Raw genomic sequence first — 72089 nt, forward strand, 5'->3', positions numbered from 1 at the left:
TCAAGGTTCGCACACTGAAGCCGCTTCTGAGAGAGGATGGTTTCACTATGTGCAGCCCCAGCAGAAGATCTCACCCACTTTTGCCTCCTATGCCCAGCTTATTCTGACATCAAGGGTCGCACATTGAAGCCGATTCTGAGAGAGGCTGGTTTCACTATGTGCAGACCCAGCAGAAGATCTCACCCACTTCTGCCTCCTATGCCCAGCTTATTCTGACATCAAGGGTCGCACATTGAAGCCGATTCTGAGAGAGGCTAGTTTCACTATGTGCAACCCCAGCAGAAGATCTCACCCACTTCTGGCTCCTATGCCCAGCTTATTCTGACATCAAGGGTCACACACTGAAGCCGCTTCTGAGAGAGGCTGGTTTCACTATGTGCAGCCCCAGCAGAAGATTTCACCCACTTCTGACTCCTATGCCTAGCTTATTCTGACATCAAGAGTTGCACACTGAAGCCGCTTCTGAGAGAGGCTGGTTTCACTACGTGCAGCCCCAGCAGAAGATCTCACACACTTCTGGCTCCTATACCCAGCTTATTCTGACATCAGGAGTTGCACTTTTAAGCCACTTCTGAGAGAGGCTGATTTCACTATGTGCAGCCCCAGCAGAAGATCTCACCCACTTCTGGCTCCTATGCCCAGCTTCTTCGGACATCAGGAGTCGCACCCTGAAGTCGCTTCAGAGAGAGGCTGGTTTCACTATGTGCAGCCCCAGCAGAAGATCTCACCCACTTCTGGATCCTATGCCCAGCTTATTCTGACATCAGTAGTCGCACACTGAAGCCACTTCTGAGAGAGGCTGGTTTCACTATGTGCAGCCCCAGCAGAAGATCTCACCCACTTCTGGATCCTATGCCCAGCTTATTCTGACATCAGTAGTCGCACACTGAAGCCGCTTCTGAGAGAGGCTGGTTTCACTATGTGCAGCCCCAGCAGAAGATCTCACCCACTTCTGGCTCCTATGCCCAGCTTATTCTGACATCAGGAGTCGCACACTGAAGCTGCTTCTGAGAGAGGCTGGTTTCACTATGTGCAGCCCCAGCAGAAGATCTCACCCACTTCTGGCTCCTATGCCCAGCTTTTTCTGACATCAAGGTTCACACATTGAAGCCGCTTCTGAGAGAGGCTGGTTTCACTATGTGCAACCCCAGCAGAAGATCTCACCCACTTCTGGCTCCTATGCCCAGCTTATTCTGACATCAAGGGTCGCACATTGAAGCCGATTCTAAGAGAGGCTGTTTTCACTATGTGCAGCCCCAGCAGAAGATCTCACCCACTTCTGGCTCCTATGCCCAGCTCATTCTGAACTCAAGGGTCGCACACTGAAGCCGCTTCTGAGAGAGGCTGGTTTCACTATGTGCAGCCCCAGCAGAAGATCTCACCCACTTGTGCCTCCTATGCCCGGCTTATTCTGACATCAAGGGTCGCACATTGAAGCCGATTCTGAGAGAGGCTGGTTTCACTATGTGCAGACCCAGCAGAAGATCTCACCCACTTCTGGCTCCTATGCCCAGCTTATTCTGACATCAAGGGTCACACATTGAAGCCGATTCTGAGAGAGGCTGGTTTCACTATGTGCAACCCCAGCAGAAGATCTCACCCACTTCTGGCTCCTATGCCCAGCTTATTCTGACATCAAGGGTCACACACTGAAGCCGCTTCTGAGAGAGGCTGGTTTCACTATGTGCAGCCCCAGCAGAAGATTTCACCCACTTCTGACTCCTATGCCTAGCTTATTCTGACATCAAGAGTTGCACACTGAAGCCGCTTCTGAGAGAGGCTGGTTTCACTATGTGCAGCCCCAGCAGAAGATCTCACCCACTTCTGGCTCCTATGCCCAGCTTATTTTGACATCAGGGGACGCACATTGAAGCCGGTTCTGAGAGAGGCAGGTTTCACTATGTGCAGCCCCAGCAGAAGATCTCACCCACTTCTGGCTCCTATGCCTAGCTTATTCTGACATCAAGAGTCGTACACTGAAGCCTCTTCTGAGAGAGGCTGGTTTTACTATGTGCAGCCCCAGGAGAAGATCTCACCCACTTCAGGCTCCTATGCACAGCTCATTCTGACATCAAGGGTCGCACACTGAAGCCGCTTCTGAGAGAGGCTGGTTTCACTATGTGCAGGCCCAGCAGAAGATCTCACCCACTTCTGGCTCCTATGAACAGCTTCTTCGGACATCAGGAGTCGCACCCTGAAGTCGCTTCAGAGAGAGGCTGGTTTCACTATGTGCAGCCCCAGCAGAAGATCTCACCCACTTCTGGATCCTATGCCCAGCTTATTCTGACATCAAGAGTCGCACATTGAAGCCTATTCTGAGAGAGGCTGGTTTCACTATGTGCAGCCCCAGCAGAAGATCTCACCCACTTCTGGCTCCTATGCCCAGCTCATTCTGACATCAAGGGTCGCACACTGAAGCCGCTTCTGAGAGAGGCTGGTTTCACTATGTGCAGCCCCAGCAGAAGATCTCACCCACTTGTGCCTCCTATGCCCAGCTTATTCTGACATCAAGGGTCGCACATTGAAGCCGATTCTGAGAGAGGCTGGTTTCACTATGTGCAGCCCCAGCAGAAGATCTCACCCACTTTTGGCTCCTATGCCCAGCTCATTCTGACATCAAGGGTCGCACACTGAAGCCGCTTCTGAGAGAGGCTGGTTTCACTATGTGCAGCCCCAGCAGAAGATCTCACCCACTTGTGCCTCCTATGCCCAGCTCATTCTGACATCAAGGGTCGCACACTGAAGCCGCTTCTGAGAGAGGCTGGTTTCACTATGTGCAGCCCCAGCAGAAGATCTCACCCACTTGTGCCTCCTATGCCCAGCTTATTCTGACATCAAGGGTCGCACATTGAAGCCGATTCTGAGAGAGGCTGGTTTCACTATGTGCAGACCCAGCAGAAGATCTCACCCACTTCTGCCTCCTATGCCCAGCTTATTCTGACATCAAGGGTCGCACATTGAAGCCGATTCTGAATGAGGCTGGTTTCACTATGTGCAACCCCAGCAGAAGATCTCACCCACTTCTGGCTCCTATGCCCAGCTTATTCTGACATCAAGGGTCACACACTGAAGCCGCTTCTGAGAGAGGCTGGTTTCACTATGTGCAGCCCCAGCAGAAGATTTCACCCACTTCTGACTCCTATGCCTAGCTTATTCTGACATCAAGAGTTGCACACTGAAGCCGCTTCTGAGAGAGGCTGGTTTCACTATGTGCAGCCCCAGCAGAAGATCTCACCCACTTCTGGCTCCTATGCCCAGCTTATTTTGACATCAGGGGACGCACATTGAAGCCGCTTCTGGGAGAGGTTGGTTTCACTATGTGCAGCCCCAGCAGAAGATCTCACCCACTTCTGGTTCCTATGCCTAGCTTATTCTGACATCAAGAGTCGCACACTGAAGCCTCTTCTGAGAGAGGCTGGTTTTACTATGTGCAGCCCCAGCAGAAGATCTCACCCACTTGTGCCTCTTATGCCCAGCTTATTCTAACATCAGGAGTCGCACACTGAAGGCGCTTCTGAGAGAGGCTGGTTTCACTATGTGCAACCCCAGCAGAAGTTCTCACCCACTTCTGGCGCCTATGCCCAGTTTATTCTGACATCAAGGGTCGCACATTGAAGCCGATTCTTGAGAGGCTGGTTTCACTATGTGCAGCCCCAACAGAAGATCTCACCCACTTCTGGCTCCTATGCCCAGCTTATTCTGACATCAAGGGTCGCACATTGAAGCCGATTCTGAGAGAGGCTGGTTTCACTATGTGCAACCCCAGCAGAAGATCTCACCCACTTCTGGCTCCTATGCCCAGCTTATTCTGAAATCAAGGGTCACACACTGAAGCCGCTTCTGAGATAGGCTGTTTTCACCATGTGCAGCCCCAGCAGAAGATTTCACCCACTTCTGACTCCTATGCCTAGCTTATTCTGACATCAAGAGTCGCACACTGAAGCCGCTTCTGAGAGAGGCTGGTTTCACTATGTGCAGCCTCAGCAGAAGATCTCACCCACTTCTGGCTCCTATGCCCAGCACATTCAGACATCAAGGGTCGCACACTGAAGCCGCTTCTGAGAGAGGCTGGTTTCACTATGTGCAGCCCCAGCAGAAGATCTCACCCACTTCTGGCTCCTATGCCCAGCTTATTCTGACATCAAGGGTCGCACACTGAAGCCGCTTCTGAGAGAGGCTGGTTTCACTACGTGCAGCCCCATCAGAAGATCTCACACACTTCTGGCTCCTATACCCATCTTATTCTGACATCAGGAGTTGCACTTTTAAGCCACTTCTGAGAGAGGCTGATTTCACTATGTGCAGCAACAGCAGAAGATCTCACCCACTTCTGGCTCCTATGCCCAGCTTCTTCGGACATCAGGAGTCGCACCCTGAAGTCGCTTCAGAGAGAGGCTGGTTTCACTATGTGCAGCCCCAGCAGAAGATCTCACCCACTTCTATATCCTATGCCCAGCTTATTCTGACATCAGTAGTCGCACACTGAAACCACTTCTGAGAGAGGCTGGTTTCACTATGTGCAGCCCCAGCAGAAGATCTCACCCACTTCTGGCTCCTATGCCCAGCTTATTCTGACATCAGGAGTTGCACACTGAAGCCACTTCTGAGAGAGGCTGGTTTCACTATGTGCAGCCCCAGCAAAAGATCTCACGCAACTCTGGCTCCTATGCCCAGCTCATTCTGACATCAAGGGTCACACACTGAAGCCACTTCTGAGAGAGGCTGGTTTCACTATGTGCAGCCCCAGCAGAAGATCTCACCCACTTCTGACTACTATGCCCAGCTTATTCTGACATCACAAGGCACACACTGAAGCCACTTCTGAGAGAGGCTGGTTTCACTATGTGCAGCCCCAGCAGAAGATCTCACCCACTTTTGGCTCCTATGCCCAGCTCATTCTGACATCAAGGGTCACACACTGAAGCCACTTCTGAGAGAGGCTGGTTTCACTATGTGCAGCCCCAGCAGAAGATCTCACCCACTTCTTGCTCCTATGCCCAGCTTTTTCTGACATCAAGGTCCACACATTGAAGCCGCTTCTGAGAGAGGCTGGTTTCACTATGTGCAGCCCCAGCAGAAGATTTCACCCACTTCTGGCTACTATGCCCAGCTCATTCTGACATCAAGTGTCGCACTCTGAAGCCACTTCTGAGAGAGGCTGGTTTCACTATGTGCAGCCCCAGCAGAAGATCTCACCCACTTCTGGATCCTATGCCCAGCTTATTCTGACATCAGGAGTCGCACACTGAAGCTACTTTTGAGAGAGGCTGGTTTCACTATGTGCAACCCCAGCAGAAGTTCTCACCCACTTCTGGATCCTATGCCCAGCTTATTCTGACATCAAGGGTCGCACATTGAAGCCGATTCTGCGAGAGGCTGGTTTCACTATGTGCAGCCCCAACAGAAGATCTCACCCACTTCTGGCTCCTATGCCCAGCTTATTCTGACATCAGGAGTCGCATATTGAAGCCGATTCTGAGAGAGGCTGGTTTCACTATGCGCAACCCCAGCAGAAGATCTCACCCACTTCTGGGGTCTATGCCCAGCTTATTCTGACATCAAGGGTCACACACTGAAGCCGCTTCTGAGAGAGGCTGGTTTCACCATGTGCAGCCCCAGCAGAAGATTTCACCCACTTCTGACTCCTATGCCTAGCTTATTCTGACATCAAGAGTCGCACACTGAAGCCGCTTCTGAGAGAGGCTGGTTTCACTATGTGCAGCCTCAGCAGAAGATCTCACCCACTTCTGGCTCCTATGCCCAGCTCAATCAGACATCAAGGGTCGCACACTGAAGCCACTTCTGAGAGAGGCTGGTTTCACTATGTGCAGCCCCAGCAGAAGATCTCACCCACTTCTGGCTCCTATGCTCAGCTTATTCTGACATCAAGGGTCGCACACTGAAGCCGCTTCTGAGAGAGGCTGGTTTCACTACGTGCAGCCCCAGCAGAAGATCTCACACACTTCTGGCTCCTATACCCAGCTTATTCTGACATCAGGAGTTGCACTTTTAAGCCACTTCTGAGAGAGGCTGATTTCACTATGCAGAAGATCTCACCCACTTCTGGCTCCTATGCCCAGCTTCTTTGGACATCAGGAGTCGCACCCTGAAGTCGCTTCAGAGAGAGGCTGGTTTCACTATGTGCAGCCCCAGCAGAAGATCTCACCCACTTCTGGATCCTATGCCCAGCTTATTCTGACATCACAAGGCACACACTGAAGCCACTTCTGAGAGAGGCTGGTTTCACTATGTGCAGCCCCAGCAGAAGATCTCACCCACTTCTTGCTCCTATGCCCAGCTTTTTCTGACATCAAGGTCCACACATTGAAGCCGCTTCTGAGAGAGGCTGGTTTCACTATGTGCAGCCCCAGCAGAAGATTTCACCCACTTCTGGCTACTATGCCCAGCTCATTCTGACATCAAGTGTCACACTCTGAAGCCACTTCTGAGAGAGGCTGGTTTCACTATGTGCAGCCCCAGCAGAAGATCTCACCCACTTATGGATCCTATGCCCAGCTTATTCTGACATCAGGAGTCGCACACTGAAGCTACTTTTGAGAGAGGCTGGTTTCACTATGTGCAACCCCAGCAGAAGTTCTCACCCACTTCTGGCTCCTATGCCCAGCTTATTCTGACATCAAGGGTCGCACATTGAAGCCGATTCTGCGAGAGGCTGGTTTCACTATGTGCAGCCCCAACAGAAGATCTCACCCACTTCTGGCTCCTATGCCCAGCTTATTCTGACATCAGGAGTCGCACATTGAAGCCGATTCTGAGAGAGGCTGGTTTCACTATGTGCAACCCCAGCAGAAGATCTCACCCACTTCTGGGGTCTATGCCCAGCTTATTCTGACATCAAGGGTCACACACTGAAGCCGCTTCTGAGAGAGGCTGGTTTCACCATGTGCAGCCCCAGCAGAAGATTTCACCCACTTCTGACTCCTATGCCTAGCTTTTTCTGACATCAAGAGTCGCACACTGAAGCCGCTTCTGAGAGAGGCTGGTTTCACTATGTGCAGCCTCAGCAGAAGATCTCACCCACTTCTGGCTCCTATGCTCAGCTTATTCTGACATCAAGGGTCGCACACTGAAGCCGCTTCTGAGAGAGGCTGGTTTCACTACGTGCAGCCCCAGCAGAAGATCTCACACACTTCTGGCTCCTATACCCAGCTTATTCTGACATCAGGAGTTGCACTTTTAAGCCACTTCTGAGAGAGGCTGATTTCACTATGTGCAGCCCCAGCAGAAGATCTCACCCACTTCTGGCTCCTATGCCCAGCTTCTTCGGACATCAGGAGTCGCACCCTGAAGTCGCTTCAGAGAGAGGCTGGTTTCACTATGTGCAGCCCCAGCAGAAGATCTCACCCACTTCTGGATCCTATGCCCAGCTTATTCTGACATCAGTAGTCGCACACTGAAGCCACTTCTGAGAGAGGCTGGTTTCACTATGTGCAGCCCCAGCAGAAGATCTCACCCACTTCTGGATCCTATGCCCAGCTTATTCTGACATCAGTAGTCGCACACTGAAGCCGATTCTGAGAGAGGCTGGTTTCACTATGTGCAGCCCCAGCAGAAGATCTCACCCACTTCTGGCTCCTATGCCCATCTTATTCTGACATCAGGAGTCGCACACTGAAGCTGCTTCTGAGAGAGGCTGGTTTCACTATGTGCAGCCCCAGCAGAAGATCTCACCCACTTCTGGCTCCTATGCCCAGCTTTTTCTGACATCAAGGTTCACACATTGAAGCCGCTTCTGAGAGAGGCTGGTTTCACTATGTGCAACCCCAGCAGAAGATCTCACCCACTTCTGGCTCCTATGCCCAGCTTATTCTGACATCAAGGGTCGCACATTGAAGCCGATTCTAAGAGAGGCTGGTTTCACTATGTGCAGCCCCAGCAGGAGATCTCACCCACTTCTGTCTCCTATGCCCAGCTCATTCTGACATCAAGGGTCGCACACTGAAGCCGCTTCTGAGAGAGGCTGGTTTCACTATGTGCAGCCCCAGCAGAAGATCTCACCCACTTGTGCCTCCTATGCCCGGCTTATTCTGACATCAAGGGTCGCACATTGAAGCCGATTCTGAGAGAGGCTGGTTTCACTATGTGCAGACCCAGCAGAAGATCTCACCCACTTCTGGCTCCTATGCCCAGCTTATTCTGACATCAAGGGTCACACATTGAAGCCGATTCTGAGAGAGGCTGGTTTCACTATGTGCAACCCCAGCAGAAGATCTCACCCACTTCTGGCTCCTATGCCCAGCTTATTCTGACATCAAGGGTCACACACTGAAGCCGCTTCTGAGAGAGGCTGGTTTCACTATGTGCAGCCCCAGCAGAAGATTTCACCCACTTCTGACTCCTATGCCTAGCTTATTCTGACATCAAGAGTTGCACACTGAAGCCGCTTCTGAGAGAGGCTGGTTTCACTATGTGCAGCCCCAGCAGAAGATCTCACCCACTTCTGGCTCCAATGCCCAGCTTATTTTGACATCAGGGGACGCACATTGAAGCCGGTTCTGAGAGAGGCTGGTTTCACTATGTGCAGCCCCAGCAGAAGATCTCACCCACTTCTGGCTCCTATGCCTAGCTTATTCTGACATCAAGAGTCGTACACTGAAGCCTCTTCTGAGAGAGGCTGGTTTTACTATGTGCAGCCCCAGGAGAAGATCTCACCCACTTCAGGCTCCTATGCACAGCTCATTCTGACATCAAGGGTCGCACACTGAAGCCGCTTCTGAGAGAGGCTGGTTTCACTATGTGCAGCCCCAGCAGAAGATCTCACCCACTTCTGGCTCCTATGCCCAGCTTATTCTGACATCAGTAGTCTCACACTGAAGCCACTTCTGAGAGAGGCTGGTTTCACTATGTGCAACCCCAGCAGAAGATCTCACCCACTTCTGGCTCCTATGCCCAGCTTATTCTGACATCAAGGGTCGCACATTGAAGCCGATTCTGAGAGAGGCTGGTTTCACTATGTGCAGCCCCAGCAGAAGATCTCACCCACTTCTGGCTCCTATGCCCAGCTCATTCTGACATCAAGGGTCGCACACTGAAGCCGCTTCTGAGAGAGGCTGGTTTCACTATGTGCAGCCCCAGCAGAAGATCTCACCCACTTGTGCCTCCTATGCCCGGCTTATTCTGACATCAAGGGTCGCACATTGAAGCCGATTCTGAGAGAGGCTGGTTTCACTATGTGCAGACCCAGCAGAAAATCTCACCCACTTCTGGCTCCTATGCCCAGCTTATTCTGACATCAAGGGTCGCACATTGAAGCCGATTCTGAGAGAGGCTGGTTTCACTATGTGCAACCCCAGCAGAAGATCTCACCCACTTCTGGCTCCTATGTCTAGCTTATTCTGACATCAAGAGTCGTACACTGAAGCCTCTTCTGAGAGAGGCTGGTTTTACTATGTGCAGCCCCAGGAGAAGATCTCACCCACTTCAGGCTCCTATGCACAGCTCATTCTGACATCAAGGGTCGCACACTGAAGCCGCGTCTGAGAGAGGCTGGTTTCACTATGTGCAGCCCCAGCAGAAGATCTCACCCACTTCTGGCTCCTATGCCCAGCTTATTCTGACATCAGTAGTCGCACACTGAAGCCACTTCTGAGAGAGGCTGGTTTCACTATGTGCAACCCCAGCAGAAGATCTCACCCACTTCTGGCTCCTATGCCCAGCTTATTCTGACATCAAGGGTCGCACATTGAAGCCGATTCTGAGAGAGGCTGGTTTCACTATGTGCAGCCCCAGCAGAAGATCTCACCCACTTCTGGCTCCTATGCCCAGCTCATTCTGACATCAAGGGTCGCACACTGAAGCCGCTTCTGAGAGAGGCTGGTTTCACTATGTGCAGCCCCAGCAGAAGATCTCACCCACTTGTGCCTCCTATGCCCGGCTTATTCTGACATCAAGGGTCGCACATTGAAGCCGATTCTGAGAGAGGCTGGTTTCACTATGTGCAGACCCAGCAGAAGATCTCACCCACTTCTGGCTCCTATGCCCAGCTTATTCTGACATCAAGGGTCGCACATTGAAGCCGATTCTGAGAGAGGCTGGTTTCACTATGTGCAACCCCAGCAGAAGATCTCACCCACTTCTGGCTCCTATGCCCAGCTTATTCTGACATCAAGGGTCACACACTGAAGCCGCTTCTGAGAGAGGCTGGTTTCACTATGTGCAGCCCCAGCAGAAGATTTCACCCACTTCTGACTCCTATGCCTAGCTTATTCTGACATCAAGAGTTGCACACTGAAGCCGCTTCTGAGAGAGGCTGGTTTCACTATGTGCATCCCCAGCAGAAGATCTCACCCACTTCTGGCTCCTATGCCCAGCTTATTTTGACATCAGGGGACGCACATTGAAGCCGGTTCTGAGAGAGGCTGGTTTCACTATGTGCAGCCCCAGCAGAAGATCTCACCCACTTCTGGTTCCTATCCCTAGCTTATTCTGACATCAAGAGTTGTACACTGTAGCCTCTTCTGAGAGAGGCTGGTTTTACTATGTGCAACCCCAGCAGAAGATCTCACCCACTTGTGCCTCCTATGCCCAGCTTATTCTAACATCAGGAGTCGCACACTGAAGCCGCTTCTGAGAGAGGCTGGTTTCACTATGTGCAACCCCAGCAGAAATTCTCACCCACTTCTGGCTCCTATGCCCAGCTTATTCTGACATCAAGGGTCGCACATTGAAGCCGATTCTGAGAGAGGCTGGTTTCACTATGTGCAGCCCCAGCAGAAGATTTCACCCACTTCTGACTCCTATGCCTAGCTTATTCTGACATCAAGAGTCACACACTGAAGCCGCTTATGAGAGAGGCTGGTTTCACTATGTGCAGCCTCAGCAGAAGATCTCACCCACTTCTGGCTCCTATGCCCAGCTCATTCAGACATCAAGGGTCGCACATTGAAGCCGCTTCTGAGAGAGGCTGGTTTCACTATGTGCAGCCCCAGCAGAAGATCTCACCCACTTCTGGCTCCTATGCCCAGCTTATTCTGACATCAAGGGTCGCACACTGAAGCCGCTTCTGAGAGAGGCTGGTTTCACTACGTGCAGCCCCAGCAGAAGATCTCACACACTTCTGGCTCCTATACCCAGCTTATTCTGACATCAGGAGTTGCACTTTTAAGCCACTTCTGAGAGAGGCTGATTTCACTATGTGCAGCAACAGCAGAAGATCTCACCCACTTCTGGCTCCTATGCCCAGCTTCTTCGGACATCAGGAGTCGCACCCTGAAGTCGCTTCAGAGAGAGGCTGGTTTCACTATGTGCAGCCCCAGCAGAAGATCTCACCCACTTCTGGATCCTATGCCCAGCTTTTTCTGACATCAAGGTTCACACATTGAAGCCGCTTCTGAGAGAGGCTGGTTTCACTATGTGCAGGCCCAGCAGAAGATTTCACCCACTTCTGGCTCCTATGCCCAGCTCATTCTGACATCAAGGGTCACACACTGAAGCCACTTCTGAGAGAGGCTGGTTTCACTATGTGCAGCCCCAGCAGAATATCTCACCCACTTCTTGCTCCTATGCCCAGCTTTTTCTGACATCAAGGTTCACACATTGAAGCCGCTTCTGAGAGAGGCTGGTTTCACTATGTGCAGCCCCAGCAGAAGATTTCACCCACTTCTGGCTCCGATGCCCAGCTCATTCTGACATCAAGTGTCGCACACTGAAGCCACTTCTGAGAGAGGCTGGTTTCACTATGTGCAGCCCCAGCAGAAGATCTCACCCACTTCTGGCTCCTATGCCCAGCTTATTCTGACATCAGGAGTCGCACACTGAAGCTACTTTTGAGAGAGGCTGGTTTCACTATGTGCAGCCCCAGCAGAAGATCTCACCCACTTCTGGCGCCTATGCCCAGCTCATTCTGGCATCAAGGGTCGCACACTGAAGTCACTTCTGAGAGAGGCTGGTTTCACTATGTGCAGCCCCAGCAGAAGATCTCACCCACTTCTGGATCCTATGCCCAGCTTATTCTGACATCAGTAGTCGCACACTGAAGCCGCTTCTGAGAGAGGCTGGTTTCACTATGTGCAACCTCAGCAGAAGTTCTCACCCACTTCTGGCTCCTATGCCCAGCTTATTCTGATATCAAGGGTCGCACATTGAAGCCGATTCTGCGAGAGGCTGGTTTCACTATGTGCAGCCCCAACAGAAGATCTCACCCACTTCTGGCTCCTATGCCCAGCTTATTCTGACATCAAGGGTCGCACATTGAAGCTGATTCTGAGAGAGGCTGGTTTCACTATCTGCAGCCCCAGCAGAAGATCTCACCCACTTCTGGCTCCTATGCCCAGCTTATTCTGACATCAAGGGTCGCACATTGAAGCCGATTCTGAGAGAGGCTGGTTTCACTATGTGCAGCCCCAGCAGAAGATCTCACCCACTTCTGGCTCCTATGCCCAGCTCATTCTGACATCAAGGGTCGCACACTGAAGCCGCTTCTGAGAGAGGCTGGTTTCACTATGTGCAGCGCCAGCAGAAGATCTCACCCACTTCTGGCTCCTATGCCTAGCTTATTCTGACATCAAGAGTCGCACACTGAAGCCTCTTCTGAGAGAGGCTGGTTTTACTATGTGCAGCCCCAGCAGAAGATCTCACCCACTTGTGCCTCTTATGCCCAGCTTATTCTAACATCAGGAGTCGCACACTGAAGCCGCTTCTGAGAGAGGCTGGTTTCACTATGTGCAAACCCAGCAGAAGTTCTCACCCACTTCTGGCTCCTATGCCCATCTTATTCTGACATCAAGGGTCGCACATTGAAGCCGATTTTGAGAGAGGCTGGTTTCACTATGTGCAACCCCAGCAGAAGATCTCACCCACTTCTGGCTCCTATGCCCAGCTTATTCTGACATCAAGGGTCACACACTGAAGCCGCTTCTGAGAGAGGCTGGTTTCACCATGTGCAGCCCCAGCAGAAGATATCACCCACTTCTGACTCCTATGCCTAGCTTATTCTGACATCAAGAGTCGCACACTGAAGCCCCTTCTGAGAGAGGCTGGTTTCACTATGTGCAGCCTCAGCAGAAGATCTCACCCACTTCTGGCTCCTATGCCCAGCACATTCAGACATCAAGGGTCGCACACTGAAGCCGCTTCTGAGAGAGGCTGGTTTCACTATGTGCAGCCCCAGCAGAAGATCTCACCCACTTCTGGCTCCTATGCCCAGCTTATTCTGACATCAAGGGTCGCACACTGAAGCCGCTTCTGAGAGAGGCTGGTTTCACTACGTGCAGCCCCAGCAGAAGATCTCACACACTTCTGGCTCTATGCCCAGCTTGTTCGGACATCAGGAGTCGCACCCTGAAGTCGCTTCAGAGAGAGGCTGGTTTCACTATGTGCAGCCCCAGCAGAAGATCTCACCCACTTCTGGATCCTATGCCCAGCTTATTCTGACATCAGTAGTCGCACACTGAAACCACTTCTGAGAGAGGCTGGTTTCACTATGTGCAGCCCCAGCAGAAGATCTCACCCACTTCTGGCTCCTATGCCCAGCTTATTCTGACATCAGGAGTCGCACACTGAAGCCACTTCTGAGAGAGGCTGGTTTCACTATGTGCAGCCCCAGCAGAAGATCCCACCCACTTCTGGCTCCTATGCCCAGCTTATTCTGACATCAGGAGTCGCACACTGAAGCCACTTCTGAGAGAGGCTGGTTTCACTATGTGCAGCCCCAGCAAAAGATCTCACGCAACTCTGGCTCCTATGCCCAGCTCATTCTGACATCAAGGGTCACACACTGAAGCCACTTCTGAGAGAGGCTGGTTTCACTATGTGCAGCCCCAGCAGAAGATCTCACCCACTTCTGACTCCTATGCCCAGCTTATTCTGACATCAAGGGTCGCACATTGAAGCCGATTCTAAGAGAGGCTGGTTTCACTATGTGCAGCCCCAGCAGGAGATCTCACCCACTTCTGGCTCCTATGCCCAGCTCATTCTGACATCAAGGGTCGCACACTGAAGCCGCTTCTGAGAGAGGCTGGTTTCACTATGTGCAGCCCCAGCAGAAGATCTCACCCACTTGTGCCTCCTATGCCCGGCTTATTCTGACATCAAGGGTCGCACATTGAAGCCGATTCTGAGAGAGGCTGGTTTCACTATGTGCAGACCCAGCAGAAGATCTCACCCACTTCTGGCTCCTATGCCCAGCTTATTCTGACATCAAGGGTCACACATTGAAGCCGATTCTGAGAGAGGCTGGTTTCACTATGTGCAACCCCAGCAGAAGATCTCACCCACTTCTGGCTCCTATGCCCAGCTTATTCTGACATCAAGGGTCACACACTGAAGCCGCTTCTGAGAGAGGCTGGTTTCACTATGTGCAGCCCCAGCAGAAGATTTCACCCACTTCTGACTCCTATGCCTAGCTTATTCTGACATCAAGAGTTGCACACTGAAGCCGCTTCTGAGAGAGGCTGGTTTCACTATGTGCAGCCCCAGCAGAAGATCTCACCCACTTCTGGCTCCAATGCCCAGCTTATTTTGACATCAGGGGACGCACATTGAAGCCGGTTCTGAGAGAGGCTGGTTTCACTATGTGCAGCCCCAGCAGAAGATCTCACCCACTTCTGGCTCCTATGCCTAGCTTATTCTGACATCAAGAGTCGTACACTGAAGCCTCTTCTGAGAGAGGCTGGTTTTACTATGTGCAGCCCCAGGAGAAGATCTCACCCACTTCAGGCTCCTATGCACAGCTCATTCTGACATCAAGGGTCGCACACTGAAGCCGCTTCTGAGAGAGGCTGGTTTCACTATGTGCAGCCCCAGCAGAAGATCTCACCCACTTCTGGCTCCTATGCCCAGCTTATTCTGACATCAGTAGTCGCACACTGAAGCCACTTCTGAGAGAGGCTGGTTTCACTATGTGCAACCCCAGCAGAAGATCTCACCCACTTCTGGCTCCTATGCCCAGCTTATTCTGACATCAAGGGTCGCACATTGAAGCCGATTCTGAGAGAGGCTGGTTTCACTATGTGCATCCCCAGCAGAAGATCTCACCCACTTCTGGCTCCTATGCCCAGCTCATTCTGACATCAAGGGTCGCACACTGAAGCCGCTTCTGAGAGAGGCTGGTTTCACTATGTGCAGCCCCAGCAGAAGATCTCACCCACTTGTGCCTCCTATGCCCGGCTTATTCTGACATCAAGGGTCGCACATTGAAGCCGATTCTGAGAGAGGCTGGTTTCACTATGTGCAGACCCAGCAGAAAATCTCACCCACTTCTGGCTCCTATGCCCAGCTTATTCTGACATCAAGGGTCGCACATTGAAGCCGATTCTGAGAGAGGCTGGTTTCACTATGTGCAACCCCAGCAGAAGATCTCACCCACTTCTGGCTCCTATGCCTAGCTTATTCTGACATCAAGAGTCGTACACTGAAGCCTCTTCTGAGAGAGGCTGGTTTTACTATGTGCAGCCCCAGGAGAAGATCTCACCCACTTCAGGCTCCTATGCACAGCTCATTCTGACATCAAGGGTCGCACACTGAAGCCGCTTCTGAGAGAGGCTGGTTTCACTATGTGCAGCCCCAGCAGAAGATCTCACCCACTTCTGGCTCCTATGCCCAGCTTATTCTGACATCAGTAGTCGCACACTGAAGCCACTTCTGAGAGAGGCTGGTTTCACTATGTGCAACCCCAGCAGAAGATCTCACCCACTTCTGGCTCCTATGCCCAGCTTATTCTGACATCAAGGGTCGCACATTGAAGCCGATTCTGAGAGAGGCTGGTTTCACTATGTGCAGCCCCAGCAGAAGATCTCACCCACTTCTGGCTCCTATGCCCAGCTCATTCTGACATCAAGGGTCGCACACTGAAGCCGCTTCTGAGAGAGGCTGGTTTCACTATGTGCAGCCCCAGCAGAAGATCTCACCCACTTGTGCCTCCTATGCCCGGCTTATTCTGACATCAAGGGTCGCACATTGAAGCCGATTCTGAGAGAGGCTGGTTTCACTATGTGCAGACCCAGCAGAAGATCTCACCCACTTCTGGCTCCTATGCCCAGCTTATTCTGACATCAAGGGTCGCACATTGAAGCCGATTCTGAGAGAGGCTGGTTTCACTATGTGCAACCCCAGCAGAAGATCTCACCCACTTCTGGCTCCTATGCCCAGCTTATTCTGACATCAAGGGTCACACACTGAAGCCGCTTCTGAGAGAGGCTGGTTTCACTATGTGCAGCCCCAGCAGAAGATTTCACCCACTTCTGACTCCTATGCCTAGCTTATTCTGACATCAAGAGTTGCACACTGAAGCCGCTTCTGAGAGAGGCTGGTTTCACTATGTGCATCCCCAGCAGAAGATCTCACCCACTTCTGGCTCCTATGCCCAGCTTATTTTGACATCAGGGGACGCACATTGAAGCCGGTTCTGAGAGAGGCTGGTTTCACTATGTGCAGCCCCAGCAGAAGATCTCACCCACTTCTGGCTCCTATCCCTAGCTTATTCTGACATCAAGAGTTGTACACTGTAGCCTCTTCTGAGAGAGGCTGGTTTTACTATGTGCAGCCCCAGCAGAAGATCTCACCCACTTGTGCCTCCTATGCCCAGCTTATTCTAACATCAGGAGTCGCACACTGAAGCCGCTTCTGAGAGAGGCTGGTTTCACTATGTGCAACCCCAGCAGAAGTTCTCACCCACTTCTGGCTCCTATGCCCAGCTTATTCTGACATCAAGGGTCGCACATTGAAGCCGATTCTGCGAAAGGCTGGTTTCACTATGTGCAGACCCAACAGAAGATCTCACCCACTTCTGGCTCCTATGCCCAGCTTATTCTGACATCAAGGGTCCCACATTGAAGCCGATTCTGAGAGAGGCTGGTTTCACTATGTGCAACCCCAGCAGAAGATCTCACCCACTTCTGGCTCCTATGCCCAGCTTATTCTGACATCAAGGGTCTCACACTGAAGCCGCTTCTAAGAGAGGCTGGTTTCACCATGTGCAGCCCCAGCAGAAGATTTCACCCACTTCTGACTCCTATGCCTAGCTTATTCTGACATCAAGAGTCGCACACTGAAGCCGCTTCTGAGAGAGGCTGGTTTCACTATGTGCAGCCTCAGCAGAAGATCTCACCCACTTCTGGCTCCTATGCCCAGCTCATTCAGACATCAAGGGTCGCACATTGAAGCCGCTTCTGAGAGAGGCTGGTTTCACTATGTGCAGCCCCAGCAGAAGATCTCACCCACTTCTGGCTCCTATGCCCAGCTTATTCTGACATCAAGGGTCGCACACTGAAGCCGCTTCTGAGAGAGGCTGGTTTCACTACGTGCAGCCCCAGCAGAAGATCTCACACACTTCTGGCTCCTATACCCAGCTTATTCTGACATCAGGAGTTGCACTTTTAAGCCACTTCTGAGAGAGGCTGATTTCACTATGTGCAGCAACAGCAGAAGATCTCACCCACTTCTGGCTCCTATGCCCAGCTTCTTTGGACATCAGGAGTCGCACCCTGAAGTCGCTTCAGAGAGAGGCTGGTTTCACTATGTGCAGCCCCAGCAGAAGATCTCACCCACTTCTGGATCCTATGCCCAGCTTTTTCTGACATCAAGGTTCACACATTGAAGCCGCTTCTGAGAGAGGCTGGTTTCACTATGTGCAGGCCCAGCAGAAGATTTCACCCACTTCTGGCTCCTATGCCCAGCTCATTCTGACATCAAGGGTCACACACTGAAGCCACTTCTGAGAGAGGCTGGTTTCACTATGTGCAGCCCCAGCAGAATATCTCACCCACTTCTTGCTCCTATGCCCAGCTTTTTCTGACATCAAGGTTCACACATTGAAGCCGCTTCTGAGAGAGGCTGGTTTCACTATGTGCAGCCCCAGCAGAAGATCTCACCCACTTCTGGCTCCTATGCCCAGCTCATTCTGGCATCAAGGGTCGCACACTGAAGTCACTTCTGAGAGAGGCTGGTTTCACTATGTGCAGCCCCAGCAGAAGATCTCACCCACTTGTGGCTCCTATGCCCAGCTTATTTTGACATCAGGGGACGCACATTGAAGCCGCTTCTGGGAGAGGTTGGTTTCACTATGTGCAGCCCCAGCAGAAGATCTCACCCACTTCTGGTTCCTATGCCTAGCTTATTCTGACATCAAGAGTCGCACACTGAAGCCTCTTCTGAGAGAGGCTGGTTTTACTATGTGCAGCCCCAGCAGAAGATCTCACCCACTTGTGCCTCTTATGCCCAGCTTATTCTAACATCAGGAGTCGCACACTGAAGGCGCTTCTGAGAGAGGCTGGTTTCACTATGTGCAACCCCAGCAGAAGTTCTCACCCACTTCTGGCGCCTATGCCCAGTTTATTCTGACATCAAGGGTCGCACATTGAAGCCGATTCTTGAGAGGCTGGTTTCACTATGTGCAGCCCCAACAGAAGATCTCACCCACTTCTGGCTCCTATGCCCAGCTTATTCTGACATCAAGGGTCGCACATTGAAGCCGATTCTGAGAGAGGCTGGTTTCACTATGTGCAACCCCAGCAGAAGATCTCACCCACTTCTGGCTCCTATGCCCAGCTTATTCTGACATCAAGGGTCACACACTGAAGCCGCTTCTGAGAGAGGCTGGTTTCACCATGTGCAGCCCCAGCAGAAGATTTCACCCACTTCTGACTCCTATGCCTAGCTTATTCTGACATCAAGAGTCGCACACTGAAGCCGCTTCTGAGAGAGGCTGGTTTCACTATGTGCAGCCTCAGCAGAAGATCTCACCCACTTCTGGCTCCTATGCCCAGCACATTCAGACATCAAGGGTCGCACACTGAAGCCGCTTCTGAGAGAGGCTGGTTTCACTATGTGCAGCCCCAGCAGAAGATCTCACCCACTTCTGGCTCCTATGCCCAGCTTATTCTGACATCAAGGGTCGCACACTGAAGCCGCTTCTGAGAGAGGCTGGTTTCACTACGTGCAGCCCCATCAGAAGATCTCACACACTTCTGGCTCCTATACCCAGCTTATTCTGACATCAGGAGTTGCACTTTTAAGCCACTTCTGAGAGAGGCTGATTTCACTATGTGCAGCAACAGCAGAAGATCTCACCCACTTCTGGCTCCTATGCCCAGCTTCTTCGGACATCAGGAGTCGCACCCTGAAGTCGCTTCAGAGAGAGGCTGGTTTCACTATGTGCAGCCCCAGCAGAAGATCTCACCCACTTCTGGATCCTATGCCCAGCTTATTCTGACATCAGTAGTCGCACACTGAAACCACTTCTGAGAGAGGCTGGTTTCACTATGTGCAGCCCCAGCAGAAGATCTCACCCACTTCTGGCTCCTATGCCCAGCTTATTCTGACATCAGGAGTTGCACACTGAAGCCACTTCTGAGAGAGGCTGGTTTCACTATGTGCAGCCCCAGCAAAAGATCTCACGCAACTCTGGCTCCTATGCCCAGCTCATTCTGACATCAAGGGTCACACACTGAAGCCACTTCTGAGAGAGGCTGGTTTCACTATGTGCAGCCCCAGCAGAAGATCTCACCCACTTGTGCCTCCTATGCCCGGCTTATTCTGACATCAAGGGTCGCACATTGAAGCCGATTCTGAGAGAGGCTGGTTTCACTATGTGCAGACCCAGCAGAAGATCTCACCCACTTCTGGCTCCTATGCCCAGCTTATTCTGACATCAAGGGTCGCACATTGAAGCCGATTCTGAGAGAGGCTGGTTTCACTATGTGCAACCCCAGCAGAAGATCTCACCCACTTCTGGCTCCTATGCCCAGCTTATTCTGACATCAAGGGTCACACACTGAAGCCGCTTCTGAGAGAGGCTGGTTTCACTATGTGCAGCCCCAGCAGAAGATCTCACCCACTTGTGCCTCCTATGCCCGGCTTATTCTGACATCAAGGGTCGCACATTGAAGCCGATTCTGAGAGAGGCTGGTTTCACTATGTGCAGACCCAGCAGAAGATCTCACCCACTTCTGGCTCCTATGCCCAGCTTATTCTGACATCAAGGGTCGCACATTGAAGCCGATTCTGAGAGAGGCTGGTTTCACTATGTGCAACCCCAGCAGAAGATCTCACCCACTTCTGGCTCCTATGCCCAGCTTATTCTGACATCAAGGGTCACACACTGAAGCCGCTTCTGAGAGAGGCTGGTTTCACTATGTGCAGCCCCAGCAGAAGATTTCACCCACTTCTGACTCCTATGCCTAGCTTATTCTGACATCAAGAGTTGCACACTGAAGCCGCTTCTGAGAGAGGCTGGTTTCACTATGTGCATCCCCAGCAGAAGATCTCACCCACTTCTGGCTCCTATGCCCAGCTTATTTTGACATCAGGGGACGCACATTGAAGCCGGTTCTGAGAGAGGCTGGTTTCACTATGTGCAGCCCCAGCAGAAGATCTCACCCACTTCTGGCTCCTATCCCTAGCTTATTCTGACATCAAGAGTTGTACACTGTAGCCTCTTCTGAGAGAGGCTGGTTTTACTATGTGCAGCCCCAGCAGAAGATCTCACCCACTTGTGCCTCCTATGCCCAGCTTATTCTAACATCAGGAGTCGCACACTGAAGCCGCTTCTGAGAGAGGCTGGTTTCACTATGTGCAACCCCAGCAGAAGTTCTCACCCACTTCTGGCTCCTATGCCCAGCTTATTCTGACATCAAGGGTCGCACATTGAAGCCGATTCTGCGAAAGGCTGGTTTCACTATGTGCAGACCCAACAGAAGATCTCACCCACTTCTGGCTCCTATGCCCAGCTTATTCTGACATCAAGGGTCCCACATTGAAGCCGATTCTGAGAGAGGCTGGTTTCACTATGTGCAACCCCAGCAGAAGATCTCACCCACTTCTGGCTCCTATGCCCAGCTTATTCTGACATCAAGGGTCTCACACTGAAGCCGCTTCTAAGAGAGGCTGGTTTCACCATGTGCAGCCCCAGCAGAAGATTTCACCCACTTCTGACTCCTATGCCTAGCTTATTCTGACATCAAGAGTCGCACACTGAAGCCGCTTCTGAGAGAGGCTGGTTTCACTATGTGCAGCCTCAGCAGAAGATCTCACCCACTTCTGGCTCCTATGCCCAGCTCATTCAGACATCAAGGGTCGCACATTGAAGCCGCTTCTGAGAGAGGCTGGTTTCACTATGTGCAGCCCCAGCAGAAGATCTCACCCACTTCTGGCTCCTATGCCCAGCTTATTCTGACATCAAGGGTCGCACACTGAAGCCGCTTCTGAGAGAGGCTGGTTTCACTACGTGCAGCCCCAGCAGAAGATCTCACACACTTCTGGCTCCTATACCCAGCTTATTCTGACATCAGGAGTTGCACTTTTAAGCCACTTCTGAGAGAGGTGATTTCACTATGTGCAGCAACAGCAGAAGATCTCACCCACTTCTGGCTCCTATGCCCAGCTTCTTCGGACATCAGGAGTCGCACCCTGAAGTCGCTTCAGAGAGAGGCTGGTTTCACTATGTGCAGCCCCAGCAGAAGATCTCACCCACTTCTGGATCCTATGCCCAGCTTTTTCTGACATCAAGGTTCACACATTGAAGCCGCTTCTGAGAGAGGCTGGTTTCACTATGTGCAGGCCCAGCAGAAGATTTCACCCACTTCTGGCTCCTATGCCCAGCTCATTCTGACATCAAGGGTCACACACTGAAGCCACTTCTGAGAGAGGCTGGTTTCACTATGTGCAGCCCCAGCAGAATATCTCACCCACTTCTTGCTCCTATGCCCAGCTTTTTCTGACATCAAGGTTCACACATTGAAGCCGCTTCTGAGAGAGGCTGGTTTCACTATGTGCAGCCCCAGCAGAAGATTTCACCCACTTCTGGCTCCGATGCCCAGCTCATTCTGACATCAAGTGTCGCACACTGAAGCCACTTCTGAGAGAGGCTGGTTTCACTATGTGCAGCCCCAGCAGAAGATCTCACCCACTTCTGGCTCCTATGCCCTGCTTATTCTGACATCAGGAGTCGCACACTGAAGCTACTTTTGAGAGAGGCTGGTTTCACTATGTGCAGCCCCAGCAGAAGATCTCACCCACTTCTGGCTCCTATGCCCAGCTCATTCTGGCATCAAGGGTCGCACACTGAAGTCACTTCTGAGAGAGGCTGGTTTCACTATGTGCAGCCCCAGCAGAAGATCTCACCCACTTCTGGATCCTATGCCCAGCTTATTCTGACATCAGTAGTCGCACACTGAAGCTGCTTCTGAGAGAGGCTGGTTTCACTATGTGCAACCTCAGCAGAAGTTCTCACCCACTTCTGGCTCCTATGCCCAGCTTATTCTGATATCAAGGGTCGCACATTGAAGCCGATTCTGCGAGAGGCTGGTTTCACTATGTGCAGCCCCAACAGAAGATCTCACCCACTTCTGGCTCCTATGCCCAGCTTATTCTGACATCAAGGGTCGCACATTGAAGCTGATTCTGAGAGAGGCTGGTTTCACTATGTGCAACCCCAGCAGAAGATCTCACCCACTTCTGGCTCCTATGCCCAGCTTATTCTGACATCAAGGGTCGCACATTGAAGCCGATTCTGAGAGAGGCTGGTTTCACTATGTGCAGCCCCAGCAGAAGATCTCACCCACTTCTGGCTCCTATGCCCAGCTCATTCTGACATCAAGGGTCGCACACTGAATCCGATTCTGAGAGAGGCTGGTTTCACTATGTGCAACCCCAGCAGAAGATCTCACCCACTTCTGGCTCCTATGCCCAGCTTATTCTGACATCAAGGGTCACACACTGAAGCCGCTTCTGAGAGAGGCTGGTTTCACTATGTGCAGCCCCAGCAGAAGATTTCACCCACTTCTGACTCCTATGCCTAGCTTATTCTGACATCAAGAGTTGCACACTGAAGCCGCTTCTGAGAGAGGCTGGTTTCACTATGTGCATCCCCAGCAGAAGATCTCACCCACTTCTGGCTCCTATGCCCAGCTTATTTTGACATCAGGGGACGCACATTGAAGCCGGTTCTGAGAGAGGCTGGTTTCACTATGTGCAGCCCCAGCAGAAGATCTCACCCACTTCTGGTTCCTATCCCTAGCTTATTCTGACATCAAGAGTTGTACACTGTAGCCTCTTCTGAGAGAGGCTGGTTTTACTATGTGCAACCCCAGCAGAAGATCTCACCCACTTGTGCCTCCTATGCCCAGCTTATTCTAACATCAGGAGTCGCACACTGAAGCCGCTTCTGAGAGAGGCTGGTTTCACTATGTGCAACCCCAGCAGAAGTTCTCACCCACTTCTGGCTCCTATGCCCAGCTTATTCTGACATCAAGGGTCGCACATTGAAGCCGATTCTGAGAGAGGCTGGTTTCACTATGTGCAACCCCAGCAGAAGATCTCACCCACTTCTGGCTCCTATGCCCAGCTTATTCTGACATCAAGGGTCTCACACTGAAGCCGCTTCTAAGAGAGGCTGGTTTCACCATGTGCAGCCCCAGCAGAAGATTTCACCCACTTCTGACTCCTATGCCTAGCTTATTCTGACATCAAGAGTCACACACTGAAGCCGCTTATGAGAGAGGCTGGTTTCACTATGTGCAGCCTCAGCAGAAGATCTCACCCACTTCTGGCTCCTATGCCCAGCTCATTCAGACATCAAGGGTCGCACATTGAAGCCGCTTCTGAGAGAGGCTGGTTTCACTATGTGCAGCCCCAGCAGAAGATCTCACCCACTTCTGGCTCCTATGCCCAGCTTATTCTGACATCAAGGGTCGCACACTGAAGCCGCTTCTGAGAGAGGCTGGTTTCACTACGTGCAGCCCCAGCAGAAGATCTCACACACTTCTGGCTCCTATACCCAGCTTATTCTGACATCAGGAGTTGCACTTTTAAGCCACTTCTGAGAGAGGCTGATTTCACTATGTGCAGCAACAGCAGAAGATCTCACCCACTTCTGGCTCCTATGCCCAGCTTCTTCGGACATCAGGAGTCGCACCCTGAAGTCGCTTCAGAGAGAGGCTGGTTTCACTATGTGCAGCCCCAGCAGAAGATCTCACCCACTTCTGGATCCTATGCCCAGCTTTTTCTGACATCAAGGTTCACACATTGAAGCCGCTTCTGAGAGAGGCTGGTTTCACTATGTGCAGGCCCAGCAGAAGATTTCACCCACTTCTGGCTCCTATGCCCAGCTCATTCTGACATCAAGGGTCACACACTGAAGCCACTTCTGAGAGAGGCTGGTTTCACTATGTGCAGCCCCAGCAGAATATCTCACCCACTTCTTGCTCCTATGCCCAGCTTTTTCTGACATCAAGGTTCACACATTGAAGCCGCTTCTGAGAGAGGCTGGTTTCACTATGTGCAGCCCCAGCAGAAGATTTCACCCACTTCTGGCTCCGATGCCCAGCTCATTCTGACATCAAGTGTCGCACACTGAAGCCACTTCTGAGAGAGGCTGGTTTCACTATGTGCAGCCCCAGCAGAAGATCTCACCCACTTCTGGCTCCTATGCCCAGCTTATTCTGACATCAGGAGTCGCACACTGAAGCTACTTTTGAGAGAGGCTGGTTTCACTATGTGCAACCTCAGCAGAAGTTCTCACCCACTTCTGGCTCCTATGCCCAGCTTATTCTGATATCAAGGGTCGCACATTGAAGCCGATTCTGCGAGAGGCTGGTTTCACTATGTGCAGCCCCAACAGAAGATCTCACCCACTTCTGGCTCCTATGCCCAGCTTATTCTGACATCAAGGGTCGCACATTGAAGCTGATTCTGAGAGAGGCTGGTTTCACTATGTGCAACCCCAGCAGAAGATCTCACCCACTTCTGGCTCCTATGCCCAGCTTATTCTGACATCAAGGGTCGCACATTGAAGCCGATTCTGAGAGAGGCTGGTTTCACTATGTGCAGCCCCAGCAGAAGATCTCACCCACTTCTGGCTCCTATGCCCAGCTCATTCTGACATCAAGGGTCGCACACTGAAGCCGCTTCTGAGAGAGGCTGGTTTCACTATGTGCAGCGCCAGCAGAAGATCTCACCCACTTCTGGCTCCTATGCCTAGCTTATTCTGACATCAAGAGTCGCACACTGAAGCCTCTTCTGAGAGAGGCTGGTTTTACTATGTGCAGCCCCAGCAGAAGATCTCACCCACTTGTGCCTCTTATGCCCAGCTTATTCTAACATCAGGAGTCGCACACTGAAGCCGCTTCTGAGAGAGGCTGGTTTCACTATGTGCAACCCCAGCAGAAGTTCTCACCCACTTCTGGCTCCTATGCCCATCTTATTCTGACATCAAGGGTCGCACATTGAAGCCGATTTTGAGAGAGGCTGGTTTCACTATGTGCAACCCCAGCAGAAGATCTCACCCACTTCTGGCTCCTATGCCCAGCTTATTCTGACATCAAGGGTCACACACTGAAGCCGCTTCTGAGAGAGGCTGGTTTCACCATGTGCAGCCCCAGCAGAAGATATCACCCACTTCTGACTCCTATGCCTAGCTTATTCTGACATCAAGAGTCGCACACTGAAGCCCCTTCTGAGAGAGGCTGGTTTCACTATGTGCAGCCTCAGCAGAAGATCTCACCCACTTCTGGCTCCTATGCCCAGCACATTCAGACATCAAGGGTCGCACACTGAAGCCGCTTCTGAGAGAGGCTGGTTTCACTATGTGCAGCCCCAGCAGAAGATCTCACCCACTTCTGGCTCCTATGCCCAGCTTATTCTGACATCAAGGGTCGCACACTGAAGCCGCTTCTGAGAGAGGCTGGTTTCACTACGTGCATCCCCAGCAGAAGATCTCACACACTTCTGGCTCTATGCCCAGCTTGTTCGGACATCAGGAGTCGCACCCTGAAGTCGCTTCAGAGAGAGGCTGGTTTCACTATGTGCAGCCCCAGCAGAAGATCTCACCCACTTCTGGATCCTATGCCCAGCTTATTCTGACATCAGTAGTCGCACACTGAAACCACTTCTGAGAGAGGCTGGTTTCACTATGTGCAGCCCCAGCAGAAGATCTCACCCACTTCTGGCTCCTATGCCCAGCTTATTCTGACATCAGGAGTCGCACACTGAAGCCACTTCTGAGAGAGGCTGGTTTCACTATGTGCAGCCCCAGCAGAAGATCCCACCCACTTCTGGCTCCTATGCCCAGCTTATTCTGACATCAGGAGTCGCACACTGAAGCCACTTCTGAGAGAGGCTGGTTTCACTATGTGCAGCCCCAGCAAAAGATCTCACGCAACTCTGGCTCCTATGCCCAGCTCATTCTGACATCAAGGGTCACACACTGAAGCCACTTCTGAGAGAGGCTGGTTTCACTATGTGCAGCCCCAGCAGAAGATCTCACCCACTTCTGACTCCTATGCCCAGCTTATTCTGACATCAAGGGTCGCACATTGAAGCCGATTCTAAGAGAGGCTGGTTTCACTATGTGCAGCCCCAGCAGGAGATCTCACCCACTTCTGGCTCCTATGCCCAGCTCATTCTGACATCAAGGGTCGCACACTGAAGCCGCTTCTGAGAGAGGCTGGTTTCACTATGTGCAGCCCCAGCAGAAGATCTCACCCACTTGTGCCTCCTATGCCCGGCTTATTCTGACATCAAGGGTCGCACATTGAAGCCGATTCTGAGAGAGGCTGGTTTCACTATGTGCAGACCCAGCAGAAGATCTCACCCACTTCTGGCTCCTATGCCCAGCTTATTCTGACATCAAGGGTCACACATTGAAGCCGATTCTGAGAGAGGCTGGTTTCACTATGTGCAACCCCAGCAGAAGATCTCACCCACTTCTGGCTCCTATGCCCAGCTTATTCTGACATCAAGGGTCACACACTGAAGCCGCTTCTGAGAGAGGCTGGTTTCACTATGTGCAGCCCCAGCAGAAGATTTCACCCACTTCTGACTCCTATGCCTAGCTTATTCTGACATCAAGAGTTGCACACTGAAGCCGCTTCTGAGAGAGGCTGGTTTCACTATGTGCAGCCCCAGCAGAAGATCTCACCCACTTCTGGCTCCAATGCCCAGCTTATTTTGACATCAGGGGACGCACATTGAAGCCGGTTCTGAGAGAGGCTGGTTAAACTATGTGCAGCCCCAGCAGAAGATCTCACCCACTTCTGTCTCCTATGCCTAGCTTATTCTGACATCAAGAGTCGTACACTGAAGCCTCTTCTGAGAGAGGCTGGTTTTACTATGTGCAGCCCCAGGAGAAGATCTCACCCACTTCAGGCTCCTATGCACAGCTCATTCTGACATCAAGGGTCGCACACTGAAGCCGCTTCTGAGAGAGGCTGGTTTCACTATGTGCAGCCCCAGCAGAAGATCTCACCCACTTCTGGCTCCTATGCCCAGCTTATTCTGACATCAGTAGTCGCACACTGAAGCCACTTCTGAGAGAGGCTGGTTTCACTATGTGCAACCCCAGCAGAAGATCTCACCCACTTCTGGCTCCTATGCCCAGCTTATTCTGACATCAAGGGTCGCACATTGAAGCCGATTCTGAGAGAGGCTGGTTTCACTATGTGCAGCCCCAGCAGAAGATCTCACCCACTTCTGGCTCCTATGCCCAGCTCATTCTGACATCAAGGGTCGCACACTGAAGCCGCTTCTGAGAGAGGCTGGTTTCACTATGTGCAGCCCCAGCAGAAGATCTCACCCACTTGTGCCTCCTATGCCCGGCTTATTCTGACATCAAGGGTCGCACATTGAAGCCGATTCTGAGAGAGGCTGGTTTCACTATGTGCAGACCCAGCAGAAAATCTCACCCACTTCTGGCTCCTATGCCCAGCTTATTCTGACATCAAGGGTCGCACATTGAAGCCGATTCTGAGAGAGGCTGGTTTCACTATGTGCAACCCCAGCAGAAGATCTCACCCACTTCTGGCTCCTATGCCTAGCTTATTCTGACATCAAGAGTCGTACACTGAAGCCTCTTCTGAGAGAGGCTGGTTTTACTATGTGCAGCCCCAGGAGAAAATCTCACCCACTTCAGGCTCCTATGCACAGCTCATTCTGACATCAAGGGTCGCACACTGAAGCCGCTTCTGAGAGAGGCTGGTTTCACTATGTGCAGCCCCAGCAGAAGATCTCACCCACTTCTGGCTCCTATGCCCAGCTTATTCTGACATCAGTAGTCGCACACTGAAGCCACTTCTGAGAGAGGCTGGTTTCACTATGTGCAACCCCAGCAGAAGATCTCACCCACTTCTGGCTCCTATGCCCAGCTTATTCTGACATCAAGGGTCGCACATTGAAGCCGATTCTGAGAGAGGCTGGTTTCACTATGTGCAGCCCCAGCAGAAGATCTCACCCACTTCTGGCTCCTATGCCCAGCTCATTCTGACATCAAGGGTCGCACACTGAAGCCGCTTCTGAGAGAGGCTGGTTTCACTATGTGCAGCCCCAGCAGAAGATCTCACCCACTTGTGCCTCCTATGCCCGGCTTATTCTGACATCAAGGGTCGCACATTGAAGCCGATTCTGAGAGAGGCTGGTTTCACTATGTGCAGACCCAGCAGAAGATCTCACCCACTTCTGGCTCCTATGCCCAGCTTATTCTGACATCAAGGGTCGCACATTGAAGCCGATTCTGAGAGAGGCTGGTTTCACTATGTGCATCCCCAGCAGAAGATCTCACCCACTTCTGGCTCCTATGCCCAGCTTATTTTGACATCAGGGGACGCACATTGAAGCCGGTTCTGAGAGAGGCTGGTTTCACTATGTGCAGCCCCAGCAGAAGATCTCACCCACTTCTGGCTCCTATCCCTAGCTTATTCTGACATCAAGAGTTGTACACTGTAGCCTCTTCTGAGAGAGGCTGGTTTTACTATGTGCAGCCCCAGCAGAAGATCTCACCCACTTGTGCCTCCTATGCCCAGCTTATTCTAACATCAGGAGTCGCACACTGAAGCCGCTTCTGAGAGAGGCTGGTTTCACTATGTGCAACCCCAGCAGAAGTTCTCACCCACTTCTGGCTCCTATGCCCAGCTTATTCTGACATCAAGGGTCGCACATTGAAGCCGATTCTGCGAAAGGCTGGTTTCACTATGTGCAGACCCAACAGAAGATCTCACCCACTTCTGGCTCCTATGCCCAGCTTATTCTGACATCAAGGGTCCCACATTGAAGCCGATTCTGAGAGAGGCTGGTTTCACTATGTGCAACCCCAGCAGAAGATCTCACCCACTTCTGGCTCCTATGCCCAGCTTATTCTGACATCAAGGGTCTCACACTGAAGCCGCTTCTAAGAGAGGCTGGTTTCACCATGTGCAGCCCCAGCAGAAGATTTCACCCACTTCTGACTCCTATGCCTAGCTTATTCTGACATCAAGAGTCGCACACTGAAGCCGCTTCTGAGAGAGGCTGGTTTCACTATGTGCAGCCTCAGCAGAAGATCTCACCCACTTCTGGCTCCTTTGCCCAGCTCATTCAGACATCAAGGGTCGCACATTGAAGCCGCTTCTGAGAGAGGCTGGTTTCACTATGTGCAGCCCCAGCAGAAGATCTCACCCACTTCTGGCTCCTATGCCCAGCTTATTCTGACATCAAGGGTCGCACACTGAAGCCGCTTCTGAGAGAGGCTGGTTTCACTACGTGCAGCCCCAGCAGAAGATCTCACACACTTCTGGCTCCTATACCCAGCTTATTCTGACATCAGGAGTTGCACTTTTAAGCCACTTCTGAGAGAGGCTGATTTCACTATGTGCAGCAACAGCAGAAGATCTCACCCACTTCTGGCTCCTATGCCCAGCTTCTTCGGACATCAGGAGTCGCACCCTGAAGTCGCTTCAGAGAGAGGCTGGTTTCACTATGTGCAGCCCCAGCAGAAGATCTCACCCACTTCTGGATCCTATGCCCAGCTTTTTCTGACATCAAGGTTCACACATTGAAGCCGCTTCTGAGAGAGGCTGGTTTCACTATGTGCAGGCCCAGCAGAAGATTTCACCCACTTCTGGCTCCTATGCCCAGCTCATTCTGACATCAAGGGTCACACACTGAAGCCACTTCTGAGAGAGGCTGGTTTCACTATGTGCAGCCCCAGCAGAATATCTCACCCACTTCTTGCTCCTATGCCCAGCTTTTTCTGACATCAAGGTTCACACATTGAAGCCGCTTCTGAGAGAGGCTGGTTTCACTATGTGCAGCCCCAGCAGAAGATTTCACCCACTTCTGGCTCCGATGCCCAGCTCATTCTGACATCAAGTGTCGCACACTGAAGCCACTTCTGAGAGAGGCTGGTTTCACTATGTGCAGCCCCAGCAGAAGATCTCACCCACTTCTGGCTCCTATGCCCAGCTTATTCTGACATCAGGAGTCGCACACTGAAGCTACTTTTGAGAGAGGCTGGTTTCACTATGTGCAGCCCCAGCAGAAGATCTCACCCACTTCTGGCTCCTATGCCCAGCTCATTCTGGCATCAAGGGTCGCACACTGAAGTCACTTCTGAGAGAGGCTGGTTTCACTATGTGCAGCCCCAGCAGAAGATCTCACCCACTTCTGGATCCTATGCCCAGCTTATTCTGACATCAGTAGTCGCACACTGAAGCTGCTTCTGAGAGAGGCTGGTTTCACTATGTGCAACCTCAGCAGAAGTTCTCACCCACTTCTGGCTCCTATGCCCAGCTTATTCTGATATCAAGGGACGCACATTGAAGCCGATTCTGCGAGAGGCTGGTTTCACTATGTGCAGCCCCAACAGAAGATCTCACCCACTTCTGGCTCCTATGCCCAGCTTATTCTGACATCAAGGGTCGCACATTGAAGCTGATTCTGAGAGAGGCTGGTTTCACTATGTGCAACCCCAGCAGAAGATCTCACCCACTTCTGGCTCCTATGCCCAGCTTATTCTGACATCAAGGGTCGCACATTGAAGCCGATTCTGAGAGAGGCTGGTTTCACTATGTGCAGCCCCAGCAGAAGATCTCACCCACTTCTGGCTCCTATGCCCAGCTCATTCTGACATCAAGGGTCGCACACTGAAGCCGCTTCTGAGAGAGGCTGGTTTCACTATGTGCAGCGCCAGCAGAAGATCTCACCCACTTCTGGCTCCTATGCCTAGCTTATTCTGACATCAAGAGTCGCACACTGAAGCCTCTTCTGAGAGAGGCTGGTTTTACTATGTGCAGCCCCAGCAGAAGATCTCACCCACTTGTGCCTCTTATGCCCAGCTTATTCTAACATCAGGAGTCGCACACTGAAGCCGCTTCTGAGAGAGGCTGGTTTCACTATGTGCAACCCCAGCAGAAGTTCTCACCCACTTCTGGCTCCTATGCCCATCTTATTCTGACATCAAGGGTCGCACATTGAAGCCGATTTTGAGAGAGGCTGGTTTCACTATGTGCAACCCCAGCAGAAGATCTCACCCACATCTGGCTCCTATGCCCAGCTTATTCTGACATCAAGGGTCACACACTGAAGCCGCTTCTGAGAGAGGCTGGTTTCACCATGTGCAGCCCCAGCAGAAGATATCACCCACTTCTGACTCCTATGCCTAGCTTATTCTGACATCAAGAGTCGCACACTGAAGCCCCTTCTGAGAGAGGCTGGTTTCACTATGTGCAGCCTCAGCAGAAGATCTCACCCACTTCTGGCTCCTATGCCCAGCACATTCAGACATCAAGGGTCGCACACTGAAGCCGCTTCTGAGAGAGGCTGGTTTCACTATGTGCAGCCCCAGCAGAAGGTCTCACCCACTTCTGGCTCCTATGCCCAGCTTATTCTGACATCAAGGGTCGCACACTGAAGCCGCTTCTGAGAGAGGCTGGTTTCACTACGTGCAGCCCCAGCAGAAGATCTCACACACTTCTGGCTCTATGCCCAGCTTGTTCGGACATCAGGAGTCGCACCCTGAAGTCGCTTCAGAGAGAGGCTGGTTTCACTATGTGCAGCCCCAGCAGAAGATCTCACCCACTTCTGGATCCTATGCCCAGCTTATTCTGACATCAGTAGTCGCACACTGAAACCACTTCTGAGAGAGGCTGGTTTCACTATGTGCAGCCCCAGCAGAAGATCTCACCCACTTCTGGCTCCTATGCCCAGCTTATTCTGACATCAGGAGTCGCACACTGAAGCCACTTCTGAGAGAGGCTGGTTTCACTATGTGCAGCCCCAGCAGAAGATCCCACCCACTTCTGGCTCCTATGCCCAGCTTATTCTGACATCAGGAGTCGCACACTGAAGCCACTTCTGAGAGAGGCTGGTTTCACTATGTGCAGCCCCAGCAAAAGATCTCACGCAACTCTGGCTCCTATGCCCAGCTCATTCTGACATCAAGGGTCACACACTGAAGCCACTTCTGAGAGAGGCTGGTTTCACTATGTGCAGCCCCAGCAGAAGATCTCACCCACTTCTGACTCCTATGCCCAGCTTATTCTGACATCACAAGGCACACATTGAAGCCACTTCTGAGAGAGGCTGGTTTCACTATGTGCAGCCCCAGCAGAAGATCTCACCCACTTTTGGCTCCTATGCCCAGCTCATTCTGACATCAAGGGTCACACACTGAAGCCACTTCTGAGAGAGGCTGGTTTCACTATGTGCAGCCCCAGCAGAAGATCTCACCCACTTCTTGCTCCTATGCCCAGCTTTTTCTGACATCAAGGTTCACACATTGAAGCCGCTTCTGAGAGAGGCTGGTTTCACTATGTGCAGCCCCAGCAGAAGATTTCACCCACTTCTGGCTCCTATGCCCAGCTCATTCTGACATCAAGTGTCGCAAACTGAAGCCACTTCTGAGAGAGGCTGGTTTCACTATGTGCAGACCCAGCAGAAGATCTCACCCACTTCTGGCTCCTATGTCCAGCTTATTCTGACATCAGGAGTCGCACACTGAAGCTACTTTTGAGAGAGGCTGGTTTTACTATGTGCAGCCCCAGCAGAAGATCTCACCCACTTCTGGCTCCTATGCCCAGCTCATTCTGGCATCAAGGGTTGCACACTGAAGTCACTTCTGAGAGAGGCTGGTTTCACTATGTGCAGCCCCAGCAGAAGATCTCACCCACTTCTGGATCTTATGCCCAGCTTATTCTGACATCAGTAGTCGCACACTGAAGCCGCTTCTGAGAGAGGCTGGTTTCACTATGTGCAACCCCAGCAGAAGTTCTCACCCACTTCTGGCTCCTATGCCCAGCTTATTCTGATATCAAGGGTCGCACATTGAAGCCGATTCTGCGAGAGGCTGGTTTCACTATGTGCAGCCCCAACAGAAGATCTCACCCACTTCTGGCTCCTATGCCCAGCTTATTCTGACATCAAGGGTCGCACATTGAAGCCGATTCTGAGAGAGGCTGGTTTCACTATGTGCAACCCCAGCAGAAGATCTCACCCACTTCTGGCTCCTATGCCCAGCTTATTCTGACATCAAGGGTCACACACTGAAGCCGCTTCTGAGATAGGCTGGTTTCACCATGTGCAGCCCCAGCAGAAGATTTCACCCACTTCTGACTCCTATGCCTATCTTATTCTGACATCAAGAGTCGCACACTGAAGCCGCTTCTGAGAGAGGCTGGTTTCACTATGTGCAGCCTCAGCAGAAGATCTCACCCACTTCTGGCTCCTATGCCCAGCTCATTCAGACATCAAGGGTTGCACACTGAAGCCACTTCTGAGACAGGCTGGTTTCACTATGTGCAGCCCCAGCAGAAGATCTCACCCACTTCTGGCTCCTATGCTCAGCTTATTCTGACATCAAGGGTCGCACACTGAAGCCGCTTCTGAGAGAGGCTGGTTTCACTACGTGCAGCCCCAGCAGAAGATCTCACACACTTCTGGCTCCTATACCCAGCTTATTCTGACATCAGGAGTTCCACTTTTAAGCCACTTCTGAGAGAGGCTGATTTCACTATGTGCAGCCCCAGCAGAAGATCTCACCCACTTCTGGCTCCTATGCCCAGCTTCTTCAGACATCAGGAGTCACACCCTGAAGTCGCTTCAGAGAGAGGCTGGTTTCACTATGTGCAGCCCCAGCAGAAGATCTCACCCACTTCTGGATCCTATGCCCAGCTTATTCTGACATCAGTAGTCGCACACTGAAGCCACTTCTGAGAGAGGCTGGTTTCACTATGTGCAGCCCCAGCAAAAGATCTCACCCACTTCTGACTCCTATGCCTAGCTTATTCTGACATCAAGAGTTGCACACTGAAGCCGCTTCTGAGAGAGGCTGGTTTCACTATGTGCATCCCCAGCAGAAGATCTCACCCACTTCTGGCTCCTATGCCCAGCTTATTTTGACATCAGGGGACGCACATTGAAGCCGGTTCTGAGAGAGGCTGGTTTCACTATGTGCAGCCCCAGCAGAAGATCTCACCCACTTCTGGCTCCTATCCCTAGCTTATTCTGACATCAAGAGACGTACACTGTAGCCTCTTCTGAGAGAGGCTGGTTTTACTATGTGCAGCCCCAGCAGAAGATCTCACCCACTTGTGCCTCCTATGCCCAGCTTATTCTAACATCAGGAGTCGCACACTGAAGCCGCTTCTGAGAGAGGCTGGTTTCACTATGTGCAACCCCAGCAGAAGTTCTCACCCACTTCTGGCTCCTATGCCCAGCTTATTCTGACATCAAGGGTCGCACATTGAAGCCGATTCTGCGAAAGGCTGGTTTCACTATGTGCAACCCCAGCAGAAGTTCTCACCCACTTCTGGCTCCTATGCCCAGCTTATTCTGACATCAAGGGTCCCACATTGAAGCCGATTCTGAGAGAGGCTGGTTTCACTATGTGCAACCCCAGCAGAAGATCTCACCCACTTCTGGCTCCTATGCCCAGCTTATTCTGACATCAAGGGTCTCACACTGAAGCCACTTCTAAGAGAGGCTGGTTTCACCATGTGCAGCCCCAGCAGAAGATTTCACCCACTTCTGACTCCTATGCCTAGCTTATTCTGACATCAAGAGTCGCACACTGAAGCCGCTTCTGAGAGAGGCTGGTTTCACTATGTGCAGCCTCAGCAGAAGATCTCACCCACTTCTGGCTCCTATGCCCAGCTCATTCAGACATCAAGGGTCGCACACTGAAGCCGCTTCTGAGAGAGGCTGGTTTCACTATGTGCAGCCCCAGCAGAAGATCTCACCCACTTCTGGCTCCTATGCCCAGCTTATTCTGAAATCAAGGGTCGCACACTGAAGCCGCTTCTGAGAGAGGCTGGTTTCACTACGTGCAGCCCCAGCAGAAGATCTCACACACTTCTGGCTCCTATACCCAGCTTATTCTGACATCAGGAGTTGCACTTTTAAGCCACTTCTGAGAGAGGCTGATTTCACTATGTGCAGCAACAGCAGAAGATCTCACCCACTTCTGGCTCCTATGCCCAGCTTCTTCGGACATCAGGAGTCGCACCCTGAAGTCGCTTCAGAGAGAGGCTGGTTTCACTATGTGCAGCCCCAGCAGAAGATCTCACCCACTTCTGGATCCTATGCCCAGCTTTTTCTGACATCAAGGTTCACACATTGAAGCCGCTTCTGAGAGAGGCTGGTTTCACTATGTGCAGGCCCAGCAGAAGATTTCACCCACTTCTGGCTCCTATGCCCAGCTCATTCTGACATCAAGGGTCACACACTGAAGCCACTTCTGAGAGAGGCTGGGTTCACTATGTGCAGCCCCAGCAGAATATCTCACCCACTTCTTGCTCCTATGCCCAGCTTTTTCTGACATCAAGGTTCACACATTGAAGCCGCTTCTGAGAGAGGCTGGTTTCACTATGTGCAGCCCCAGCAGAAGATTTCACCCACTTCTGGCTCCTATGCCCAGCTCATTCTGACATCAAGTGTCGCACACTGAAGCCACTTCTGAGAGAGGCTGGTTTCACTATGTGCAGCCCCAGCAGAAGATCTCACCCACTTCTGGCTCCTATGCCCAGCTTATTCTGACATCAGGAGTCGCACACTGAAGCTACTTTTGAGAGAGGCTGGTTTCACTATGTGCAGCCCCAGCAGAAGATCTCACCCACTTCTGGCTCCTATGCCCAGCTCATTCTGGCATCAAGGGTCGCACACTGAAGTCACTTCTGAGAGAGGCTGGTTTCACTATGTGCAGCCCCAGCAGAAGATCTCACCCACTTCTGGATCCTATGCCCAGCTTATTCTGACATCAGTAGTCGCACACTGAAGCCGCTTCTGAGAGAGGCTGGTTTCACTATGTGCAACCTCAGCAGAAGTTCTCACCCACTTCTGGCTCCTATGCCCAGCTTATTCTGATATCAAGGGTCGCACATTGAAGCCGATTCTGCGAGAGGCTGGTTTCACTATGTGCAGCCCCAACAGAAGATCTCACCCACTTCTGGCTCCTATGCCCAGCTTATTCTGACATCAAGGGTCGCACATTGAAGCTGATTCTGAGAGAGGCTGGTTTCACTATGTGCAACCCCAGCAGAAGATCTCACCCACTTCTGGCTCCTATGCCCAGCTTATTCTGACATCAAGGGTCGCACATTGAAGCCGATTCTGAGAGAGGCTGGTTTCACTATGTGCAGCCCCAGCAGAAGATCTCACCCACTTCTGGCTCCTATGCCCAGCTCATTCTGACATCAAGGGTCGCACACTGAAGCCGCTTCTGAGAGAGGCTGGTTTCACTATGTGCAGCGCCAGCAGAAGATCTCACCCACTTCTGGCTCCTATGCCTAGCTTATTCTGACATCAAGAGTCGCACACTGAAGCCTCTTCTGAGAGAGGCTGGTTTTACTATGTGCAGCCCCAGCAGAAGATCTCACCCACTTGTGCCTCTTATGCCCAGCTTATTCTAACATCAGGAGTCGCACACTGAAGCCGCTTCTGAGAGAGGCTGGTTTCACTATGTGCAACCCCAGCAGAAGTTCTCACCCACTTCTGGCTCCTATGCCCAGCTTATTCTGACATCAAGGGTCGCACATTGAAGCCGATTTTGAGAGAGGCTGGTTTCACTATGTGCAACCCCAGCAGAAGATCTCACCCACTTCTGGCTCCTATGCCCAGCTTATTCTGACATCAAGGGTCACACACTGAAGCCGCTTCTGAGAGAGGCTGGTTTCACCATGTGCAGCCCCAGCAGAAGATATCACCCACTTCTGACTCCTATGCCTAGCTTATTCTGACATCAAGAGTCGCACACTGAAGCCCCTTCTGAGAGAGGCTGGTTTCACTATGTGCAGCCTCAGCAGAAGATCTCACCCACTTCTGGCTCCTATGCCCAGCACATTCAGACATCAAGGGTCGCACACTGAAGCCGCTTCTGAGAGAGGCTGGTTTCACTATGTGCAGCCCCAGCAGAAGATCTCACCCACTTCTGGCTCCTATGCCCAGCTTATTCTGACATCAAGGGTCGCACACTGAAGCCGCTTCTGAGAGAGGCTGGTTTCACTACGTGCAGCCCCAGCAGAAGATCTCACACACTTCTGGCTCCTATGCCCAGCTTGTTCGGACATCAGGAGTCGCACCCTGAAGTCGCTTCAGAGAGAGGCTGGTTTCACTATGTGCAGCCCCAGCAGAAGATCTCACCCACTTCTGGATCCTATGCCCAGCTTATTCTGACATCAGTAGTCGCACACTGAAACCACTTCTGAGAGAGGCTGGTTTCACTATGTGCAGCCCCAGCAGAAGATCTCACCCACTTCTGGCTCCTATGCCCAGCTTATTCTGACATCAGGAGTCGCACACTGAAGCCACTTCTGAGAGAGGCTGGTTTCACTATGTGCAGCCCCAGCAGAAGATCCCACCCACTTCTGGCTCCTATGTCCAGCTTATTCTGACATCAGGAGTCGCACACTGAAGCCACTTCTGAGAGAGGCTGGTTTCACTATGTGCAGCCCCAGCAAAAGATCTCACGCAACTCTGGCTCCTATGCCCAGCTCATTCTGACATCAAGGGTCACACACTGAAGCCACTTCTGAGAGAGGCTGGTTTCACTATGTGCAGCCCCAGCAGAAGATCTCACCCACTTCTGACTCCTATGCCCAGCTTATTCTGACATCACAAGGCACACATTAAGCCACTTCTGAGAGAGGCTGGTTTCACTATGTGCAGCCCCAACAGAAGATCTCACCCACTTCTGGCTCCTATGCCCAGCTTATTCTGACATCAAGGGTCCCACATTGAAGCCGATTCTGAGAGAGGCTGGTTTCACTATGTGCAACCCCAGCAGAAGATCTCACCCACTTCTGGCTCCTATGCCCAGCTTATTCTGACATCAAGGGTCTCACACTGAAGCCGCTTCTAAGAGAGGCTGGTTTCACCATGTGCAGCCCCAGCAGAAGATTTCACCCACTTCTGACTCCTATGCCTAGCTTATTCTGACATCAAGAGTCGCACACTGAAGCCGCTTCTGAGAGAGGCTGGTTTCACTATGTGCAGCCTCAGCAGAAGATCTCACCCACTTCTGGCTCCTATGCCCAGCTCATTCAGACATCAAGGGTCGCACACTGAAGCCGCTTCTGAGAGAGGCTGGTTTCACTATGTGCAGCCCCAGCAGAAGATCTCACCCACTTCTGGCTCCTATGCCCAGCTTATTCTGAAATCAAGGGTCGCACACTGAAGCCGCTTCTGAGAGAGGCTGGTTTCACTACGTGCAGCCCCAGCAGAAGATCTCACACACTTCTGGCTCCTATACCCAGCTTATTCTGACATCAGGAGTTGCACTTTTAAGCCACTTCTGAGAGAGGCTGATTTCACTATGTGCAGCAACAGCAGAAGATCTCACCCACTTCTGGCTCCTATGCCCAGCTTCTTCGGACATCAGGAGTCGCACCCTGAAGTCGCTTCAGAGAGAGGCTGGTTTCACTATGTGCAGCCCCAGCAGAAGATCTCACCCACTTCTGGATCCTATGCCCAGCTTTTTCTGACATCAAGGTTCACACATTGAAGCCGCTTCTGAGAGAGGCTGGTTTCACTATGTGCAGGCCCAGCAGAAGATTTCACCCACTTCTGGCTCCTATGCCCAGCTCATTCTGACATCAAGGGTCACACACTGAAGCCACTTCTGAGAGAGGCTGGGTTCACTATGTGCAGCCCCAGCAGAATATCTCACCCACTTCTTGCTCCTATGCCCAGCTTTTTCTGACATCAAGGTTCACACATTGAAGCCGCTTCTGAGAGAGGCTGGTTTCACTATGTGCAGCCCCAGCAGAAGATTTCACCCACTTCTGGCTCCTATGCCCAGCTCATTCTGACATCAAGTGTCGCACACTGAAGCCACTTCTGAGAGAGGCTGGTTTCACTATGTGCAGCCCCAGCAGAAGATCTCACCCACTTCTGGCTCCTATGCCCAGCTTATTCTGACATCAGGAGTCGCACACTGAAGCTACTTTTGAGAGAGGCTGGTTTCACTATGTGCAGCCCCAGCAGAAGATCTCACCCACTTCTGGCTCCTATGCCCAGCTCATTCTGGCATCAAGGGTCGCACACTGAAGTCACTTCTGAGAGAGGCTGGTTTCACTATGTGCAGCCCCAGCAGAAGATCTCACCCACTTCTGGATCCTATGCCCAGCTTATTCTGACATCAGTAGTCACACACTGAAGCCGCTTCTGAGAGAGGCTGGTTTCACTATGTGCAACCTCAGCAGAAGTTCTCACACACTTCTGGCTCCTATGCCCAGCTTATTCTGATATCAAGGGTCGCACATTGAAGCCGATTCTGCGAGAGGCTGGTTTCACTATGTGCAGCCCCAACAGAAGATCTCACCCACTTCTGGCTCCTATGCCCAGCTTATTCTGACATCAAGGGTCGCACATTGAAGCCGATTCTGAGAGAGGCTGGTTTCACTATGTGCAGCCCCAGCAGAAGATCTCACCCACTTCTGGCTCCTATGCCCAGCTCATTCTGACATCAAGGGTCGCACACTTAAGCCGCTTCTGAGAGAGGCTGGTTTCACTATGTGCAGCGCCAGCAGAAGATCTCACCCACTTCTGGCTCCTATGCCTAGCTTATTCTGACATCAAGAGTCGCACACTGAAGCCTCTTCTGAGAGAGGCTGGTTTTACTATGTGCAGCCCCAGCAGAAGATCTCACCCACTTGTGCCTCTTATGCCCAGCTTATTCTAACATCAGGAGTCGCACACTGAAGCCGCTTCTGAGAGAGGCTGGTTTCACTATGTGCAACCCCAGCAGAAGTTCTCACCTACTTCTGGCTCCTATGCCCAGCGTATTCTGACATCAAGGGTCGCACATTGAAGCCGATTTTGAGAGAGGCTGGTTTCACTATGTGCAACCCCAGCAGAAGATCTCACCCACTTCTGGCTCCTATGCCCAGCTTATTCTGACATCAAGGGTCACACACTGAAGCCGCTTCTGAGAGAGGCTGGTTTCACCATGTGCAGCCCCAGCAGAAGATATCACCCACTTCTGACTCCTATGCCTAGCTTATTCTGACATCAAGAGTCGCACACTGAAGCCCCTTCTGAGAGAGGCTGGTTTCACTATGTGCAGCCTCAGCAGAAGATCTCACCCACTTCTGGCTCCTATGCCCAGCACATTCAGACATCAAGGGTCGCACACTGAAGCCGCTTCTGAGAGAGGCTGGTTTCACTATGTGCAGCCCCAGCAGAAGATCTCACCCACTTCTGGCTCCTATGCCCAGCTTATTCTGACATCAAGGGTCGCACACTGAAGCCGCTTCTGAGAGAGGCTGGTTTCACTACGTGCAGCCCCAGCAGAAGATCTCACACACTTCTGGCTCCTATGCCCAGCTTGTTCGGACATCAGGAGTCGCACCCTGAAGTCGCTTCAGAGAGAGGCTGGTTTCACTATGTGCAGCCCCAGCAGAAGATCTCACCCACTTCTGGATCCTATGCCCAGCTTATTCTGACATCAGTAGTCGCACACTGAAACCACTTCTGAGAGAGGCTGGTTTCACTATGTGCAGCCCCAGCAGAAGATCTCACCCACTTCTGGCTCCTATGCCCAGCTTATTCTGACATCAGGAGTCGCACACTGAAGCCACTTCTGAGAGAGGCTGGTTTCACTATGTGCAGCCCCAGCAGAAGATCCCACCCACTTCTGGCTCCTATGCCCAGCTTATTCTGACATCAGGAGTCGCACACTGAAGCCACTTCTGAGAGAGGCTGGTTTCACTATGTGCAGCCCCAGCAAAAGATCTCACGCAACTCTGGCTCCTATGCCCAGCTCATTCTGACATCAAGGGTCACACACTGAAGCCACTTCTGAGAGAGGCTGGTTTCACTATGTGCAGCCCCAGCAGAAGATCTCACCCACTTCTGACTCCTATGCCCAGCTTATTCTGACATCACAAGGCACACATTGAAGCCACTTCTGAGAGAGGCTGGTTTCACTATGTGCAGCCCCAGCAGAAGATCTCACCCACTTTTGGCTCCTATGCCCAGCTCATTCTGACATCAAGGGTCACACACTGAAGCCACTTCTGAGAGAGGCTGGTTTCACTATGTTCAGCCCCAGCAGAAGATCTCACCCACTTCTTGCTCCTATGCCCAGCTTTTTCTGACATCAAGGTTCACACATTGAAGCCGCTTCTGTGAGAGGCTGGTTTCACTATGTGCAGCCCCAGCAGAAGATTTCACCCACTTCTGGCTCCTATGCCCAGCTCATTCTGACATCAAGTGTCGCAAACTGAAGCCACTTCTGAGAGAGGCTGGTTTCACTATCTGCAGCCCCAGCAGAAGATCTCACCCACTTCTGGCTCCTATGTCCAGCTTATTCTGACATCAGGAGTCGCACACTGAAGCTACTTTTGAGAGAGGCTGGTTTTACTATGTGCAGCCCCAGCAGAAGATCTCACCCACTTCTGGCTCCTATGCCCAGCTCATTCTGGCATCAAGGGTTGCACACTGAAGTCACTTCTGAGAGAGGCTGGTTTCACTATGTGCAGCCCCAGCAGAAGATCTCACCCACTTCTGGATCTTATGCCCAGCTTATTCTGACATCAGTAGTCGCACACTGAAGCCGCTTCTGAGAGAGGCTGGTTTCACTATGTGCAACCCCAGCAGAAGTTCTCACCCACTTCTGGCTCCTATGCCCAGCTTATTCTGATATCAAGGGTCGCACATTGAAGCCGATTCTGCGAGAGGCTGGTTTCACTATGTGCAGCCCCAACAGAAGATCTCACCCACTTCTGGCTCCTATGCCCAGCTTATTCTGACATCAAGGGTCGCACATTGAAGCCGATTCTGAGAGAGGCTGGTTTCACTATGTGCAACCCCAGCAGAAGATCTCACCCACTTCTGGCTCCTATGCCCAGCTTATTCTGACATCAAGGGTCACACACTGAAGCCGCTTCTGAGAGAGGCTGGTTTCACCATGTGCAGCCCCAGCAGAAGATTTCACCCACTTCTGACTCCTATGCCTATCTTATTCTGACATCAAGAGTCGCACACTGAAGCCGCTTCTGAGAGAGGCTGGTTTCACTATGTGCAGCCTCAGCAGAAGATCTCACCCACTTCTGGCTCCTATGCCCAGCTCATTCAGACATCAAGGGTCGCACACTGAAGCCACTTCTGAGACAGGCTGGTTTCACTATGTGCAGCCCCAGCAGAAGATCTCACCCACTTCTGGCTCCTATGCTCAGCTTATTCTGACATCAAGGGTCGCACACTGAAGCCGCTTCTGAGAGAGGCTGGTTTCACTACGTGCAGCCCCAGCAGAAGATCTCACACACTTCTGGCTCCTATACCCAGCTTATTCTGACATCAGGAGTTCCACTTTTAAGCCACTTCTGAGAGAGGCTGATTTCACTATGTGCAGCCCCAGCAGAAGATCTCACCCACTTCTGGCTCCTATGCCCAGCTTCTTCAGACATCAGGTGTCGCACCCTGAAGTCGCTTCAGAGAGAGGCTGGTTTCACTATGTGCAGCCCCAGCAGAAGATCTCACCCACTTCTGGATCCTATGCCCAGCTCATTCTGACATCAGTAGTCGCACACTGAAGCCACTTCTGAGAGAGGCTGGTTTCACTATGTGCAGCCCCAGCAGAAGATCTCACCCACTTCTGGCTCCTATGCCCAGCTTATTCTGACATCAGGAGTCGCACACTGAAGCCACTTCTGAGAGAGGCTGGTTTCACTATGTGCAGCCCCAGCAAAAGATCTCACGCAACTCTGGCTCCTATGCCCAGCTCATTCTGACATCAAGGGTCACACACTGAAGCCACTTCTGAGAGAGGCTGGTTTCACTATGTGCAGCCCCAGCAGAAGATCTCACCCACTTCTGACTCCTATGCCCAGCTTATTCTGACATCACAAGGCACACATTGAAGCCACTTCTGAGAGAGGCTGGTTTCACTATGTGCAGCCCCAGCAGAAGATCTCACCCACTTCTGGCTCCTATGCCCAGCTCATTCTGACATCAAGGGTCACACACTGAAGCCACTTCTGAGAGAGGCTGGTTTCACTATGCGCAGCCCCAGCAGAAGATCTCACCCACTTCTTGCTCCTATGCCCAGCTTTTTCTGACATCGAGGTTCACACATTGAAGCCGCTTCTGAGAGAGGCTGGTTTCACTATGTGCAGCCCCAGCAGAAGATTTCACCCACTTCTGGCTCCTATGCCCAGCTCATTCTGACATCAAGTGTCGCACACTGAAGCCACTTCTGAGAGAGGCTGGTTTCACTATGTGCAGCCCCAGCAGAAGATCTCACCCACTTCTGGCTCCAATGCCCAGCTTATTCTGACATCAGGAGTCGCACACTGAAGCTACTTCTGAGAGAGGCTGGTTTCACTATGTGCAGCCCCAGCAGAAGATCTCACCAACTTCTGGCTCCTATGCCCAGCTCATTCTGGCATCAAGGGTCGCACACTGAAGTCGCTTCTGAGAGAGGCTGGTTTCACTATGTGCAGCCCCAGCAGAAGATCTCACCCACTTCTGGCTCCTATGCCCAGCTCATTCTGACATCAAGGGTCGCACACTGAAGCCGCTTCTGAGAGAGACTGGTTTCACTATGTGCAGCCCCAGCAGAAGATCTCACCCACTTCTGGCTCCTATGCCCAGCTCATTCTGACATCAAGGGTCGCACACTGAAGCCGCTTCTGAGAGAGGCTGGTTTCACTATGTGCAGCCCCAGCAGAAGATCTCACTCACTTCTGGATCCTATGCCCAGCTTATTCTGACATCAGTAGTCGCACACTGAAGCCGCTTCTGAGAGATGCTGGTTTCACTATGTGCAGCCCCAGCAGAAGATCTCACCCACTTCTGGATCCTATGCCCAGCTTATTCTGACATCAGTAGTCGCACACTGAAGCTGCTTCTGAGAGAGGCTGGTTTCACTATGTGCAGCCCCAGCAGAAGATCTCACCCACTTCTGGCTCCTATGCCCAGCTTTTTCTGACATCAAGGTTCACACATTGAAGCCGCTTCTGAGAGAGGCTGGTTTCACTATGTGCAGCCCCTGGAGAAGATCTCACCCACATCTGGCTCCTATGCACAGCTCATTCTGACATCAAGGGTCGCACACTGAAGCCGCTTCTGAGAGAGGCTGGTTTCACTATGTGCAGCCCCCGCAGAAGATCTCACCCACTTCTGGCTCCTATGCCCAGCTTATTCTGACATCAGTAGTCGCACACTGAAGCCACTTCTGAGAGAGGCTGGTTTCACTATGTGCAGCCCCAGCAGAAGATCTCACCCACTTCTGGATCCTATGCCCATCTTATTCTGACATCAGGAGTCGCACACTGAAGCTGCTTCTGAGAGAGGCTGGTTTCACTATGTGCAGCCCCAGCAGAAGATCTCACCCACTTCTGGCTCCTACGCCCAGCTCATTCTGACATCAAGGGTCGCACACTGAATCCGCTTCTGAGAGAGGCTGGATTCACTATGTGCAGCCCCAGCAGAAGATATCACCCACTTCTGGCTCCTATGCCCAGCTTATTCTGACATCAGGAGTCGCACACTGAAGCTGCTTCTGAGAGAGGCAGTTTCACTATGTGCAGCCCCAGCAGAAGATCTCACCCACTTCTGGCTCCTATGCCCAGGTTATTCTGAAATCAGTATTCGCACACTGAAGCCGCTTCTGGAGAGAGGCAGTTTCACTATGTGCAGCCCCAGGAGAAGATCTCACCCACTTCTGGCTCCTATGCCCAGCTTATTCTGACATCAGTAGTCGCACACTGAAGCCACTTCTGAGAGAGGCTGGTTTCACTATGTGCAACCCCAGCAGAAGATCTCACCCACTTCTGGCTCCTATGCCCAGCTTATTCTGACATCAAGGGTCGCACATTGAAGCCGATTCTGAGAGAGGCTGGTTTCACTATGTGCAGCCCCAGCAGAAGATCTCACCCACTTCTGGCTCCTATGCCCAGCTTATTCTGACATCAGTAGTCGCACACTGAAGCCACTTCTGAGAAAGGCTGGTTTCACTATGTGTAACCCCAGCAGAAGATCTCACCCACTTCTGGCTCCTATGCCCAGCTTATTCTGACATCAAGGGTCGCACATTGAAGCTGATTCTGAGAGAGGCTGGTTTCACTATGTGCAGCCCCAGCAGAAGATCTCACCCACTTCTGGCTCCTATGCCCAGCTCATTCTGACATCAAGGGTCGCACACTGAAGCCGCTTCTGAGAGAGGCTGGTTTCACTATGTGCAGCCCCAGCAGAAGATCTCACCCACTTGTGCCTCCTATGCCCGGCTTATTCTGACATCAAGGGTCGCACATTGAAGCCGATTCTGAGAGAGGCTGGTTTCACTATGTGCAGACCCAGCAGAAGATCTCACCCACTTCTGGCTCCTATGCCCAGCTTATTCTGACATCAAGGGTCGCACATTGAAGCCGATTCTGAGAGAGGCTGGTTTCACTATGTGCAACCCCAGCAGAAGATCTCACCCACTTCTGGCTCCTATGCCCAGCTTATTCTGACATCAAGGGTCACACACTGAAGCCGCTTCTGAGAGAGGCTGGTTTCACTATGTGCAGCCCCAGCAGAAGATTTCACCCACTTCTGACTCCTATGCCTAGCTTATTCTGACATCAAGAGTTGCACACTGAAGCCGCTTCTGAGAAAGGCTGGTTTCACTATGTGCATCCCCAGCAGAAGATCTCACCCACTTCTGGCTCCTATGCCCAGCTTATTTTGACATCAGGGGACGCACATTGAAGCCGGTTCTGAGAGAGGCTGGTTTCACTATGTGCAGCCCCAGCAGAAGATCTCACCCACTTCTGGCTCCTAACCCTAGCTTATTCTGACATCAAGAGTCGTACACTGAAGCCTCTTCTGAGAGAGGCTGGTTTTACTATGTGCAGCCCCAGCAGAAGATCTCACCCACTTGTGCCTCCTATGCCCAGCTTATTCTAACATCAGGAGTCGCACACTGAAGCCGCTTCTGAGAGAGGCTGGTTTCACTATGTGCAACCCCAGCAGAAGTTCTCACCCACTTCTGGCTCCTATGCCCAGCTTATTCCGACATCAAGGGTCGCACATTGAAGCCGATTCTGCGAAAGGCTGGTTTCACTATGTGCAGCCCCAACAGAAGATCTCACCCACTTCTGGCTCCTATGCCCAGCTTATTCTGACATCAAGGGTCCCACATTGAAGCCGATTCTGAGAGAGGCTGGTTTCACTATGTGCAACCCCAGCAGAAGATCTCACCCACTTCTGGCTCCTATGCCCAGCTTATTCTGACATCAAGGGTCTCACACTGAAGCCGCTTCTAAGAGAGGCTGGTTTCACCATGTGCAGCCCCAGCAGAAGATTTCACCCACTTCTGACTCCTATGCCTAGCTTATTCTGACATCAAGAGTCGCACACTGAAGCCGCTTCTGAGACAGGCTGGTTTCACTATGTGCAGCCCCAGCAGAAGATCTCACCCACTTCTGGCTCCTATGCCCAGCTCATTCAGACATCAAGGGTCGCACACTGAAGCCGCTTCTGAGAGAGGCTGGTTTCACTATGTGCAGCCCCAGCAGAAGATCTCACCCACTTCTGGCTCCTATGCCCAGCTTATTCTGACATCAAGGGTCGCACACTGAAGCCGCTTCTGAGAGAGGCTGGTTTCACTACGTGCAGCCCCAGCAGAAGATCTCACACACTTCTGGCTCCTATACCCAGCTTATTCTGACATCAGGAGTTGCACTTTTAAGCCACTTCTGAGAGAGGCTGATTTCACTATGTGCAGCAACAGCAGAAGATCTCACCCACTTCTGGCTCCTATGCCCAGCTTCTTCGGACATCAGGAGTCGCACCCTGAAGTCGCTTCAGAGAGAGGCTGGTTTCACTATGTGCAGCCCCAGCAGAAGATCTCACCCACTTCTGGATCCTATGCCCAGCTTTTTCTGACATCAAGGTTCACACACTGAAGCCACTTCTGAGAGAGGCTGGTTTCACTATGTGCAGCCCCAGCAGAATATCTCACCCACTTCTTGCTCCTATGCCCAGCTTTTTCTGACATCAAGGTTCACACATTGAAGCCGCTTCTGAGAGAGGCTGGTTTCACTATGTGCAGCCCCAGCAGAAGATTTCACCCACTTCTGGCTCCTATGCCCAGCTCATTCTGACATCAAGTGTCGCACACTGAAGCCACTTCTGAGAGAGGCTGGTTTCACTATGTGCAGCCCCAGCAGAAGATCTCACCCACTTCTGGCTCCTATGCCCAGCTTATTCTGACATCAGGAATCGCACACTGAAGCTACTTTTGAGAGAGGCTGGTTTCACTATGTGCAGCCCCAGCAGAAGATCTCACCCACTTCTGGCTCCTATGCCCAGCTCATTCTGGCATCAAGGGTCGCACACTGAAGTCACTTCTGAGAGAGGCTGGTTTCACTATGTGCAGCCCCAGCAGAAGATCTCACCCACTTCTGGATCCTATGCCCAGCTTATTCTGACATCAGTAGTCGCACACTGAAGCCGCTTCTGAGAGAGGCTGGTTTCACTATGTGCAACCCCAGCAGAAGTTCTCACCCACTTCTGGCTCCTATGCCCAGCTTATTCTGATATCAAGGGTCGCACATTGAAGCCGATTCTGCGAGAGGCTGGTTTCACTATGTGCAGCCCCAACAGAAGATCTCACCCACTTCTGGCTCCTATGCCCAGCTTATTCTGACATCAAGGGTCGCACATTGAAGCTGATTCTGAGAGAGGCTGGTTTCACTATGTGCAACCCCAGCAGAAGATCTCACCCACTTCTGGCTCCTATGCCCAGCTTATTCTGACATCAAGGGTCGCACATTGAAGCTGATTCTGAGAGAGGCTGGTTTCACTATGTGCAGCCCCAGCAGAAGATCTCACCCACTTCTGGCTCCTATGCCCAGCTCATTCTGACATCAAGGGTCGCACACTGAAGCCGCTTCTGAGAGAGGCTGGTTTCACTATGTGCAGCGCCAGCAGAAGATCTCACCCACTTCTGGCTCCTATGCCTAGCTTATTCTGACATCAAGAGTCGCACACTGAAGCCTCTTCTGAGAGAGGCTGGTTTTACTATGTGCAGCCCCAGCAGAAGATCTCACCCACTTGTGCCTCTTATGCCCAGCTTATTCTAACATCAGGAGTCGCACACTGAAGCCGCTTCTGAGAGAGGCTGGTTTCACTATGTGCAACCCCAGCAGAAGTTCTCACCCACTTCTGGCTCCTATGCCCAGCTTATTCTGACATCAAGGGTCGCACATTGAAGCCGATTTTGAGAGAGGCTGGTTTCACTATGTGCAACCCCAGCAGAAGATCTCACCCACTTCTGGCTCCTATGCCCAGCTTATTCTGACATCAAGGGTCACACACTGAAGCCGCTTCTGAGAGAGGCTGGTTTCACCATGTGCAGCCCCAGCAGAAGATATCACCCACTTCTGACTCCTATGCCTAGCTTATTCTGACATCAAGAGTCGCACACTGAAGCCCCTTCTGAGAGAGGCTGGTTTCACTATGTGCAGCCTCAGCAGAAGATCTCACCCACTTCTGGCTCCTATGCCCAGCACATTCAGACATCAAGGGTCGCACACTGAAGCCGCTTCTGAGAGAGGCTGGTTTCACTATGTGCAACCCCAGCAGAAGATCTCACCCACTTCTGGCTCCTATGCCCAGCTTATTCTGACATCAAGGGTCGCACACTGAAGCCGCTTCTGAGAGAGGCTGGTTTCACTACGTGCAGCCCCAGCAGAAGATCTCACCCACTTCTGGCTCCTATGCCCAGCTTCTTCGGACATCAGGAGTCGACCCTGAAGTCGCTTCAGAGAGAGGCTGGTTTCACTATGTGCAGCCCCAGCAGAAGATCTCACCCACTTCTGGATCCTATGCCCAGCTTATTCTGACATCAGTAGTCGCACACTGAAACCACTTCTGAGAGAGGCTGGTTTCACTATGTGCAGCCCCAGCAGAAGATCTCACCCACTTCTGGCTCCTATGCCCAGCTTATTTTGACATCAGGAGTCGCACACTGAAGCCACTTCTGAGAGAGGCTGGTTTCACTATGTGCAGCCCCAGCAGAAGATCCCACCCACTTCTGGCTCCTATGCCCAGCTTATTCTGACATCAGGAGTCGCACACTGAAGCCACTTCTGAGAGAGGCTGGTTTCACTATGTGCAGCCCCAGCAAAAGATCTCACGCAACTCTGGCTCCTATGCCCAGCTCATTCTGACATCAAGGGTCACACACTGAAGCCACTTCTGAGAGAGGCTGGTTTCACTATGTGCAGCCCCAGCAGAAGATCTCACCCACTTCTGACTCCTATGCCCAGCTTATTCTGACATCACAAGGCACACATTGAAGCCACTTCTGAGAGAGGCTGGTTTCACTATGTGCAGCCCCAGCAGAAGATCCCACCCACTTTTAGCTCCTATGCCCAGCTCATTCTGACATCAAGGGTCACACACTGAAGCCACTTCTGAGAGAGGCTGGTTTCACTATGTGCAGCCCCAGCAGAAGATCTCACCCACTTCTTGCTCCTATGCCCAGCTTTTTCTGACATCAAGGTTCACACATTGAAGCCGCTTCTGAGAGAGGCTGGTTTCACTATGTGCAGTCCCAGCAGAAGATTTCACCCACTTCTGGCTCCTATGCCCAGCTCATTCTGACATCAAGTGTCGCAAACTGAAGCCACTTCTGAGAGAGGCTGGTTTCACTATGTGCAGCCCCAGCAGAAGATCTCACCCACTTCTGGCTCCTATGCCCAGCTTATTCTGACATCAAGGGTCGCACACTGAAGCCGCTTCTGAGAGAGGCTGGTTTCACTACGTGCAGCCCCAGCAGAAGATCTCACACACTTCTGGCTCCTATACCCAGCTTATTCTGACATCAGGAGTTGCACTTTTAAGCCACTTCTGAGAGAGGCTGATTTCACTATGTGCAGCAACAGCAGACGATCTCACCCACTTCTGGCTCCTATGCCCAGCTTCTTCGGACATCAGGAGTCGCACCCTGAAGTCGCTTCAGAGAGAGGCTGGTTTCACTATGTGCAGCCCCAGCAGAAGATCTCACCCACTTCTGGATCCTATGCCCAACTTTTTCTGACATCAAGGTTCACACATTGAAGCCGCTTCTGAGAGAGGCTGGTTTCACTATGTGCAGGCCCAGCAGAAGATTTCACCCACTTCTGGCTCCTATGCCCAGCTCATTCTGACATCAAGGGTCACACACTGAAGCCACTTCTGAGAGAGGCTGGTTTCACTATGTGCAGCCCCAGCAGAATATCTCACCCACTTCTTGCTCCTATGCCCAGCTCATTCTGACATCAAGTGTCGCACACTGAAGCCACTTCTGAGAGAGGCTGGTTTCACTATGTGCAGCCCCAGCAGAAGATCTCACCCACTTCTGGCTCCTATGCCCAGCTTATTCTGACATCAGGAGTCGCACACTGAAGCTACTTTTGAGAGAGGCTGGTTTCACTATGTGCAGCCCCAGCAGAAGATCTCACCCACTTCTGGCTCCTATGCCCAGCTCATTCTGGCATCAAGGGTCGCACACTGAAGTCACTTCTGAGAGAGGCTGGTTTCACTATGTGCAGCCCCAGCAGAAGATCTCACCCACTTCTGGATCCTATGCCCAGCTTATTCTGACATCAGTAGTCGCACACTGAAGCCGCTTCTGAGAGAGGCTGGTTTCACTATGTGCAATCCCAGCAGAAGTTCTCACCCACTTCTGGCTCCTATGCCCAGCTTATTCTGATATCAAGGGTCGCACATTGAAGCAGATTCTGCGAGAGGCTGGTTTCACTATGTGCAGCCCCAACAGAAGATCTCACCCACTTCTGGCTCCTATGCCCAGCTTATTCTGACATCAAAGGTCGCACATTGAAGCTGATTCTGAGAGAGGCTGGTTTCACTATGTGCAACCCCAGCAGAAGATCTCACCCACTTCTGGCTCCTATGCCCAGCTTATTCTGACATCAAGGGTCGCACATTGAAGCCGATTCTGAGAGAGGCTGGTTTCACTATGTGCAGCCCCAGCAGAAGATCTCACCCACTTCTGGCTCCTATGCCCAGCTTATTCTGACATCAAGGGTCACACACTGAATCCGCTTCTGAGAGAGGCTGGTTTCACCATGTGCAGCCCCAGCAGAAGATATCACCCACTTCTGACTCCTATGCCTAGCTTATTCTGACATCAAGAGTCGCACACTGAAGCCCCTTCTGAGAGAGGCTGGTTTCACTATGTGCAGCCTCAGCAGAAGATCTCACCCACTTCTGGCTCCTATGCCCAGCACATTCAGACATCAAGGGTCGCACACTGAAGCCGCTTCTGAGACAGGCTGGTTTCACTATGTGCAGCCCCAGCAGAAGATCTCACCCACTTCTGGCTCCTATGCCCAGCTTATTCTGACATCAAGGGTCGCACACTGAAGCCGCTTCTGAGAGAGGCTGGTTTCACTACGTGCAGCCCCAGCAGAAGATCTCACCCACTTCTGGCTCCTATGCCCAGCTTCTTCGGACATCAGGAGTCGACCCTGAAGTCGCTTCAGAGAGAGGCTGGTTTCACTATGTGCAGCCCCAGCAGAAGATCTCACCCACTTCTGGATCCTATGCCCAGCTTATTCTGACATCAGTAGTCGCACACTGAAACCACTTCTGAGAGAGGCTGGTTTCACTATGTGCAGCCCCAGCAGAAGATCTCACCCACTTCTGGCTCCTATGCCCAGCTTATTCTGACATCAGGAGTCGCACACTGAAGCCACTTCTGAGAGAGGCTGGTTTCACTATGTGCAGCCCCAGCAGAAGATCCCACCCACTTCTGGCTCCTATGCCCAGCTTATTCTGACATCAGGAGTCGCACACTGAAGCCACTTCTGAGAGAGGCTGGTTTCACTATGTGCAGCCCCAGCAAAAGATCTCACGCAACTCTGGCTCCTATGCCCAGCTCATTCTGACATCAAGGGTCACACACTGAAGCCACTTCTGAGAGAGGCTGGTTTCACTATGTGCAGCCCCAGCAGAAGATCTCACCCACTTCTGACTCCTATGCCCAGCTTATTCTGACATCACAAGGCACACATTGAAGCCACTTCTGAGAGAGGCTGGTTTCACTATGTGCAGCCCCAGCAGAAGATCTCACCCACTTTTAGCTCCTATGGCCAGCTCATTCTGACATCAAGGGTCACACACTGAAGCCACTTCTGAGAGAGGCTGGTTTCACTATGTGCAGCCCCAGCAGAAGATCTCACCCACTTCTTGCTCCTATGCCCAGCTTTTTCTGACATCAAGGTTCACACATTGAAGCCGCTTCTGAGAGAGGCTGGTTTCACTATGTGCAGTCCCAGCAGAAGATTTCACCCACTTCTGGCTCCTATGCCCAGCTCATTCTGACATCAAGTGTCGCAAACTGAAGCCACTTCTGAGAGAGGCTGGTTTCACTATGTGCAGCCCCAGCAGAAGATCTCACCCACTTCTGGCTCCTATGTCCAGCTTATTCTGACATCAGGAGTCGCACACTGAAGCTACTTTTGAGAGAGGCTGGTTTTACTATGTGCAGCCCCAGCAGAAGATCTCACCCACTTCTGGCTCCTATGCCCAGCTCATTCTGGCATCAAGGGTTGCACACTGAAGTCACTTCTGAGAGAGGCTGGTTTCCCTATGTGCAGCCCCAGCAGAAGATCTCACCCACTTCTGGATCCTATGCCCAGCTTATTCTGACATCAGTAGTCGCACACTGAAGCCGCTTCTGAGAGAGGCTGGTTTCACTATGTGCAACCCCAGCAGAAGTTCTCACCCACTTCTGGCTCCTATGCCCAGCTTATTCTGATATCAAGGGTCGCACATTGAAGCCGATTCTGCGAGAGGCTGGTTTCACTATGTGCAGCCCCAACAGAAGATCTCACCCACTTCTGGCTCCTATGCCCAGCTTATTCTGACATCAAGGGTCGCACATTGAAGCCGATTCTGAGAGAGGCTGGTTTCACTATGTGCAACCCCAGCAGAAGATCTCACCCACTTCTGGCTCCTATGCCCAGCTTATTCTGACATCAAGGGTCACACACTGAAGCCGCTTCTGAGAGAGGCTGGTTTCACCATGTGCAGCCCCAGCAGAAGATTTCACCCACTTCTGACTCCTATGCCTATCTTATTCTGACATCAAGAGTCGCACACTGAAGCCGCTTCTGAGAGAGGCTGGTTTCACTATGTGCAGCCTCAGCAGAAGATCTCACCCACTTCTGGCTCCAATGCCCAGCTCATTCAGACATCAAGGGTCGCACACTGAAGCCACTTCTGAGAGAGGCTGGTTTCACTATGTGCAGCCCCAGCAGAAGATCTCACCCACTTCTGGCTCCTATGCTCAGCTTATTCTGACATCAAGGGTCGCACACTGAAGCCACTTCTGAGAGAGGCTGGTTTCACTACGTGCAGCCCCAGCAGAAGATCTCACACACTTCTGGCTCCTATACCCAGCTTATTCTGACATCAGGAGTTCCACTTTTAAGCCACTTCTGAGAGAGGCTGATTTCACTATGTTCAGCCCCAGCAGAAGATCTCACCCACTTCTGGCTCCTATGCCCAGCTTCTTCAGACATCAGGAGTCGCACACTGAAGTCGCTTCAGAGAGAGGCTGGTTTCACTATGTGCAGCCCCAGCAGAAGATCTCACCCACTTCTGGATCCTATGCCCAGCTTATTCTGACATCAGTAGTCGCACACTGAAGCCACTTCTGAGAGAGGCTGGTTTCACTATGTGCAGCCCCAGCAGAAGATCTCACCCACTTCTGGCTCCTATGCTCAGCTTATTCTGACATCAAGGGTCGCACACTGAAGCCACTTCTGAGAGAAGCTGGTTTCACTACGTGCAGCCCCAGCAGAAGATCTCACACACTTCTGGCTCCTATACCCAGCTTATTCTGACATCAGGAGTTCCACTTTTAAGCCACTTCTGAGAGAGGCTGATTTCACTATGTTCAGCCCCAGCAGAAGATCTCACCCACTTCTGGCTCCTATGCCCAGCTTCTTCAGACATCAGGAGTCGCACCCTGAAGTCGCTTCAGAGAGAGGCTGGTTTCACTATGTGCAGCCCCAGCAGAAGATCTCACCCACTTCTGGATCCTATGCCCAGCTTATTCTGACATCAGTAGTCGCACACTGAAGCCACTTCTGAGAGAGGCTGGTTTCACTATGTGCAGCCCCAGCAGAAGATCTCACCCACTTCTGGCTCCTATGCCCAGCTTATTCTGACATCAGGAGTCGCACACTGAAGCCACTTCTGAGAGAGGCTGGTTTCACTATGTGCAGCCCCAGCAAAAGATCTCACGCAACTCTGGCTCCTATGCCCAGCTCATTCTGACATCAAGGGTCACACACTGAAGCCACTTCTGAGAGAGGCTGGTTTCACTATGTGCAGCCCCAGCAGAAGATCTCACCCAGTTCTGACTCCTATGCCCAGCTTATTCTGACATCACAAGGCACACATTGAAGCCACTTCTGAGAGAGGCTGGTTTCACTATGTGCAGCCCCAGCAGAAGATCTCACCCACTTCTGGCTCCTATGCCCAGCTCATTCTGACATCAAGGTTCACACATTGAAGCCGCTTCTGAGAGAGGCTGGTTTCACTATGCGCAGCCCCAGCAGAAGATCTCACCCACTTCTTGCTCCTATGCCCAGCTTTTTCTGACATCAAGGTTCACACATTGAAGCCGCTTCTGAGAGAGGCTGGTTTCACTATGTGCAGCCCCAGCAGAAGATTTCACCCACTTCTGGCTATTATGCCCAGCTCATTCTGACATCAAGTGTCGCACACTGAAGCCACTTCTGAGAGAGGCTGGTTTCACTATGTGCAGCCCCAGCAGAAGATCTCACCCACTTCTGGCTCCAATGCCCAGCTTTTTCTGACATCAGGAGTCGCACACTGAAGCTACTTCTGAGAGAGGCTGGTTTCACTATGTGCAGCCCCAGCAGAAGATCTCACCAACTTCTGGCTCCTATGCCCAGCTCATTCTGGCATCAAGGGTCGCACACTGAAGTCGCTTCTGAGAGAGGCTGGTTTCACTATGTGCAGCCCCAGCAGAAGATCTCACCCACTTCTGGCTCCTATGCCCAGCTCATTCTGACATCAAGGTTCGCACACTGAAGCCGCTTCTGAGAGGGACTGGTTTCACTATGTGCAGCCCCAGCAGAAGATCTCACCCACTTCTGGCTCCTATGCCCAGCTCATTCTGACATCAAGGGTCGCACACTGAAGCCGCTTCTGAGAGAGGCTGGTTTCACTATGTGCAGCCCCAGCAGAAGATCTCACCCACTTCTGGATCCTATGCCCAGCTTATTCTGACATCAGTAGTCGCACACTGAAGCCGCTTCTGAGAGATGCTGGTTTCACTATGTGCAGCCCCAGCAGAAGATCTCACCCACTTCTGGATCCTATGCCCAGCTTATTCTGACATCAGTAGTCGCACACTGAAGCTGCTTCTGAGAGAGGCTGGTTTCACTATGTGCAGCCCCAGCAGAAGATCTCACCCACTTCTGGCTCCTATGCCCAGCTTATTCTGACATCAGGAGTTGCACACTGAAGCTGCTTCTGAGAGAGGCAGTTTCACTATGTGCAGCCCCAGCAGAAGATCTCACCCACTTCTGGCTCCTATGCCCAGGTTATTCTGAAATCAGTATTCGCACACTGAAGCCGCTTCTGGAGAGAGGCAGTTTCACTATGTGCAGCCCCAGGAGAGGATCTCACCCACTTCTGACTCCTATGTCCAGATTATTCTGTCATAAGAAGTCACGCATTGAAGCCGCTTCTGAGAGAGGCTGGTTTCACTATGTGCAGCCCCAGCAGAAGATCTCACCCACTTCTGGCTCCTATGCCCAGCTCATTCTGACATCAAGGGTCGCACACTGAATCCGCTTCTGAGAGAGGCTGGTTTCACTATGTGCAGCCCCAGCAGAAGATCTCACCCACTTCTGGCTCCTATGCCCAGCTTCTTCGGACATCAGGAGTCGCACACTGAAGCCTCTTCTGAGAGAGGCTGGTTTCACTATGTGCAGCCCCAGCAGAAGATCTCACCCACTTCTGGCTCCTATGCCCAGCTCATTCTGACATCAAGGGTCGCACACTGAAGCCGCTTCTGAGAGTGGCTGGTTTCACTATGTGCAGCCGCAGCAGAAGATCTCACCCACTTCTGGCTCCTATGCCCAGCTCATTCTGACATCAAGGGTCGCACACTGAAGCCGCTTCTGAGAGAGGCTGGTTTCACTATGTGCAGCCCCAGCAGAAGATCTCACCCACTTCTGGATCCTATGCCCAGCTTATTCTGACATCAGTAGTCGCACACTGAAGCCGATTCTGAGAGAGGCTGGTTTCACTATGTGCAGCCCCAGCAGAAGATTTCACCCACTTCTGACTCCTATGCCTAGCTTATTCTGACATCAAGAGTTGCACACTGAAGCCGCTTCTGAGAGAGGCTGGTTTCACTATGTGCAGCCCCAGCATAAGATCTCACCCACTTCTGGCTCCTATGCCCAGCTTATTTTGACATCAGGGGACGCACATTGAAGCTGGTTCTGAGAGAGGCTGGTTTCACTATGTGCAGCCCCAGCAGAAGATCTCACCCATTTCTGGCTCCTATGCCCGGCTTATTCTGACATCAAGAGTCGCACACTGAAGCCTCTTCTGAGAGAGGCTGGTTTTACTATGTGCAGCCCCAGCAGAAGATCTCACCCACTTGTGCCTCCTATGCCCAGCTTATTCTAACATCAGGAGTCGCACACTGAAGCCGCTTCTGAGAGAGGCTGGTTTCAGTATGTGCAACCCCAGCAGAAGTTCTCACCCACTTCTGGCTCCTATGCCCAGCTTATTCTGACATCAAGGGTCGCACATTGAAGCCGATTCTGCGAGAGGCTGGTTTCACTATGTGCAGCCCCAACAGAAGATCTCACCCACTTCTGGCTCCTATGCCCAGCTTATTCTGACATCAAGGGTCGCACATTGAATCCGATTCTGAGAGAGGCTGGTTTCACTATGTGCAACCCCAGCAGAAGATATCACCCACTTCTGGCTCCTATGCCCAGCTCATTCTGACATCAAGGGTCACACACTGAAGCCTTTTCTGAGAGAGGCTGGTTTCACTATGTGCAGCCCCAGCAGAAGATCTCACCCACTTCTGGCTCCTATGCCCAGCTTATTCTGACATCAGGAGTCGCACACTGAAGCTACTTCTGAGAGAGGCTGGTTTCACTATGTGCAGCCCCAGCAGAAGATCTCACCCACTTCTGGCTCCTATGCCCAGCTCATTCTGGCATCAAGGGTCGCACACTGAAGTCGCTTCTGAGAGAGGCTGGTTTCACTATGTGCAGCCCCAGCAGAAGATCTCACCCACTTCTGGCTCCTATGCCCAGCTCATTCTGACATCAAGGGTCGCACACTGAAGCCGCTTCTGAGAGAGGCTGGTTTCACTATGTGCAGCCCCAGCAGAAGATCTCACCCACTTCTGGCTCCTATGCCCAGCTCATTCTGACATCAAGGGTCGCACACTGAAGCCGCATCTGAGAGAGGCTGGTTTCACTATGTGCAGCCCCAGCAGAAGATCTCACCCACTTCTGGATCCTATGCCCAGCTTATTCTGACATCAGTAGTCGCACACTGAAGCCGCTTCTGAGAGAGGCTGGTTTCACTATGTGCAGCCCCAGCAGAAGATCTCACCCACTTCTGGATCCTATGCCCAGCTTATTCTGACATCAGTAGTCGCACACTGAAGCTGCTTCTGAGAGAGGCTGGTTTCACTATGTGCAGCCCCAGCAGAAGATCTCACCCACTTCTGGCTCCTATGCCCAGCTTTTTCTGACATCAAGGTTCACACATAGAAGCCGCTTCTGAGAGAGGCTGGTTTCACTATGTGCAGCCCCAGGAGAAGATCTCACCCACTTCTGGCTCCTATGCACAGCTCATTCTGACATCAAGGGTCGCACATTGAAGCCGCTTCTGAGAGAGGCTGGTTTCACTATGTGCAGCCCCCGCAGAAGATCTCACCCACTTCTGGCTCCTATGCCCAGCTTATTCTGACATCAGTAGTCGCACACTGAAGCCACTTCTGAGAGAGGCTGGTTTCACTATGTGCAGCCCCAGCAGAAGATCTCACCCACTTCTGGATCCTATGCCCATCTTATTCTGACATCAGGAGTCGCACACTGAAGCTGCTTCTGAGAGAGACTGGTTTCACTATGTGCAGCCCCAGCAGAAGATCTCACCCACTTCTGGCTCCTATGCCCAGCTTATTCTGACATCAGGAGTCGCACACTGAAGCTGCTTCTGAGAGAGGCAGTTTCACTATGTGCAGCCCCAGCAGAAGATCTCACCCACTTCTGGCTCCTATGCCCAGGTTATTCTGAAATCAGTATTCGCACACTGAAGCCGCTTCTGGAGAGAGGCAGTTTCACTATGTGCAGCCCAGGAGAAGATCTCACCCACTTCTGACTCCTATGTCCAGATTATTCTGTCATAAGAAGTCACGCATTGAAGCCGCTTCTGAGAGAGGCTGGTTTCACTATGTGCAGCCCCAGCAGAAGATCTCACCCACTTCTGGCTCCTATGCCCAGCTTTTTCTGACATCAAGGTTCACACATTGAAGCCGCTTCTGAGAGAGGCTGGTTTCACTATGTGCAGCCCCAGGAGAAGATCTCACCCACTTCTGGCTCCTATGCACAGCTCATTCTGACATCAAGGGTCGCACACTGAAGCCGCTTCTGAGAGAGGCTGGTTTCACTATGTGCAGCCCCCGCAGAAGATCTCACCCACTTCTGGCTCCTATGCCCAGCTTATTCTGACATCAGTAGTCGCACACTGAAGCCACTTCTGAGAGAGGCTGGTTTCACTATGTGCAGCCCCAGCAGAAGATCTCACCCACTTCTGGATCCTATGCCCATCTTATTCTGACATCAGGAGTCGCACACTGAAGCTGCTTCTGAGAGAGGCTGGTTTCACTATGTGCAGCCCCAGCAGAAGATCTCACCCACTTCTGGCTCCTATGCCCAGCTTATTCTGACATCAGGAGTCGCACACTGAACCTGCTTCTAAGAGAGGCTGGTTTCACTATGTGCAGCCACAGCAGAAGATCTCACCCACTTCTGGCTCCTACGCCCAGCTCATTCTGACATCAAGGGTCGCACACTGAATCCGCTTCTGAGAGAGGCTGGATTCACTATGTGCAGCCCCAGCAGAAGATATCACCCACTTCTGGCTCCTATGCCCAGCTTATTCTGACATCAGGAGTTGCACACTGAAGCTGCTTCTGAGAGAGGCAGTTTCACTATGTGCAGCCCCAGCAGAAGATCTCACCCACTTCTGGCTCCTATGCCCAGGTTATTCTGAAATCAGTATTCGCACACTGAAGCCGCTTCTGGAGAGAGGCAGTTTCACTATGTGCAGCCCCAGGAGAAGATCTCACCCACTTCTGACTCCTATGTCCAGATTATTCTGTCATAAGAAGTCACGCATTGAAGCCGCTTCTGAGAGAGGCTGCTTTCACTATGTGCAGCCCCAGCAGAAGATCTCACCCACTTCTGGCTCCTATGCCCAGCTCATTCTGACATCAAGGGTCGCACACTGAATCCGCTTCTGAGAGAGGCTGGTTTCACTATGTGCAGCCCCAGCAGAAGATCTCACCCACTTCTGGCTCCTATGCCCAGCTTCTTCGGACATCAGGAGTCGCACACTGAAGCCTCTTCTGAGAGAGGCTGGTTTCACTATGTGCAGCCCCAGCAGAAGATCTCACCCACTTCTGGCTCCTATGCCCAGCTCATTCTGACATCAAGGGTCGCACACTGAAGCCGCTTCTGAGAGAGGCTGGTTTCACTATGTGCAGCCCCAGCAGAAGATCTCACCCACTTCTGGCTCCTATGCCCAGCTCATTCTGACATCAAGGGTCGCACACTGAAGCCGCTTCTGAGAGAGGCTGGTTTCACTATGTGCAGCCCCAGCAGAAGATCTCACCCACTTCTGGATCCTATGCCCAGCTTATTCTGACATCAGTAGTCGCACACTGAAGCCGATTCTGAGAGAGGCTGGTTTCACTATGTGCAGCCCCAGCAGAAGATTTCACCCACTTCTGACTCCTATGCCTAGATTATTCTGACATCAAGAGTTGCACACTGAAGCCGCTTCTGAGAGAGGCTGGTTTCACTATGTGCAGCCCCAGCATAAGATCTCACCCACTTCTGGCTCCTATGCCCAGCTTATTTTGACATCAGGGGACGCACATTGAAGCTGGTTCTGAGAGAGGCTGGTTTCACTATGTGCAGCCCCAGCAGAAGATCTCACCCACTTCTGGCTCCTATGCCCGGCTTATTCTGACATCAAGAGTCGCACACTGAAGCCTCTTCTGAGAGAGGCTGGTTTTACTATGTGCAGCCCCAGCAGAAGATCTCACCCACTTGTGCCTCCTATGCCCAGTTTATTCTAACATCAGGAGTCGCACACTGAAGCTGCTTCTGAGAGAGGCTGGTTTCAGTATGTGCAACCCCAGCAGAAGTTCTCACCCACTTCTGGCTCCTATGCCCAGCTTATTCTGACATCAAGGGTCGCACATTGAAGCCGATTCTGCGAGAGGCTGGTTTCACTATGTGCAGCCCCAACAGAAGATCTCACCCACTTCTGGCTCCTATGCCCAGCTTATTCTGACATCAAGGGTCGCACATTGAATCCGATTCTGAGAGAGGCTGGTTTCACTATGTGCAACCCCAGCAGAAGATATCACCCACTTCTGGCTCCTATGCCCAGCTCATTCTGACATCAAGGGTCACACACTGAAGCCTTTTCTGAGAGAGGCTGGTTTCACTATGTGCAGCCCCAGCAGAAGATCTCACCCACTTCTGGCTCCTATGCCCAGCTTATTCTGACATCAGGAGTCGCACACTGAAGCTACTTCTGAGAGAGGCTGGTTTCACTATGTGCAGCCCCAGCAGAAGATCTCACCCACTTCTGGCTCCTATGCCCAGCTCATTCTGACATCAAGGGTCGCACACTGAAGCCGCTTCTGAGAGAGGCTGGTTTCACTATGTGCAGCCCCAGCAGAAGATCTCACCCACTTCTGGATCCTATGCCCAGCTTATTCTGACATCAGTAGTCGCACACTGAAGCCGCTTCTGAGAGAGGCTGGTTTCACTATGTGCAGCCCCAGCAGAAGATCTCACCCACTTCTGGATCCTATGCCCAGCTTATTCTGACATCAGTAGTCGCACACTGAAGCTGCTTCTGAGAGAGGCTGGTTTCACTATGTGCAGCCCCAGCAGAAGATCTCACCCACTTCTGGCTCCTATGCCCAGCTTTTTCTGACATCAAGGTTCACACATAGAAGCCGCTTCTGAGAGAGGCTGGTTTCACTATGTGCAGCCCCAGGAGAAGATCTCACCCACTTCTGGCTCCTATGCACAGCTCATTCTGACATCAAGGGTCGCACATTGAAGCCGCTTCTGAGAGAGGCTGGTTTCACTATGTGCAGCCCCCGCAGAAGATCTCACCCACTTCTGGCTCCTATGCCCAGCTTATTCTGACATCAGTAGTCGCACACTGAAGCCACTTCTGAGAGAGGCTGGTTTCACTATGTGCAGCCCCAGCAGAAGATCTCACCCACTTCTGGATCCTATGCCCATCTTATTCTGACATCAGGAGTCGCACACTGAAGCTGCTTCTGAGAGAGACTGGTTTCACTATGTGCAGCCCCAGCAGAAGATCTCACCCACTTCTGGCTCCTATGCCCAGCTTATTCTGACATCAGGAGTCGCACACTGAAGCTGCTTCTGAGAGAGGCAGTTTCACTATGTGCAGCCCCAGCAGAAGATCTCACCCACTTCTGGCTCCTATGCCCAGGTTATTCTGAAATCAGTATTCGCACACTGAAGCCGCTTCTGGAGAGAGGCAGTTTCACTATGTGCAGCCCAGGAGAAGATCTCACCCACTTCTGACTCCTATGTCCAGATTATTCTGTCATAAGAAGTCACGCATTGAAGCCGCTTCTGAGAGAGGCTGGTTTCACTATGTGCAGCCCCAGCAGAAGATCTCACCCACTTCTGGCTCCTATGCCCAGCTCATTCTGACATCAAGGGTCGCACACTGAATCCGCTTCTGAGAGAGGCTGGTTTCACTATGTGCAGCCCCAGCAGAAGATCTCACCCACTTCTGGCTCCTATGCCCAGCTTCTTCGGACATCAGGAGTCGCACACTGAAGCCTCTTCTGAGAGAGGTTGGTTTCACTATGTGCAGCCCCAGCAGAAGATCTCACCCACTTCTGGCTCCTATGCCCAGCTCATTCTGACATCAAGGGTCGCACACTGAAGCCGCTTCTGAGAGAGGCTGGTTTCACTATGTGCAGCTCCAGCAGAAGATCTCACCCACTTCTGGCTCCTATGCCCAGCTCATTCTGACATCAAGGGTCGCACACTGAAGGCGCTTCTGAGAGAGGCTGGTTTCACTATGTGCAGCCCCAGCAGAAGATCTCACCCACTTCTGGATCCTATGCCCAGCTTATTCTGACATCAGTAGTCGCACACTGAAGCCGATTCTGAGAGAGGCTGGTTTCACTATGTGCAGCCCCAGCAGAAGATTTCACCCACTTCTGACTCCTATGCCTAGCTTATTCTGACATCAAGAGTTGCACACTGAAGCCGCTTCTGAGAGGCTGGTTTCACTATGTGCAGCCCCAGCAGAAGATCTCACCCACTTCTGGCTCCTATGCCCATCTTATTTTGACATCAGGGGACGCACATTGAAGACGGTTCTGAGAGAGGCTGTTTTCACTATGTGCAGCCCCAGCAGAAGATCTCACCCACTTCTGGCTCCTATGCCTAGCTTATTCTGACATCAAGAGTCGCACACTGAAGCCTCTTCTGAGAGAGGCTGGTTTTACTATGTGCAGCCCCAGCAGAAGATCTCACCCACTTGTGCCTCCTATGCCCAGCTTATTCTAACATCAGGAGTCGCACACTGAAGCCGCTTCTGAGAGAGGCTGGTTTCACTATGTGCAACCCCAGCAGAAGTTCTCACCCACTTCTGGCTCCTATGCCCAGCTTATTCTGACATCAAGGGTCGCACATTGAAGCCGATTCTGCGAGAGGCTGGTTTCACTATGTGCAGCCCCAACAGAAGATCTCACCCACTTCTGGCTCCTATGCCCAGCTTATTCTGACATCAAGGGTCGCACATTGAAGCCGATTCTGAGAGAGGCTGGTTTCACTATGTGCAACCCCAGCAGAAGATCTCACCCACTTCTGGCTCCTATGCCCAGCTCATTCTGACATCAAGGGTCACACACTGAAGCCTTTTCTGAGAGAGGCTGGTTTCACTATGTGCAGCCCCAGCAGAAGATCTCACCCACTTCTTGCTCCTATGCCCAGCTTATTCTGACATCAAGAGTCGCACACTGAAGCCACTTCTGAGAGAGGCTGGTTTCACTATGTGCAGCCTCAGCAGAGGATCTCACCCACTTCTGGCTCCTATGCCCAGCTCATTCTGACATCAAGTGTCGCACACTGAAGCCACTTCTGAGAGAGGCTGGTTTCACTATGTGCAGCCCCAGCAGAAGATCTCACCCACTTCTGGCTCCTATGCCCAGCTTATTCTGACATCAGGAGTCGCACACTGAAGCTACTTTTGAGAGAGGCTGGTTTCACTATGTGCAGCCCCAGCAGAAGTTCTCACCCACTTCTGGCTCCTATGCCCAGCTCATTCTGACATCAAGGGTCGCACACTGAAGTCGCTTCTGAGAGAGGCTGGTTTCACTATATGCAGCCCCAGCAGAAGATCTCACCCACTTCTGGATCCTATGCCCAGCTTTTTCTGACATCAGTAGTCGCACACTGAAGCCGCTTCTGAGAGAGGCTGGTTTCACTATGTGCAACCCCAGCAGAAGTTCTCACCCACTTCTGGCTCCTATGCCCAGCTTATACTGACATCAAGGGTCGCACATTGAAGCCAATTCTGCGAGAGGCAGGTTTCACTATGTGCAGCCCCAACAGAAGATCTCACCCACTTCTGGCTCCTATGCCCAGCTTATTCTGACTTCAAGGGTCGCACATTGAAGCCGATTCTGAGAGAGGCTGGTTTCACTATGTGCAACCCCAGCAGAAGATCTCACCCACTTCTGGCTCCTATGCCCAGCTTATTCTGACATCAGTAGTCGCACACTGAAGCCACTTCTGGGAGAGGCTGGTTTCACTATGTGCAGCCCCAGCAGAAGATCTCACCCACTTCTGGATCCTATGCCCATCTTATTCTGACATCAGGAGTCGCACACTGAAGCTGCTTCTGAGAGAGACTGGTTTCACTATGTGCAGCCCCAGCAGAAGATCTCACCCACTTCTGGCTCCTATGCCCAGCTTATTCTGACATCAGGAGTCGCACACTGAAGCTGCTTCTGAGAGAGGCAGTTTCACTATGTGCAGCCCCAGCAGACGATCTCACCCACTTCTGGCTCCTATGCCCAGGTTATTCTGAAATCAGTATTCGCACACTGAAGCCGCTTCTGGAGAGAGGCAGTTTCAGTATGTGCAGCCCAGGAGAAGATCTCACCCACTTCTGACTCCTATGTCCAGATTATTCTGTCATAAGAAGTCACGCATTGAAGCCGCTTCTGAGAGAGGCTGGTTTCACTATGTGCAGCCCCAGCAGAAGATCTCACCCACTTCTGGCTCCTATGCCCAGCTCATTCTGACATCAAGGGTCGCACACTGAATCCGCTTCTGAGAGAGGCTGGTTTCACTATGTGCAGCCCCAGCAGAAGATCTCACCCACTTCTGGCTCCTATGCCCAGCTTCTTCGGACATCAGGAGTCGCACACTGAAGCCTCTTCTGAGAGAGGCTGGTTTCACTATGTGCAGCCCCAGCAGAAGATCTCACCCACTTCTGGCTCCTATGCCCAGCTCATTCTGACATCAAGGGTCGCACACTGAAGCAGCTTCTGAGAGAGGCTGGTTTCACTATGTGCAGCTCCAGCAGAAGATCTCACCCACTTCTGGCTCCTATGCCCAGCTCATTCTGACATCAAGGGTCGCACACTGAAGGCGCTTCTGAGAGAGGCTGGTTTCACTATGTGCAGCCCCAGCAGAAGATCTCACCCACTTCTGGATCCTATGCCCAGCTTATTCTGACATCAGTAGTCGCACACTGAAGCCGATTCTGAGAGAGGCTGGTTTCACTATGTGCAGCCCCAGCAGAAGATTTCACCCACTTCTGACTCCTATGCCTAGCTTATTCTGACATCAAGAGTTGCACACTGAAGCCGCTTCTGAGAGAGGCTGGTTTCACTATGTGCAGCCCCAGCAGAAGATCTCACCCACTTCTGGCTCCTATGCCCAGCTTATTTTGACATCAGGGGACGCACATTGAAGCCGGTTCTGAGAGAGGCTGGTTTCACTATGTGCAGCCCCAGCAGAAGATCTCACCCACTTCTGGCTCCTATGCCTAGCTTATTCTGACATCAAGAGTCGCACACTGAAGCCTCTTCTGAGAGAGGCTGGTTTTACTATGTGCAGCCCCAGCAGACGATCTCACCCACTTGTGCCTCCTATGCCCAGCTTATTCTAACATCAGGAGTCGCACACTGAAGCCGCTTCTGAGAGAGGCTGGTTTCACTATGTGCAGCCCCAGCAGAAGTTCTCACCCACTTCTGGCTCCTATGCCCAGCTTATTCTGACATCAAGGGTCGCACATTGAAGCCGATTCTGCGAGAGGCTGGTTTCACTATGTGCAGCCCCAACAGAAGATCTCACCCACTTCTGGCTCCTATGCCCAGCTTATTCTGACATCAAGGGTCGCACATTGAAGCCGATTCTGAGAGAGGCTGGTTTCATTATGTGCAACCCCAGCAGAAGATCTCACCCACTTCTGGCTCCTATGCCCAGCTCATTCTGACATCAAGGGTCACACACTGAAGCCTTTTCTGAGAGAGGCTGGTTTCACTATGTGCAGCCCCAGCAGAAGATCTCACCCACTTCTTGCTCCTATGCCCAGCTTATTCTGACATCAAGAGTCGCACACTGAAGCCACTTCTAAGAGAGGCTGGTTTCACTATGTGCACCCTCAGCAGAAGATCTCACCCACTTCTGGCTCCTATGCCCAGCTCATTCTGACATCAAGTGTCGCACACTGAAGCCACTTCTGAGAGAGGCTGGTTTCACTATGTGCAGCCCCAGCAGAAGATCTCACCCACTTCTGGCTCCTATGCCCAGCTTATTCTGACATCAGGAGTCGCACACTGAAGCTACTTTTGAGAGAGGCTGGTTTCACTATGTGCAGCCCCAGCAGAAGTTCTCACCCACTTCTGGCTCCTATGCCCAGCTCATTCTGATATCAAGGGTCGCACACTGAAGTCGCTTCTGAGAGAGGCTGGTTTCACTATATGCAGCCCCAGCAGAAGATCTCACCCACTTCTGGATCCTATGCCCAGCTTTTTCTGACATCAGTAGTCGCACACTGAAGCCGCTTCTGAGAGAGGCTGGTTTCACTATGTGCAACCCCAGCAGAAGTTCTCACCCACTTCTGGCTCCTATGCCCAGCTTATTCTGACATCAAGGGTCGCACATTGAAGCCGATTCTGCGAGAGGCTGGTTTCACTATGTGCAGCCCCAACAGAAGATCTCACCCACTTCTGGCTCCTATGCCCAGCTTATTCTGACTTCAAGGGTCGCACATTGAAGCCGATTCTGAGAGAGGCTGGTTTCACTATGTGCAACCCCAGCAGAAGATCTCACCCACTTCTGGCTCCTATGCCCAGCTTATTCTGACATCAAGGGTCACACACTGAAGCCGCTTCTGAGAGAGGCTCGTTTCACCATGTGCAGCCCCAGCAGAAGATTTCACCCACTTCTGACTCCTATGCCTAGCTTATTCTGACATCAAGAGTCGCACACTGAAGCCGCTTCTGAGAGAGGCTGGTTTCACTATGTGCAGCCTCAGCAGAAGATCTCACCCACTTCTGGCTCCTATGCCCAGCTCATTCAGACATCAAGGGTCGCACACTGAAGCCGCTTCTGAGAGAGGCTGGTTTCACTATGTGCAGCCCCAGCAGAAGATCTCACCCACTTCTGGCTCCTATGCTCAGCTTATTCTGACATCAAGGGTCGCACACTGAAGCCGCTTCTGAGAGAGGCTGGTTTCACTACGTGCAGCCCCAGCAGAAGATCTCACACACTTCTGGCTCCTATACCCAGCTTATTCTGACATCAGGAGTTGCACTTTTAAGCCACTTCTGAGAGAGGCTGATTTCACTATGTGCAGCCCCAGCAGAAGATCTCACCCACTTCTGGCTCCTATGCCCAGCTTCTTCGGACATCAGGAGTCGCACCCTGAAGTCGCTTCAGAGAGAGGCTGGTTTCACTATGTGCAGCCCCAGCAGAAGATCTCACCCACTTCTGGATCCTATGCCCAGCTTATTCTGACATCAGTAGTCGCACACTGAAGCCACTTCTGAGAGAGGCTGGTTTAACTATGTGCAGCCCCAGCAGAAGATCTCACCCACTTCTGGCTCCTATGCCCAGCTTATTCTGACATCAGGAGTCGCACACTGAAGCCACTTCTGAGAGAGGCTGGTTTCACTATGTGCAGCCCCAGCAGAAGATCTCACCCACTTCTGGCTCCTATGCCCAGCTTATTCTGACATCAGGAGTCGCACACTGAAGCCACTTCTGAGAGAGGCTGGTTTCACTATGTGCAGCCCAAGCAAAAGATCTCACGCAACTCTGGCTCCTATGCCCAGCTCATTCTGACATCAAGGGTCACACACTGAAGCCACTTCTGAGAGAGGCTGGTTTCACTATGTGCAGCCCCAGCAGAAGATCTCACCCACTTCTGACTCCTATGCCCAGCTTATTCTGACATCACAAGGCACACATTGAAGCTACTTCTGAGAGAGGCTGGTTTGTTTCACTATGTGCAGCCCCAGCAGAAGATCTCACCCACTTCTTGCTCCTATGCCCAGCTTTTTCTGACATCAAGGTTCACACATTGAAGCCGCTTCTGAGAGAGGCTGGTTTCACTATGTGCAGCCCCAGCAGAAGATCTCACCCACTTCTGGCTCCTATGCCCAGCTTATTTTGACATCAGGGGACGCACATTGAAGCCGGTTCTGAGAGAGGCTGGTTTCACTATGTGCAGCCCCAGCAGAAGATCTCACCCACTTCTGGCTCCTATGCCTAGCTTATTCTGACATCAAGAGTCGCACACTGAAGCCTCTTCTGAGAGAGGCTGGTTTTACTATGTGCAGCCCCAGCAGAAGATCTCACCCACTTGTGCCTCCTATGCCCAGCTTATTCTAACATCAGGAGTCGCACACTGAAGCCGCTTCTGAGAGAGGCTGGTTTCACTATGTGCAACCCCAGCAGAAGTTCTCACCCACTTCTGGCTCCTATGCCCAGCTTATTCTGACATCAAGGGTCGCACATTGAAGCCGATTCTGCGAGAGGCTGGTTTCACTATGTGCAGCCCCAACAGAAGATCTCACCCACTTCTGGCTCCTATGCCCAGCTTATTCTGACATCAAGGGTCGCACATTGAAGCCGATTCTGAGAGAGGCTGGTTTCACTATGTGCAACCCCAGCAGAAGATCTCACCCACTTCTTGCTCCTATGCCCAGCTTATTCTGACATCAAGAGTCGCACACTGAAGCCACTTCTGAGAGAGGCTGGTTTCACTATGTGCAGCCTCAGCAGAAGATCTCACCCACTTCTGGCTCCTATGCCCAGCTCATTCTGACATCAAGTGTCGCACACTGAAGCCACTTCTGAGAGAGGCTGGTTTCACTATGTGCAGCCCCAGCAGAAGATCTCGCCCACTTCTGGCTCCTATGCCCAGCTCATTCAGACATCAAGGGTCGCACACTGAAGCCGCTTCTGAGAGAGGCTGGTTTCACTATGTGCAGCCCCAGCAGAAGATCTCACCCACTTCTGGCTCCTATGCTCAGCTTATTCTGACATCAAGGGTCGCACACTGAAGCCGCTTCTGAGAGAGGCTGGTTTCACTACGTGCAGCCCCAGCAGAAGATCTCACACACTTCTGGCTCCTATACCCAGCTTATTCTGACATCAGGAGTTGCACTTTTAAGCCACTTCTGAGAGAGGCTGATTTCACTATGTGCAGCCCCAGCAGAAGATCTCACCCACTTCTGGCTCCTATGCCCAGCTTCTTCGGACATCAGGAGTCGCACCCTGAAGTCGCTTCAGAGAGAGGCTGGTTTCACTATGTGCAGCCCCAGCAGAAGATCTCACCCACTTCTGGATCCTATGCCCAGCTTATTCTGACATCAGTAGTCGCACACTGAAGCCACTTCTGAGAGAGGCTGGTTTAACTATGTGCAGCCCCAGCAGAAGATCTCACCCACTTCTGGCTCCTATGCCCAGCTTATTCTGACATCAGGAGTCGCACACTGAAGCCACTTCTGAGAGAGGCTGGTTTCACTATGTGCAGCCCCAGCAGAAGATCTCACCCACTTCTGGCTCCTATGCCCAGCTTATTCTGACATCAGGAGTCGCACACTGAAGCCACTTCTGAGAGAGGCTGGTTTCACTATGTGCAGCCCAAGCAAAAGATCTCACGCAACTCTGGCTCCTATGCCCAGCTCGTTCTGACATCAAGGGTCACACACTGAAGCCACTTCTGAGAGAGGCTGGTTTCACTATGTGCAGCCCCAGCAGAAGATCTCACCCACTTCTGACTCCTATGCCCAGCTTATTCTGACATCACAAGGCACACATTGAAGCTACTTCTGAGAGAGGCTGGTTTGTTTCACTATGTGCAGCCCCAGCAGAAGATCTCACCCACTTCTTGCTCCTATGCCCAGCTTTTTCTGACATCAAGGTTCACACATTGAAGCCGCTTCTGAGAGAGGCTGGTTTGACTATGTGCAGCCCCAGCAGAAGATTTCACCCACTTCTGGCTCCTATGCCCAGCTCATTCTGACATCAAGTGTCGCACACTGAAGCCACTTCTGAGAGAGGCTGGTTTCACTATGTGCAGCCCCAGCAGAAGATCTCACCCACTTCTGGCTCCTATGCCCAGCTTATTCTGACATCAGGAGTCGCACACTGAAGCTACTTCTGAGAGAGGCTGGTTTCACTATGTGCAGCCCCAGCAGAAGATCTCACCCACTTCTGGCTCCTATGCCCAGCTCATTCTGGCATCAAGGGTCGCACACTGAAGTCGCTTCTGAGAGAGGCTGGTTTCACTATGTGCAGCCCCAGCAGAAGATCTCACCCACTTCTGGCTCCTATGCCCAGCTCATTCTGACATCAAGGGTTGCACACTGAAGCCGCTTCTGAGAGAGGCTGGTTTCACTATGTGCAGCCCCAGCAGAAGATCTCACCCACTTCTGGCTCCTATGCCCAGCTCATTCTGACATCAAGGGTCGCACACTGAAGCCGCTTCTGAGAGAGGCTGGTTTCACTATGTGCAGCCCCAGCAGAAGATCTCACCCACTTCTGAATCCTATGCCCAGCTTATTCTGACATCAGTAGTCGCACACTGAAGCCGCTTCTGAGAGAGGCTGGTTTCACTATGTGCAGCCCCAGCAGAAGATCTCACCCACTTCTGGATCCTATGCCCAGCTTATTCTGACATCAGTAGTCGCACACTGAAGCTGCTTCTGAGAGAGGCTGGTTTCACTATGTGCAGCCCCAGCAGAAGATCTCACCCACTTCTGGCTCCTATGCCCAGCTTTTTCTGACATCAAGGTTCACACATTGAAGCCGCTTCTGAGAGAGGCTGGTTTCACTATGTGCAGCCCCAGGAGAAGATCTCACCCACTTCTGGCTCCTATGCACAGCTCATTCTGACATCAAGGGTCGCACACTGAAGCCGCTTCTGAGAGAGGCTGGTTTCACTATGTGCAGCCGCCGCAGAAGATCTCACCCACTTCTGGCTCCTATGCCCAGCTTATTCTGACATCAGTAGTCGCACACTGAAGCCACTTCTGAGAGAGGCTCGTTTCACTATGTGCAGCCCCAGCAGAAGATCTCACCCACTTCTGGATCCTATGCCCATCCTATTCTGACATCAGGAGTCGCACACTGAAGCTGCTTCTGAGAGAGGCTGGTTTCACTATGTGCAGCCCCAGCAGAAGATCTCACCCACTTCTGGCTCCTATGCCCAGCTTATTCTGACATCAGGAGTCGCACACTGAAGCTGCTTCTGAGAGAGGCTGGTTTCACTATGTGCAGCCCCAGCAGAAGATATCACCCACTTCTCGCTCCTATGCCCAGCTTATTCTGACATCAGGAGTCACACACTGAACCTGCTTCTAAGAGAGGCTAGTTTCACTATGTGCAGCCCCAGCAGAAGATCTCACCCACTTCTGGCTCCTATGCCCAGCTCATTCTGACATCAAGGGTCGCACACTGAATCCGCTTCTGAGAGAGGCTGGTTTCACTATGTGCAGCCCCAGCAGAAGATATCACCCACTTCTGGCTCCTATGCCCAGCTTATTCTGACATCAGGAGTCGCACACTGAAGCTGCTTCTGAGAGAGGCAGTTTCACTATGTGCAGCACCAGCAGAAGATCTCACCCACTTCTGGCTCCTATGCCCAAGTTATTCTGAAATCAGTATTCGCACACTGAAGCCGCTTCTGTATAGAGGCAGTTTCACTATGTGCAGCCCCAGGAGAAGATCTCACCCACTTCTGACTCCTATGTCCAGATTATTCTGTCATAAGAAGTCACGCATTGAAGCCGCTTCTGAGAGAGGCTATTTTCACTGTGTGCAGCCCCAGCAGAAGATCTCACCCACTTCTGGCTCCTATGCCCAGCTTCTTCGGACATCAGGAGTCGCACACTGAAGCTTCTTCTGAGAGAGGCTGGTTTCACTATGTGCAGCCCCAGCAGAAGATCTCACCCACTTCTGGCTCCTATGCCCAGCTCATTCTGACATCAAGGGTCGCACACTGAAGCCGCTTCTGAGAGAGGCTGGTTTCACTATGTGCAGCCCCAGCAG

The sequence above is a fragment of the Ambystoma mexicanum genome, chromosome 10 (assembly GCF_040938575.1).
Source record: "Ambystoma mexicanum isolate Mex_15411 chromosome 10, UKY_AmexF1_1, whole genome shotgun sequence".
Taxonomy (NCBI): domain Eukaryota; kingdom Metazoa; phylum Chordata; class Amphibia; order Caudata; family Ambystomatidae; genus Ambystoma; species Ambystoma mexicanum.